The 72089-nt window shown below is 33.2% G+C and overlaps 2 protein-coding genes across 5 annotated transcripts; one reads left to right on the forward strand and one right to left on the reverse strand.

Moving 5' to 3' along the window:
- The first annotated feature begins 9559 nt into the window (after nt 1–9559).
- Nucleotides 9560–49262, forward strand: LOC147394496 (DNAse I-like superfamily protein). Of its 4 annotated transcripts, XM_086453910.1 has the most exons (14): nt 9565–9947; nt 11321–11484; nt 11679–11744; nt 11849–11901; nt 26090–26171; nt 28020–28066; nt 28381–28462; nt 46115–46207; nt 46356–46388; nt 46503–46600; nt 46978–47110; nt 47742–47827; nt 47915–47999; nt 48503–49262. In XM_086453910.1, exons 1-14 carry the CDS (start codon nt 9686–9688, stop codon nt 48569–48571), a joined length of 1353 nt encoding a protein of 450 aa, XP_086310036.1. In that variant the 5' UTR covers nt 9565–9685; the 3' UTR covers nt 48572–49262. The 4 variants fall into 4 exon arrangements, with proteins under 4 accessions (XP_086310038.1, XP_086310037.1, XP_086310036.1 ...); XM_086453913.1 differs by lacking the exon at nt 11321–11484 and having other exon boundaries at nt 9796–9947; XM_086453912.1 differs by lacking the exons at nt 47742–47827; nt 47915–47999; nt 48503–49262 and adding an exon at nt 47241–47735 and having other exon boundaries at nt 9560–9947.
- Nucleotides 49263–51261: 1999 nt separating this feature from the next.
- LOC147394497 (uncharacterized) lies at nt 51262–53599 on the reverse strand. Its single transcript, XM_086453914.1, has 3 exons — nt 53474–53599; nt 52935–53202; nt 51262–52753 (listed from the first exon to the last, which is right to left on the reverse strand). Exon 3 carries the CDS (start codon nt 52564–52566, stop codon nt 51613–51615), a length of 954 nt encoding a protein of 317 aa, XP_086310040.1. The 5' UTR covers nt 52567–52753; nt 52935–53202; nt 53474–53599; the 3' UTR covers nt 51262–51612.
- Between the last annotated feature and the right edge of the window lie 18490 nt (nt 53600–72089).

The raw sequence follows: 72089 nt of genomic DNA on the forward strand, positions 1-72089 counted from the left end.
TTATTCCTTTCTATCTTTACCAGTGAACTTGTAATGTAAATGTAATCATATACAAATGATTTGTATATTTGGGAATCACATACACACTTGATAGGCATAGACGAAGATGATTAGTCAGTGATCACTAACAATCTATAGTAGTCGAACGTTCTGACACTGAATGCGCCATTGATCCACGAGGTGCGCGGATCCACTTTTGACCTTTGAGATTTGAGAGTTGTCACCTAGTTATTACGGTCTAGGAATCGAACTTTGACTCTAAAAGGTAAATAAATTAATCTACGAAAGAAAAACTGAATCCGGAGATCACATTACGGGGTTGGAAGGTGTTAGGCACCAACCCCGCCCGGCCATTTTCAATCTCTACTTATCCCACATAAGACTACATTGCTAACAAAGAAACCTATATAAAAAAAAATAAAAGAAATTTTACCTTCGAACGCAACGATTTTATTCCCTTAGATCTGATAAATCCGCTCCTTGTACTATACTCTTTGCTTCGTTCTGTCTCTGGATCTGATTTTCGATCTCCGAAGCAAGGTATCTCTTTCTTAGATCTGGATTCTTTGAATTTTTTATAGATTTTGAGGTGTTTTTTAAGGATTTCTAAGTGTTTTTCAAGCTAAAATTGAAGTATGTGTGTTAGGTAAGGAGTTGGGACTTCAAAATTAGGGTTTATGAGAGGCTAGGAAAGCTTTTTGACCTATTTCTCTTAGAGTTTATTATTTGATAAGAAAATAGGGTGTGAGGACCCTTATTTATAGATTTTTTTAAGGGTTGGTTTAGATAGAATTAGTGTTTAATTATAATTCTTTTAGTTAGAGTTATATTTTAATTAAAATTATTTTAGGTAGAGTTGTATTTTAATTAAAATTATTTTAGGTAGAGTTATATTTTGGTTAGAATTCTATTAAATAGAGTTATTATTTAATTAAAACTCTATTTGGATTTTAAATTTTAGTCTTATTTGATTAACTTTAAAATTTGACTTTAGTCTTACTTGATTGACTTTAATATCTTGACTTCGGTCTTACTTGATTGACTTTAATTTTGACTTTAGTCTTACTTGATTGACTTTAATTTTGACTTTAGTCTCACTTGATTGACTTTAATACCTTGAATTTAGTCTTGCTTGATTGACTTTAATTTTTTGAAGAACCCCCCTCTATTATATCTTTAATTCTTTTGACCCCCAAATGGATGGGGCCTTTAATAAATATCTGGGTAACCATCAACAATTTTTCCTGAAAGTTTGATTGATCGATTTTTTTGATTCAAAATTTTAAATTAATTTTATTAATATTTCACTTTAATTATTTAATACTTTATTTATTAATTTTAAAATTTTTAATTATAAAAATTGTAAAATTACCGTTTTACCCTCGGAGAGGACTTTTTTTGTTTCAAGTCGATTTTTGATGTTTTAGGATGTTTTAGAATCATTTTTTCGTAAGGAATCTAATAGAAATGTTGATTTTTATCATTTATGAAGTTTTTTGTGCGAAATGGTCGTGAACTTTATAAGGGGTATTTTCATAATTTTATCAAATTTTGTGAAAATTGACGAAATGATTTATTTGGCTTCGATTTGTTGTTTTATGTGTTTGAAGGGATTTTCCTAAACGTAACGTAGGCTCTAGGGATATTTTAAGATTAGGGGTATTTTGATAATTTGATCATTTTTTAGTGACTTTTATCGTGAATCTTCTTTTTATCTGAAAAATAATGATTTCTAAGCTTTTGGGGTTATATTTTCCTAGCGTAGCGTGGTTTCTACAGTTTTGTCAGTTTGAGATATCTCATCCGGATTTCTGAAACATATCTAGTAACAAAATAAAGCATTGGAATAAACATCCATCATTGGGAACCGTTGTGATCGGGTTGACGAGTTGATTAATCAGGCGAGTGCAAAAATGGGGTGTCTACAAACATATCGAAAAGAGACCCATTGCTTACGGTCATGTCAAACGGCCAGCCTGAGCCAGATAAATGGTCAACCAAGCGTGATAAGTACAGCGATCGGCCACAAAATCAAGAACTAAAAGCCAGAGAAAAATTGTAACATCATGTCCTGACTGGGAGTGATCCAGTTGTGAATCCCAACTCTTTAATTCCAATACTCCACCATAGTGTATTATGTATCTGTTGTTTTACTTTGATATATAAAATGAAATGTATGTTTAATGTTTCTATTTGGTTAATTAGATTTGTATATAAAGAAAATGCTATAGTGACTACTGTTGGTTGATGTAATGTCAGTTTTAAAATATTTAGTTGCTCATCCCTGACTATATGTACCAGTTAATCATAGTTTCTTTTGTAAAATTTTGTATATTTTAAAATGATTCAGCATGTTTATTCGTTCATGTTAGGAGGGGTTATTAACAGAAATTGTTTGTTTCCTTACTGGGTAACCATTGTTACTCACCCTTTCCTTCTCCATTATTTTAGTTTCAGATCCGAAGCTTAACGAGACAAGTGTAGAACATAAGTAAGAATCATATGGTGGGTCAGATAGACAGTCAGAGTCCGTTACTTGGTGAGTATTGGGGTTATACCCCCTAGTGGTATCGATTTGTCTAAAAGTATTATAGATTTTGTTCTGAGCGTTAGGATTTTTGTTAGAGTGAGAAATTTTTGTATAATCCTGTATATAAATTTCTTCTTTCTTACTCTGATCTATCGTACATTATTAAATGTATATAGGCTTTTGCTAGTATTATATTTTGTATGTATATATGTAGGATTGTTTGTCGTTTATCATGTGCAAGTTGAACGCCTTGGAATGCTAACATAAACAAAGGGGACCATGCTAAAATTTCGAGATGCCAACTAGTACCTCGAGATCTAACATGGGGATTTGTGTTAGCGTTTGACGATGCGTCACATGAATAAAAGGTAAAATCAACATCAAAAATACCTAAACAAATATTCACTCTCAAATAAATATTTGGACAATGCTAACCTACTTTTTCAAACAGATCTTGAAATTATATTTTAGATATTGTTTATATACTTTTTTGTTTCTATCAAGAGTTGAGATCCCATATGATATCCCGTTTTTATAGATAAATTAGGTATCTACGTGACACAATTTGATTAGAAAATAAACACATTGGGCTACGTGAATGGCACCCGAGATGTCTTACACAACAACTAAAATGTGCCACGTGGACACTTAATATATTTTATAGGAACAAAACACCGTATTGGATCTTGAGCATTTTATCAATTGCTTGGTGAAGATAAAGATGATTAGATTGTAGAATAGAGGAAGTGACCTTATGACAAGTAAATGACATGACTTCATTAAAATTTTGGGCAAAAGATTGTGTAGTAGCGATAGGGATGTCATTAGATTGGATCAAATAATATCGAATCCTTGAGAACGTCGATTTAAACCCATCTAATACGAGTCTAGTCAGATTTTGGTAGGTTAAAATTAAAAACACAATATTCACATATTGTAAGTGAGTACATTTTTTCTTGTTCCCGAATTGCAAGCAAAATCAACAAGAATATATATATATACACGTAGATATAAATGTGTCAAAAAAGGAAGAGCAAAACAAATAAAACATGCCCAAAAGTGAACCAACCCCTTGGAGTGTTACGAAAAATACCATCGGATTTTAAAGTAGCACGATCTAATTCAAAATTTTCACCCAATTGAGCACGTCTAGTATTTTTTTTTCACAATAATAGGATTGGTATAACTAACGCCATTGAGTTCGCCATCATAAAACTCAACAGTTACGTTTATTTGTTCGACATTATACTTCGATTCTGCACTTTGAAAAGGAATATATATATATATTATGACAATTAAGTTTTAGAAAAATTTTATTGTTTGATAATAGGCATATTGTATTAATATACATCATTCGAGTACTTATATTTACAAATTTTCTTATTTTATATTTTAAATACAATAAATTAGCTCCAAGTTCAATACAAGACCAGAAACTTGATAAGAATTATAAATGACGTATATTAAATATAAGATTTTACTATATTGATAAGTAAAGCAGAAACAAACCATTATGCCTATTATCAAATAATGAAACAAACATCATAACTGAGCATAAACAATTAAACATGTACAAAATCCTAATTTCACAAAGGATCGATTAAATTGTTGAATTATAAATCTATAGTCCACCAATATATGAAAAATAAACAAAAATAAAATGGAATTAATTAATTAATATCTGAAGGTGATTGCAACAGATGATCAAAGTAGAAAATCCCTACAATAAAAGTAAAATTTTATTTTAGGTTTTGTGGAATAAAAAAATCCTAGATCTTTTGAATCAAGTAGGAAAAAAAATCAAATTTTCATCTTTAAGAAATCCTAGATTCGCAATCCCTTTCCACGCACATATAGAAAGAGAAAGATCTTACTCACTGTCGAATTGACTTCTTTCTAGGGACTCAAGACTTTTGAGAAATAAAACTTCGAATTCCCTAGTAAAAATCTGAGAACAATAAATGATCTAAAGAATGAAAGTAAGAATCTGTAGTAAAATTGAAGCATTGTTCTCGAATTCAAGATAAAATATAGACAAGGATGTAGGATTTCTTGCCTTCGAGACCTGTGATTGATGAACCAAAATCCTAAAAAAATAAAAATGAAACAAATGATTAGAATGAAATTAAGATTTAATTAATTTAAATTAGGATTTTGATGTGATGGTCAGAGATTATATAATTCTGAAAAAATTATTTCGATCAATGAGAAAAAATCACAAAAAATAGAGAAATAAATGAAAATTTTTAGAGTATCGTGATCTTTTTAGATGGTTCGGTCAAAAAGAGAGGAGATGAGATGAGAAATAGATATTAGGATTTGAGCCTAAATAGATGGTTTGATCGAGAGGAAATGAGAGGAGAAAATCAATAAATAAAATTTAATTTTTAAAAAATGCTATTAGCACTCCAAATTTTACTTATAACACCCCAACTTTAGACTATGGTTTAAATAACGTAGATATATTTCTAATACTTTAGACATCCATTTTGTAAAATCCGATGTCTAACGTTTCACAAAATTTCGTATTCCACTTTACATACCAATTTTTATTATAACCAATGTCTTTTTCAAAAATAGGGATGATGTCTAAAGGCTTTTTTATTATTGTTGTAGTAGTGATGTCTCGTACTTTTAATCTGTCAAAAATAAATAACTTAATTAGACCCAGATCATAATAAATACAAAAATAATGAATAAATGGGGATTATGTATGTGTTATGTCTAATTAGGGGAATCAACATATAGTTATCCTTAAAGTCTCTATAAATTAGGTCTTAGAAATAACTTTCTAGGCCTTGGTCAGTCATCATCAAAACTTGTATAAGAGGGTTAGACATGTTAACTAAAATTAAGTTTAGAGTTGGAAGTAAGACAATTTTGTTCATTTAAATCTAAGTATGAACTTTGTATGTTTATTGCTAGTTATCAATTTTTTTCTTTACTTAATTATTTAAATATTAATAAGCATTACACATATATGTGTGTGTGTGTGTGTGTGTAAAGATAAAATTATTTTAATGATGTTTTACATAGCTATACAAATTAGATATAATATTTTAAACTTATATTAGGATTTAAAAAAATTGAACTATGTTTTTTTATTGATAGACGGAGAAATGAGAATTTCTCCTATATTAGTGGAATATGTGTTAAGTGACTCAATTGAAATCTTTGTTTCTATTGGGTAACTTTGTTACTTAGCAAACCAATAACATAATTATAATAGAAGAATCATATAAGTTCAATGAGCCAATTGAATATATTGAGGCAAAATAAGATAAGATGATTATCCTGTTCATGTTGAAAGAGTGGATATATACATTTTTGTGTGTGTTAGAGTTAGTGTGTTTTATGTTTTGAGTGTTAGAGAGATCTTGTATATGTTAATGCCATGTATCACTACTTCTCTATATGTATGTACTGAGTTTGTGAGACATTTTATAGATTAAATTGTGACTTCTATTATTCTACTTTCATTTATACTATTTATATCGTTAATTATATGTGGATAATATCATTAGTCAGAGTTGTCATTATACAAATTTTATCACATTCTATATATAGGAAAATCTCATCTTTAAAAATTAATATTGGATCATGGGGATCCATATTAGAAGTTTGAGGCATGACAACATGATTCATACTAATTTTTCAAGTTTTTACAACTCAGACTAACATTTCTCATATTTTTCACATACTTAGATTTTTCATTAACCATTCCAACGATTTTTTACCTTGAACAATGAAAGGAGAATAATATACTCGTAAGTCCTAATTTTAAATATTTAAATGTATTTTTTTATTTATTTTGATTTTTTTTAACAAAAAAATGACGAACGCAGTTGGGATTCTAAATTTTTTAAGATTTCATCGTAACTTTTGGTTCGAGTTTCCATTTCACAATTATAATTTATGCATTTTTTTTTTGAAAAGATATATTTAGTATTGAAGTTGAAAAAATGAAAAATAAAAAATTGAATTGCATTTACAACATCGAGTTCACCATTATTTTTTATTTTCAAGTTTAATATTGTTATTGTCGAATTTAACATTTTATTGTCTCAACAATTATTTGTCATGTAGAATTCAATCCTATTTAGTGTTGAGATCAACAATTTTTTCGTCTCAAGTTCAATATTTTTATTTTGAGATCAATAATTTTAGTGTTGAATTCAATATTTTTATTATCAAAATCAATAGTTTTTACTATAAAGTTCAACTTTTTAATTGTGAAGATCAGCAAATTTTTTACAAGATCAATATTTATTGTTGAGTTCAACATTTAATTATTGTTGAGATTAATATTTAAAAAAATGTTGATCTTAGCAATAAAAAAAATGTTGATCTCAATGATAAAATTGTTGAATTGGACAATAAAATGTATAACTTGACGATACAAATGGTTAACTCAACACTATAAACGTGATTTTGTTTTCATTTTTTCGATTTAAATGTTGTATAATTTTTCTTGAAATACCCAAAATTAGGGGTGCAAGTTGGTCTAATTCAAATCGAAAATTGAACTAAACCAAACCAATGGCTTTGGACTTGTTTGGTTCAGTTTTGGATTAAGAAAATGGAAAATCAATCAATACGGTTTAGTTCTCGATTCAAGAGTTTTATATGATCGAACTCCTAATGACTTGCTTCTTTAGGAGTTTGGATATCGATTAATGAGTACTTTAAGGATAGGTTAATGACTTTTTTATGGATATATTAGTGTCTTATTATTTGAAATTTCATGTTTATTATTTATTTATTTCATTAAGAATATGTTACTTCTAAGTAGGTTCATAAGATATTGGCAACCCCTAGAATTGAGCCAAACCAAATTGACCTTAGTTAGGTTTAGTTTGGTTCAATTCTACAAGAAATTCGATTTGATTTTGGTATGTTGTGGAACTGACCTATGTTGGTTCAATTCTGATTTGGCTTTGCATACCCACTCAAAATGCGTATGTTATAAATGCGAAAGGGACACTTGAATCAAAATTACGATGAAATCTTTAAAAAATTTAGAATTTCAATTTTATTCATTATTTTTATTACAAATCGTCAAAATAAATAAAAAATAATTTAAATATTCAAAATTTGGAGTATATCATTTTTCATTTATCATTCATGATAAAAAAAATTGTCAAAAATGATTGTAATTACCATTGTTTTGTGAGGAAGAAAATGAGAAAAATGTACTTTGAGTGCTCCAAAATTAGGGGTGCAAATTGGTCTAGTACAGATTTTGTTGGTGTGTTTTTTATTTTTATTTTTTATAGATTTCAAAGAAAAAATTATGGGTGACGATGAATTGAATTGCATTTTAGAATAATTGGTATGACTGTTGTGTATTATGTGAGCAAATTTTTTGTTCGGGAGTGTTTTTTTAATTTGATGAATTTCAAATAGAAAGTTACAGTTTCAATTTCAATTTGGTTTATTAACCTGATTGTGTTGAACATGATTATGTATTCAACGAATAAGTATACAAATTATTTGGATCATGTTCAAGGTTAGGGATGGTAGTGTCCTAAGTTCACTTTTGTTACTTTAAGTAAATTAGAGTTTTTTTATTTTACAAAAATAGAATCTATGATTTCTTAGCTTTTGAAATAATTTGAAAGAATGACTTTAATTAAGTTAATCTTATGTACTAGCCAATAAATACATAATGAAAAAATTGTTAGTTAAGGCTATGGATTCCAAAAATTCTTTTATGATGAACGATTAAACAATCTATAGAGTTAATTTTTCTTTTAACTTTGGTGTACATCAATTATGTTTTTGTTTCACATTTTTATTTTCTTGTGATGCAATATTTATCATGAGGTGCAATTTATACGATGGGACATGACTCAATGTATATATTTATGATTTCCATTGTTATTGTTAATGTTGAATAGTTTAATCGAAATATTTTTCTTTTATTAGTCTTTGTTTTAAAATGTTGGTAATTGATTAGATATATTTTTTAAAGAAAAAAGAGCAAATTGGACTATGAAATTTAATGCTTTATTTATGGATCTGTACATTAAAGAGATCATTTGAGGTGAGAGGTCAAGAGGGCACTTTCCAAGTTTGTACATCTAAAACTTGAAGAAATCCAGACAATTTATACCTTAAATGCAAAATGTGATAACTTTAAAAAAAAGGTTATTATATTTTACAAAATGATTTGAAATCATGTGTTAACATCTAAAATGTAGTGTTCATATGTTTGTTTATTAAAGTTGAAAATACCAAATAACGTGAATTTTGGATTTGGTTGGATGAATTGAGATTGGGTAAATGTGAATATGACCCATGTAAACTATTAACAATTATATTCAATAAAGATGGAAACAAATTACAAAAATTTTATTGTTGTTCTAAATCAACAGTGATATATTAGTTAAAGATGGTATAACAAAAAAAATCATATAATTTAATATCATATTATAGATTAATATATTTATTTTTTATGTCAATCTTATTACAACCAGTGAAATTTGAATTTGACTTATTGTGATACAAGGAATTAATTATTGTTACATTAACAAATGTGAAAGAAGAGAAAGAAAAAAAAGAAACAAATTGATTACAAATTAGAGAGATTGAAGAAATTTAAACTAATATTATACATGGATGCAATAATTTGAAAGAAAAATTATATTTAAAAAAAATAAATAGAATATTATGTAATTTAAAATTTACGTATAACAAAAAAATATTTTTGTAATTTAGAATATCAAATCATATTATCTTTTACATTTATATTTTTTTTAATATGTGTGATATGAATTAGCGGTTAAAACAGTCAAAAAGAAAATATTATGATTTATGATTGGAAGGTTAATATATTTTGTTTATAATTCTGTTATTAAAATATTTATTTTGATTTAATTCAATACAATTAAAACAAGTAGATAGATAATTTTCTCTGCACTTAAATTCAAAACTTATATAACTTTAATAAACTTAATCTTTCAACACTTTCTTCTTGAATATAACCTACGGCTCTAAGGTTTCTAACTCTTTTTCTAGTATAAGTATTGCTGGAGTCGGACAATTGGACGCTTGCACTGGCCCTCTAAACATTTTGGAATCCAATAATTTACCCAAACCTTAAAAACTTGATTGATCTCTCATTCTCGCTCTCACGTTCTCATCTCTCATACAATGCGCGAAGCCCCAAACCAGTCGAAGGAGAGTTCGCAGAGCTCCTCCTCCTATTCAAGAAAACGCAAGGCCCCTCTTCATCCCCCTCAACTTCTCGTTAATGGAACTCACAAAGCAAAGAAGCAGAGAACAATATCTGTATCAGAGACCGAGAATCAAACATCGATCCGCAGAAACTCAAAAAGAAGGAAAAAAACCAGAAGCCTAGTAGATTGTCATCGACAATGGGTTTTCTCTCCCCGCGATGGCTCCCGTTTTAAAGGTAAAAATTGGAAAAAAAAAGGGGGGGGGGTTAATTTTTTTCGTAATCTAACCATAGAAACGAATCCCATTTGAATCATTTTTTGTTAAATTCTTTAACTTTTGTTGATAAGGGTGTCATTGATTCGTATAATACATTAAGAGTTGGAAATTTGTCGAAGCATCTCGATTTTTAAATTGAGACTGGCTTAAAATGCTTGTTTAAAGTAAATAATAATAAATAAAAAAACTCTCCTTTTGGGCTTAATTTTAGTGTAATCTAACCCTGAAAATGAATCAAAGATAATCAATTCCTGACAAAGATGTTAATAAAAGCCCTGATTTTGGGCTTAATTTTACTGCAATCTTCTAACCCTATAAATGAATTGCAGATAATCAATTTCTGACAAAATCCTTTAATTTTTGTATGTGTGGACTTAATGACTTATCACAATTTTTTTTTTTTTTTTTTTTTTTTTAATTTGGACTATATATAGTATTACCACACTGTAAAAATCTGAATAAAGCCGTAAGTGATTTTGTTATAAAATTACACCATAAGTTAATGTATGTGCAATATCAAAATCTCATTCACTTCTGGTGTGTTTTTATAACAAAATCACTTATGGCTTTATTCACATTTTTATGGTGGGGAAATATCATGACTCAAAATGAATAGCAGATAATCAATTTTTGACAAAACCTTCTAATTTTTTGTATATAAGGTTGTCATTGTTTCATATAATATATTGGGGAGTTGGAAATGTATCAACACATCTTGATTTTTAAATTGAGTAAAAAAATTGCTTATGAAAATAACCCTCCTTTTGGGCATTATTTTTTTGTAATCTAACCCACCCTAAAAATGAATCACAGATAATCAGCCCTTCATATGTATTATGTAGATATGTTTGTCATTGACTTAATGTTTCATAGAATCTATTGGGAATTGAAAATGCGTTGAGGCATCTCGATTATTAAGTTGGAACTGGTGTAAAATGTGTATGAGAAACCTTCTTTTGGGTTTAATTATATTGTAACCTAACCTAAAAATGAATTGCAGATAATCAATTTTTTGTGGATAAAGTTGTCATTGTTTGGCATAGTATATTGGGAGTAGAAAACTTGTTGACTTGTCTTGATTTTTAAATTTAGACTGGCGTAAAATGCTTATAAAATGCCTTCCTTTTAGGTTTAATTTTTCTGTAACCTGACTTAGAAAATGAATCACAGATTATCAATCTCTGACAAACCATTTCATTGTTTTGTATAACATATTGAGAGTTGAAAATTTGTTGACATATTTCAATTTTTAGATTTTGACTGGCATAAAATGCTTATGAGCTTAATTTTACTGTAGTCAATTTCTGATCAAGCCCTTCATTTATTTTGTAGATAAGGTTGTCATTGTTTCGTATAATATATTAGGAGTTGAAAATGCAGCAAAACATCTTGACTTATATCATCAAGTTTCCCCAAAATTCTTAAACTGGGATTGGCGGAAAATGCTTATCCGCAAGGAGCTCATTCGTTATTCACCGGGCATTTTATGTTTACAGGCAGGTTCATTTCATTCCTTGTGTTGTCATTGGTATTGAATCCATACATTTTGTTTTTAATTAAAGACCTAAACTTTTTAGTTTGTATGTCTTGGAATCTGTTTTTTCTGAATTTTTTAAAGAAGTAGATACATTTTCTCTAAAGTGGTATTACACCACGATTAAATTCACATTAGCCAATGCTATCTTTCCAGGAGGTTGATCGTTTTTCTGATTTAGCTGATCTTCTACAAGGATGTGGTTTCAGTGGAATTTACAAGGTATTCTGCAGAACTTGCTATTTCAGTATTTGTAGTTGAAACTGTAACAATATTGTAGATCAAATTTATAATATAGCTGAATTTTGAAGTACCTTATGCTCCAGGCTCGCACAGGAGAGGCACATGATGGATGTGCCATATTCTGGAAAGATGAACTGTAAGGTTTCTCAATATCTTAGTATGTGTATAAATATATATGTCTATTGATTTATTCTGTTTCATTTGTTGTTGTTGTCTTTTTGGGGGTGAAAACAATTAATAAATCTGCTCACTTCTCTAATCTCTCCAATAAATGATACTTATCTAATTACAGTTATTACCCCCAACTAAAGCATAGGGTTCAAGGAGGAACAAAATTAATAGGGAAAAAACAACTAATATTTTTGCATAGTACTATAAATGCTGGAGACAACAGTTGCCAGAAACTAGTGGGGTTATAATCTGATATGCATAATAGGGTTTATTGTCTAAAATGGGTTTATGATCTTTAAATAAGAAATGATAGTGGAAAAAATAGATTATTGTTACCTAAGACGAGAAGCAAGCTTTTGTTGTTATGTGCTGAAAAAGTCTTAAATAAGCATGAAAGTGCCAGCTCGCTTAGTTGGTTAAAGCCCGAGTGTGTCTTGATACCACTGCCTTGTTTCAAAACCCTCCACCTACTAATTGTAACCAATAATCTGCTTGCTTATAAAAAAATTAAAAAACAAATAATAAAGACTTACAAGCACTATGTTTTGAGGTAACTTTATTATTGATATAAAAAAATAGGATTAGGATGACAGGTGAAGTAGATTTACAAGCTTATGATGAGTAATTTCGGCCCAAGGTTCATGGCTATCAAAAGGAAGTTGGATAAAAAAGACGATAATAAGTGAGAAGGAAAATTTTTCTATGGAGGAAGATGATAGTTGCATGGATTTTGTTCGAAAGATAATGGACAGTGGTCATTACTAATTTTATTACTTGCAATGGGATTCCATGGCCAGTGTAGGCATGGTTTTAAATCTAGTTTTGATGTCTCATCTCGTCCATGAACGAGACCGAGTCATCTTAGACGAGTTTTTCGATACATTTGAGTTGTCTCGTTCAACAATGAGAAAAAATGAATTGTGGTTTTAAATCTTGTCTGATACATTTGACTTGTCTATCCATCTCATTAGTGGACGATACCGAGACGTATTGGACGAGTCATCTCAGTCTCGGACAAGATTTAAAACCATGGGTGTAGGTTCTCTTGAGTATCTAACCGGATTGATATGAGGTTTCAATGGTTAAATTATGATTGTTGGAAGAAAAAAAATGATATCAGTAGATTTATGAGAGTGAGTGGTGCCTTTTATAGAAGGAACTGCAACTTTTAATGAATTAAGTGATGTGGTCCAAGAAGACAATGGTTCAAATACGATTTGTGCCAATTACTTTCAAAAAAAAAAAAAACGATTTGTGCCATTCTTGGGGCACATGCGATGAGGATACCTTGACTCCACCATATAGGGTATTTCAGAGGAAGAGATCCCTGTCGCGGTCATTGTGTGGATGGATGATCTCTATTTGGACTTAGTTTGAGAATTTCTGGAGCATTAGACATAGAAGACCCCATTTGCATAGTTTTAAAAAGATCCCACTTTATGTTTTAAGTAAATACTTATTAGTTGCTCAAATTATGTTTTGATCTTGCCTATAGGTTAGTTTGATGGTTGAAATTAGTTGCATGATTGCATTTGTGCCATTAAATACAATTTTGGTCATTCTTTCAAAACTTACCTTTTACTAGTAGCAAGGTTCTACATTTGATAGACCAAATAGTGGAACGACATTGTCTCCTTTGTAAGATTGGTCGATGACAATGTGCCAGTATGTAATGTGAAACGTAATGGCTTTTGTGAATATGCTGGGGACATCAGGCTAGTGGGCCAGATCTATTGGGTGCTCCTTTAAGATATCCAAGGAAAAGCCTAAAGTTTTGGTTTTAGCTATTATGGAGAAAAGAAGGGAACGAGTGTTTATGATGAGAAAAAAAAGGAGAGGTTTCTTGAAGTTAGGGAAAAATTTGACAAGGAGGGTGGATGGGGATACTAAAAACATATGGGTTGGGTGAAGTGTGTTTGGATTACTCTTTTTATAAGTGAGGGTGTTTGTTGATTCATGATAGAAATGTAGTAGAGGTGCTAGATTCAAAGGTGGGAAAAGTATAAGTTTGTAGAGGGTATATTTCCGCCTGGGGTGTACCTATTGTAAATTCTTGTTTCTTGTGTAAATTGAGTGGGCACCTTATTCATTGTTCTTATTCAAGAGAGGTGGGTGCTCATTTTTATCATTATTCTGAATTTTTTGGTGTTTTCTATCATTCTCATACATTTGCTCCAAATCTGGCATCTCAAAGCAATTCCCCTAAAAAAGAGAATCTTGTGGCCTTTAACCCTATTTGGCGTATATTGGGATATGTAGGTGGAATGAAACGATAAGATCTTTTGAAGGGAAGGAGCACCCTTTACCTGAGCTTTTTATGTCCTTTATGGGGCTTATATTTTCCTTTCTTTTTTGTTTTGATCGGCATGGGACTTATATTTTCTTGGAGTAGGAATGAGTAGGATTTTAAAGGAACTTACAATACTTTTTAAGGACTTCTTATTTTTTTATGGGTAAAAGTAATTTATTCCAAAAATTGTGGTCGAGGTGACCATCCCAATGGAAAATAGTACTTTACACCCTTGAAAGAGGTAACTACAAGGCAACAAGGTTACAAATCAAATCCATCTAACCACAAAATTTATATTAAAAAAAAGACCCTCCTTGAACAATTTTCTCCACAAAAGTGAACCCAAAATAGAGGTTTTATATTCCCAAACTTTTGTTGTTTGTGCAAAGAGGATGGAGAGTCTACCAATCATGTGCTACTAAATTGCCATCTTGCAAAACAAGTTTGGGACCACTTCCTTGGGTTGTTTGATACGGTAGGGTTTTTTTTCCTAATACTATCTGTTCACTTTTCAAATCTTGGTTGTATTGGGGGATCTCATTTACAGGACTTGTTATGCATAGCACCCTTTGCCATTTGTTGGGATTTGTGGAAGGAGCGTAATAGACACATCTTTGAAGGAAAAGAACTTAGACTTAATCTTCTCCATCTTATCGTTCATATTCTTCTAGGGAAAGGTGTTCAAGGTCTTTAGGGGAGTATTCTTTGAAGATTTTCTTGGAAGATGGGATCGTGTTTGTAGTCTGGCAGTGGATTAGTATTCTTCGTTGGTGTTTTTCTTTGTTTTTTCTTCTCGGTGGTTCATCTCGAACACCTTGTTCTTTCTTTAATAAAACTTTTTTGCTTATAAAAAAAATGTGAGATCTTGAAATGAATGTTCCCCATCTTGAAAAAAATGGGCTATTCTTTTCCTTCCAAAGACAACAAACAAGAAAAAACTTCAAAGAATGTGCTTAGACCTCTTATATGGGGACCCCCAAGAAAGCCAAGATTGGAAAAGCAAATGAACTAATAACAGTAAGCACCTCTCACCCTTCCTTACCAAACAGGGAAAGGAAATGAGACCAAAGAGGCTAAGTCATAGGGTAGTGAAGAAGAATGTGATCTGTTGATTCCCCATCCTCTTTGCACATGCAATAGAAATTTGGAGAAGTAAAGCCTCTTCTAATAATTTGATACAACATAGGCAGTCTCCCCAATGAAGTCACCCAAGTAAAAAGATCACAAATTTGAAAGGAATTTCTCCGCTCTATATGAAGAGATATGGAAATAAGCACAATTAGGGTACAAGAAACTAGCCCGATACATGGATCAAATTGAGAACTGACCATGTTTTTTTCCTTCTTATATGCGACAATCCTCCAACCCATCATGCAGAGTTGTGGCCTCAATCCCCTCAATCAATTTGCTCAAGTCTTCTAATTCCTAGTCATTGAAATCAAATCTTGTGCTTTCTGTTTTTATTTAGATTTCTGTTTTAGGACTTTAATTTTATGCCTTTTTGGGCTTATTTTGATATTTTGTTAGTCTATAGTCTTAATATAATATTTAAGGGTAGTTTAGTAATTTTAGTGTCTTTTATTTAAGTTTATTATGATTGAAAAATTAGGAGAGAAAATTACAAAAATTAGGTTATTTTTTTGGTGTTCTAGTTTGATTATGACTCGTAAATTTTTTTTATTTTTATTTTTAATGTAGATTGTATTAGGGGTTTTTTTAATAATGAAGATTTTGATGAATAAAGAATGAGTTACTTTCATGGAGTGAAGTGAGTTCTTCACAATTCTTGGTGTGATTTCAAGAAACCCTTGGTGTGATTCCAAGGTTCTATCTTTGTATAGTTTTCTCTTTTGTTCTTCTAATCGTTATTTTTCTTTTTTATTCTTTTGTTTTTCTTGATTTTCTTTTAGTTCCTTGTTCTTGGTTTTCTAGAATTCTTGATTGTTGAAACCTACAAACTTCAACACTTAATCCTTTCCCATTTTCTTTAATCCTTATATCACTAATCTCTTTTCCAAATCTTTAACCCTTAATCATTTCCTTACCCTACAAACCTTTAATCATTTTCATTGGGATTGTGGTCATATTTGCAAAAAGTCATTATTAAATACCCAAAACCTTACTAATCGTAATTTCAAAATGTTATAATTGAAAAACTTTGTGTTCTACATTTCAATAAATACCCAATTGGGATTTTGGAAACCCTTTTCATATTGTCGCCCAAATCCTTAACCCAATTCCAAAATCACCCTAAATCAGATTCCTTAAAACCCCTAGTTTCCTCTTCTTCCTTCATTTTCCTGCATCACATATATAACATGATCTTTCTTAGGAGACATCTCATAGAGATTGGGAAACCATTCCTTAAAGGCAATATCCCCACACCATTAATCCTCCCAAAACCTGACTTTGCTCTCACACCCCGCCTTGAATTTAACTTTCTTGTTATAAATCAAAAGCTTATCTTGAATCCCTTTCCAAACTCACAACTATACGACCTTTTAGCAACTCCACTTTCCCACCTCAACTCATGCACACCAAACTTCGCTGCAATAACTCTTCTCTAAAGACTATCTTTCTCCATACCAAATCTTCATAACCATTTCCTTGAGAGGGCCAAGTTCATATGTGACGCCCCAAAATCCGGAGGTCCATGGTCCGACCCATACTCCACAAGTCGATGCGTATCTTATATCGGTGAAAGCGTAACTTCAAGTTTGCATGTTTATCGCGGTGGGTTAGCTAAATGTCAAAGCTAACTTGAATTAGATTTAATAGTTGGCTCAAATTGACTCAACTACACAAAATGTGCATTTTGTCAATCACTAAATTGAATACATGTGGGGAAAGAATTGGTTTTTCATTGAAAAGAAAATAGATTCCTTTTCCTTCGCATAAACGATGGTGATGAAGCCTGGCCATAGTAAAGCATTTCGACCCTAGTCCATTAAAACTAATGAGATAAATTATTCATATGATGTTTTTGCTTAGAAAAACATTACCAAAATATATGAATACTTCCTCGAGGAAGTTTGGTTGAAGGTTTGTATGCGATAGAGTAAGCAATATAAAATGCTAACACTAATCTTTGGTTGACTTCTCAGCTTGTTCTTTACAATTTCCAACTCTAGCTTCAAGAGTTGTCTTTTGGGAGAAGCGAAAGCCCAAAGCCTGGGAAACCACTTTTAGTAGAAGCTTGTGCGTTAAAGAAGCTGAAGAAGTACTAGGCTTTGCACAGAAGCCTGAAATTGATATTTGTTTGACAACTTTTAATTGTTCGATTCTGCCCTTACATATACAAAAACTGTCAAATGGCATTTTTTTGACATGTGACTATCACAATATTCAAATAATATTAATTAATTATAAAAAATTTAATTAAAAAAATTATATAAAATCTACCAGTACTTAAGATAAATATCTAAATATCATATTACCACCTACATTAGCATTCAAATAAACACATTGTTCGTACATCAACATGTTTAAAACCATTATAGTTTTCTATCATTGTTGAAGGAGAAATGCTATTGCTAACATTGTAATCAAAATTAAAATAAATACTATAATTAAGATATTACATCTTATCAATACATATCTAATATTCTTCTCATTCTCCAGGTCCTGCATAAGTTTTTTAACCACTACGTTATCCAAATCATGGTCATTTACCTCATCTACTTATAAAAATATACCTTCGTGTTTCTGAAAACAAATAATCAACATATTAATGAATTTTTTTGTAATAAGTAAGGAAACTTAAATTGTATTATACTAGATCCATTTAGATCCAACTAAACCGCAAAAAACTATATGAAAGTATTTGTAAATGGTATCCAATGAGTGCTTAAAATTGGCTCTAAATACCTTATGTCTTTCATTGTGACCCACATTATAAACAAACATTGCAACCTGTTTTTGAATTGAGATCTTTTTTTCGTCTTTTATTAAACCCCTCCCTTCCAATATGTCACACAAATTTAGGAAAACATGTCATTCCATCCTAAATAAATCATTGCATGTGTTACTCTGTCCATTAATGATGTCACACACATAATCTGTTCTAGAATAAACAAAATTCCTATGTGGTTCCCTATAGATAAAGGTGTCGTAGTATTGTTGTATTGCAACAACGTCATATGTTACCAAAATCTCTAATGATAGATCATTATTGTAACACCCCGGATTTTCAACTCATATCTCGAGGAAAGTAAATGGTGAGATTTGGAGGGAAATATCGAATGAGAGACTTAGAGTAAAATACTCGAATATTGCTATGATTAATTTTGAGAAAAATCGACTTCGCCATTAGATTCAAAAGGATCAAAATATATATATTAGCCTGTAAGCAAGTTTGAATTCGAGTTCGGAGGAAAAAGTTATAAAATCCTCGAATTTCGCATTAAGTGGGACCCAAAACAGTGGAATTTCGTTAGAGCGAGAATCGAAAAGATTTGATGATACCATTAGATCCGTAGTGAAAAATTATTCGAAATGATATATTCGTTTGTCGTTTTCCGAGTCCGAATAGTTAAGTTACGATCGAAACTAGAAATAAGGGGGAAATTACAAGTATGCCCCTCAACTTTATTATAAAAAGGAATCTGATTTCTTTTATTTCATTCTTTCCTCTTCTTCTCTAAAGAACTCAACTCAGCCATTTTTTTAGACCTAGGGTTTGAACCCATTCCTATCAAGATCTATCCCAATCAAGCCCGAGTTGAACCTCGACGAAGAAGGCAAAGTCGTCGGCGTTGTCGAGCTCTACGTCCTCACCCTATCCAACCTCCATTTCCTCTTCTTTTCTCTTGGTCTCCCACAAGGATCAGCAAGTGGATTTTGTATAATCACTTGGAACTTCATCCAAATCATAGGAGAGTCGTTGTTGGTCATTAGGAAGCGGGGAGAACACCTTCAAAGAGGGTTTCACAACCAACCACTCCGTTGGCACCCGAGTTCAACCACGTTCGGAACTTTGAGCCACCTAACATTGATCCTTGGTGTTGATTCATCACCATTGGCGTCCACAACCAAGTAAGGGACTTCCAATTCTTATTGGTAGCTTTAGATTTCCGAAATGTGCATTTAGGATTTTTGAAACAAAACTTATTGTTTGCATTTAAATCGTAGAAATTGGTGTTTGATTTCAAATTCATGGTAGAAGTAGGTGTTTTGTTTATGCTTTATCGAATTTTGATAACAAAATCGTGGGTGGGTCGAATGGTTCGAAGAATGGAAGAAGAAATCGAATAAGGGATTGAAAAACCCAAAAATCGCGAGTGAGGTTCAGGCTGTAGGTGGGAAGGGTCGGTGCCACCGGCACCTACCGAAGGCATTCTGTCGGTCCCACCGACAGAATGTTGCTTCTGCCACCGATGAAATCAAGAAGCCGCCGAAAACTTTGTTCTGTCAGCAGGACCGTCGGTCCCACCGACACCTGCCGATGTGTATTCTGTCGGTTCCACCGACAGCATCCTGGTTCTGCCACCGACAGCCACCGACAGACACAGTTTTGATCAGAACAGTGTTCTGACTCTTGGCTTGACCTCCTCACACCTTATACACTATTTTTCACCCTTTATTTCAGTAAAACCATTTACTTTAAGTTCTTTAATGAAATTAAGGTTTTACCCCCCATTTCGGAACAATGGGAATGGTTTTAAGATCCAAATCTCAAAGGATCAAAATCCGAATTTTGGTTTAAAGAACAAAACGTAATTTTCGACGTTTTCGGCAAGTTTTCAAAATGAAGTAACTTTCGCGTTTCTTTGAATTATATTACAAAAACTATATGGTGTTGAATCTCATGATCAAGACTTTCATTTCGAAAAACCCGTTTTTAATTTCGAGAACTTTGAAAATTTGAGTTTCTGACACTTAGCCAAATTTTCACCAGCTTTCCCTATTTTTAATAGCTTTGGTCCCGAGCATCGCTGGGACCTTGTTTTTGAATAAACTTCGGTGGTTTTCAATGGAAAGACCAAAAGAATGACTTTGAAAGATTGAAAATGAATGGTTGATTTGAAAGGATGAAAAATGAGAATGTTGAGAGAATGGGAAAAGGGAATGAACGGTAAAATGTCAGAATCACACCCAAGGGGTGATGTCTGCATTTTACATTGTATGTTGTGTGTAGGTTGGTGAAAGGATATCCAGGTTATTAATGAAAGGGTTGCATGTTTATTTCCGATTATGTTAGCGCTTGCGCTGAGTACTGTTATTTATTTTAGGCCGATTGGCCACGGTTGCATGGTAGGAACTGGATATCCGTTCTCAACCCTGTTCTGTTAATTTCTCTTTTGTTTTAAATGAAAAATCATATATGTACGTAGCTATTTTGTGAGCTGTTAAAGGGTTTGTGAATGCCTGAAGGGATAGTGTGTCACATCATCCGGAGGGGTGCACTATCCTGGGATGTACGGTAGGGACCACCAAACTCATACGTGGTATGGGACGCGTATGAGAGTGGAGTCACAACTGGAATCCGGGTCCATTCCTTTCTTATCTTTACCAGTGAACGTGTATTGTAAAGGTGGTCGTATACGAGTGGAGTGTCATTTGGGAATCACATGCACGCCTGATAGGCATAGACGAAGATGATTAGTCAGTGATCACTAACAATCTAGTAGTAGTCGAACGTTCTGACACATCGAAAAGAGACCCATTGCTTACGGTCACGTCAAACGGCCAGCCTGAGCCGGATAAATGGTTCCGCAAGCGTGGTAGACACGACCAGCCACAAAATCAGGAACTACGATGTTATTGGGGAATATCATGTCCTGACTGGGAGCGATCCAGTCGTGAATCCCAACTCTTTAATTCCAATACTCCACCATTTGTATTATGTATCTGTTGTTATATTTCGAATTATAAATGAGAAGCATGTCTATTATTTCAATGTTGGCAATCTTATTTGCATAAAATGAAAAATGTATGATGAGTATGGATGATTGATGCTATGTGTAATTTTTAAAACTGTTTAGTTGCTCATCCCTGGCTATACGTACCAGTTGATCGTATTTTATCTTGTAAAATCTTGCATGTATTAAAATGTTCAGTATGCTTTATTCGATCATGCTTAGGAAGGGTTATTGGTAGGAATTGGCTGTGGACTTGCTGGGTAACTTTCGTTACTCTCCCTTTCCTTCCTATTTTTTTTAGTTTCAGCACTTGCAGCTGTCGAGGCAGGCGTAGAGGCAGTAATTGAGGAGTATCTGGTCGATCAGATTGACGATCAGATTTTATTGCCTGGTGAGCACTAGGGCCACATCCCTTAGTGTTGTCAATTTCATCCAGGATGTGTGTAGTTTTTGGATTGAGAGTTTAGGCCTATGTTAGAGTGAGAATGTTTTGGTAAGCCTGTATATTGATAAATCTTCCGCACTCTGATCTGCTTACATGTTAGATGTAATTAGTCTTCCGCTGTTATTTTCCTGTATCTACATTTTTATATACAGGTTTTGTTATAAATTGGTTTATCAGGTTTGAGTTCCGTGAAACGCTAACATAAACAGAGGAGACCATGCCGAAATTTCGAGGTGCCACCTAGTGCCTTGGGATTTGGCCTTGGGATTTGTGTTAGCGTTTGGCGGGGCGTCACAATTATCTACGGTATTCGTGTCATAAACTTCATCCTAAGTAAACATACCATCGTTACTGGACGTATCATCGTGGGTGGACTTACCATCGTGAGTGGGAATATTATCATCGAAATTCATAAGTTTGTATAAGTACATAAACTATAAATTATATAAATCCAAACCATAGTATTCACCACAACATAAATAATAAAATCAAAATTATACCATTCATCACATAACCTAATATGTCCCAATCCACACAAAGCAAAAAAAATAAAACGTGCATTGTCAATACCACCATAGTGGTGACATATAGTCATAACCATCTATGAATGATGGTAATAAAACACATAGAATATACACACTTAAATACTACATCGAACGACGAACTCGAGCATCGTCCATCTCGCCATCCAACATGAAGTTCATCTATTTGCAACATGCACCAAATTTGCCTATACTCCTTTATATTGAATAATTTCAGTGCAAACTGATAATGATCAGCATTAGGGATGCTTTTTGTTGTTCCATTCAACAAATCAATACACTCCTTAATGTTATCAGGTGGTGGTGGAAGAGGAGGTGGTGCACTACTAGCAGTCGTCTTTGACGAAACTGCTTCCACTAATCGATCAATCTGCCGTCCCAATCTAACTGCATTCGTCATTTTTGGTTGTCTGGAATGGGGTTGGAAATCTAGGGTACTTCCAGATCTCTTGCGCAATAGTGTAGTAAATGCAAAGATATTGTCACCATCAACATCAAGATTAACATGATGAGAAATATCGACAGGTGGTTAGGAACCTAATGGTTGTGACTCTGGTGATTGCGTCTCTTGAACAAACTCAAGATTATAATCCTCGTCATCCTGAAGTTCATCCTCAACTGCTCTATATGGCCCGGTAGATGGACGCATACCGAGCGTACTTGAGCTAGCAAATAGCATAGGTCAAACCAAATAGTATGTCCAACTATTCAACATGGTTCAGTCCCTCATAACACCATTGTGCGTCAGTTTTATTTTTCTACAAAATAAATAAACTTGTTTTATAAGTTTAAATAGGTAAACATGACATTCCTATTTGGTAATCTAATTGGAAGATTACCTCCAACCAAGAGTGCCACCAGTCATCGCTTGCCAACATCTTATTGTTAACAACAGTGTAACCCACACCATTATTTGCTTTATCCATCGAGTCCAAATACCTTTATTTTTATCCCAATGATTTTTATGTTGCTTCTTAAGGTAACGATTTCCCAGTGATTCTTATGTTGCTTCTTAGTGTAACGAAGTCCAGTTTTTCTTTGGAATTGTTTGATTAGAGATGAACACCATGATAAATTAAATGAAGTACCTGGTCTTTTTCCCTTCTTAACCAATTCCACTTATATATCAACCCAATCTTATGAAGATGGGGTGTCCATTATGTGGAATCAATTTTTGGCTCTGTTACTTTTTGTCTCGCCATCTGACAAAAGAAATTCATAAACAAAATCTAGCCATCAAAATCTCCTATTTCTTTGACATTCATAACCATCATGTTGAATTCCAATCCACTTACCCCAATTATCCATCCAACTAATCTAACAACACCCTACTAACCTAAACACGAATCAAACATATTAAAAAATAATGAATGGGATGAATCAAAAGAGATTGAGTATGATTCAAGTAAGACACTTGACATTACTATTCAAGAATGTAATGTACATATCATAATTTTGAAATGAAGAGAACTGAGAGTTAAAAATATAGATGGATTCAGAATAGATAATGTTACTTGCATGTATTAAATTATAATGAGATGTAAGTTTGTTGGATAAACTGGGTACAAGTACATCTAACTAGGACTTGTTTATTTTGTTGTCTGCTAAGGTTCAATTTTCTGTTTCTTTGTGGGCTGAGTAATGGTTTTTTGAGCATTCTTAGTTTGTCATTTTCTATTTCAGTTAGAATTGTTTTGTATATGGTTGCAGTCCATTTGGTTAGTTACAAGATTGCAATGTGAGATGGAATTGACTTTGTTTGAATTTAACAAACTCGCTTGCACATGTTCTTGTGAGATGAAATCGATAACTATACACAATTAAAGCAAATCATCATGAAAGCCTTCTCCCAATAGTCCGGGTTGGCTGGATGAATCCATTAAATGTTTGGCTATTAGTATCTCTGAAATAGCATTTTTGTAGAGAATTCTTCAAATTCAATGGTTAATCATCTACAGAATGATTGAATGATGTCAATCGTGTTAAGGCATGAATGAGAGATGTTATTATGCCTGAGTAGATTAGAATTTTTTCTTTTGAATCTGGAGTTTTTCCATGTGTAACCAAGATTAACAAAAGAATTATCTTTTCTTGTCCAATCACAAGCTACAAGTACACAATAAAAAAGTTCAGCAATAACGAAAACAAATTGCTGAAATCGGTGCAGACTTCATTAATTTGAACTACTTTTCCAGTGCCATCAATATATACTTATCAAAAACAAAAAAAAACCCCAAAATATTATTCATCTCCTTCAAGGGTTAGGGTTTTACAGTGCCATCAATGGTTCGACTGCAAATAAATTATAAGGATGAGAAGTAAAGAGTCGTGATGATTCGTACCTGCAACACGAAGAAGAACCTCAAAGACGAGTTCAAATCTTCACTCCAAACATTGTGGTGATCTGTACTGGAGACTCAGAGGAGTTTTTTTTCTTTGAACAAATAGAATAAGAAAAGGGGTGAATGATAGATTAGGTTAGAAGAAAGTTAGTGTGGTTCAGTAATTTCACTCAAAGCCGTTTTCGGTCTTTGGCTTTGTGCAAAAGCTCCTTTGCGGAGCACTTCAAAGTCGACTTCATATAAGAGCTCTTTCGGGCTTTATTTTTAAACTCCATAAGCCGTTAAAGCCCAAACGAACATCAACAGACGGGCTTTCTTTGCTTAAAAGCTTTAAAAGCCCAAATAGCTCACTGAACAAGCCCTTAGTTTCTGGTTTCTTGGAGAAGGTTGGAGATTTAGTTGTTTGAAATCTATGCATTAGAAGGAATTTCGATGATTGGGAAATCAAATACTTGCTTGGGCAGAGCCAGGATTTTGCATAAGTGGGGGCAGACAACTAAAAGTGGAATTTTTTTTTTGGGGGGGGGGGGGGGGGGGAGGGAGGGGGAGGCAATAGGGGTGGATTTTTTTAATCCGCCACTGCTATTTGTCCCAGTAAGTCAGGAATCCTTATAGACTTCAAAAATTATTGTGGGGGTAAGTGCCCCCACTGTAAATCCGCCCCTGAAAATGTGCATTGCCTTGGCTCTTTACTTGCTTAGAAGTGGAACAAGAAACTATGATGGCCAACTAGGATAAGAACCCCCCTCTTTTTCTCGATCCCCCCAGATTGTAACCAAAAAGATCCTCATCGTTTTGTCATTTTGCTTCCTTCCTTTCATCATCTAGTTCATCCATCTTTTCAACAAGGTTTTTTTTTTGAAGAACTCCATTCCCATCAAAAGTGTCATTGTTCCAACTGATTCACTTCATTGGAAAGCCATATGGTAGATCACTTATTAGCCAGTGCTAGTTCATGCTAATGCGTGCTTTATCTGTAAAGATAGCTTTGAGACGGTTAGTCATCTTCTTTATATTGTGATTTCTCTAACCTGGTTTGGCTACATTTTGTTAGATATTTTGGCGTCCAATTTTTTGGTCAAGGTTTATTTAGAGTTCATCCAAGTATGGTCCACTAATCCTTTTGCAGTCTTTGGTTGTATTTTGTTGAGGTTGTTGCCTCTTGCAAATGGTTTTGAGGTTCTGGAACATTTGGAAAGAAACGGACAACAAAACTTTTGAAGACAAAGTATGGAACTATGGTTCAAGTGATGCAGAAGATAAATACCACTCTATTTCTTTGGAGCACTAACTTAAAAATCAAAGGAAGCTGGTAGCAATTGAGCTTATATAGTTATCCTCTTTCTGCAAATCAACTTCTTTCCAATTATTATAGCTTTCTATGTATAGCTTTAACTCCAGTACCTCGACATTTTCCCCCTCATATATCATAAATACAGAATAATTTTCCATTCTTTTTTATATAATATAAGATTCTTTCTTGCCTGCATTAGTTTGCGGGGGTAACCTAAAGTACTTTTATGTGGGTCTCGCTGTAAATAAATGCTGATGCATTTGTCTATGATGTGTTGCATTCAAGAACTGTATGACTTTTCTTTGCAGTCAATTCTTCATTTATTCTCGTTTACCTCTTATTTGGTATGTGATGGTTGGTGTGTTATGTTTTGGTCACAGATTTACCCTTATGCATCAAGAGAGCATAGAATTTCGGCACTTTGACCTTCGTGATAATGTTGCTCAATTTTGTGTTTTAAAGGTTAGTTGGGTGATCAATGTATTATGATGATTAGCTTGGTTTTTGAAGTCTATATGAAACAAATCCTTGTTTGACCATAATGGAAGTTATCATACATTACTGCTTTAACAAAATTGTCAAAGGGATATGCCTTAAGTGGTAAGACTATTATAGTGACTGTTAATTGTTACTTTGATACCCTCATTTTGTTGTTGTTGTATGTGGCTTGTAGTGCCATAGGTATGATCACATGATTGTAATCTTTGTAATTGGTTGCTGCCATATTCTTAGGTTGCTTGTTGATTTATGATAGTTTTTCAGTAACCTAATAGATTGAATTTTTAAAATATTTTTATGTTGCTTAACTATCTTAACTAAGTTATGAGCCTATCTGGTGCATTACCCTTATGTCTCTCGCTATACATCGATGTTATTGTGCAAGTGTCGAAGATACATCGATCTAGAATAGAGTGTATTTTTTTTTCAAAAGTTTAGTTACAAAAACTAGTATATACTAATAATTGAAATTACATGCAAGGATAATGTCTTTTTATTAATCCATGCATCCTTCGTGGTTATTAATTGGTTTACACATTATTGGCACAAAAATTTGAAATTGGGGAAATGGAGATATTACAATAGTGTTTTGTTTGCTTGGAATGAAATTGTTTTGGTATATTTCATGAAAATGTGTTGAAATTTAGTACTATGCAAATTACATTTATTTGCCTAATATGATACCCATAATTTGTTTGAGATTTGTTAGTGGGAAATTTTTACTATGAATCCTATTTATAGGTATTTAAACTTTGGTGAGGTACAAACAATCTGCTATTTTAACTAACAATCTAACGAAAGTCACTGCATTATCTAACCCTCCCGCCCTTTTCCCACTGTGCTTTTACTTTATTCAAACATTTTTTCAGCTATTATCTATGTTATTCACATGAATTTGAATGTGTATTAGTATATATAAATTTTTTGTCTCTGTATTGCATATTTACATATGCCAGAATGTGATTTTTGTTAGATAAACCAAAAAATTATTTTAAAAAAAGATACTAGTGGTTGAGAGACCAAACAAACAGCATACTACAACAGAAACCACCCTACTCACTACAATCCGATTCCCATCTGAAGAGCAACTCGTTGAAAAATATCCCTTTGAACTCCTTAAATGCTTTACACCAAGAAAAACAGTAACCCAAAATACTAATAAACACCTCATGGAGAGAATGGTCTTTGCCCTCAAATAAATTGCTATTTCTTTCCTGCCAAACAACCCAAGAATTGGCAAATGGGATCATTTTCCATGGAATCCTTATCCTAGAAACAAGTGGTTTAATACACCACCTTGGATGGAACTCTAAGTCCCCGAACTACAGAGGAATAAGAGATAAATATAAGGATTGTACAGAGAATTTACCATTTTAAAAACATTTCATTCGACTTATTGAATGAACTTTTGACTGTGTCAACATATCAAGTTTACAGGGGGTCAGTGTATCTGACATTTTGTATCAGCTTCTGGCACCAACTTGGGTATACATGTTACATTGTATTTCAGACGTTAGTTTGATTTACATTTTTCTTGATTGGATGGGGCATGGTACACATCAAAGTTTTTGCTGCATATGTAGACTACGTGGCCCTGGTAATTTTGGTTACTCTGGTAGTATTTTTCTTTTTCTTTTTCCAGTTTATTTCTTCATATCATGTTGCAGATTTATTTTTTTGTTGGGAAAGCAACATGAAAAAATACCTTTGCTTCACACTGTTAATGGGTTTTTCATATGGTGACCGAATTTTTTTTATTTAGTTTTTGAAATAAGGAAAATCATATTTGTTCCCCTTAATTTTTTCACACAGATGAATCCTAATCATTCAAATAGCGATGCAAATGGCCAAATTTCAAGGTGAGTCTGAATGCCTGATAAATAATTTCTTTCAAGTATAGATTTTTGGAGAAACTACTCATACTTTCAACACTAATAATTATTGCAAGATGTACATTTTAAGCATGTATACGTTCATACTTCATCTCATTGATTCATGATATGTAGTCCTTGAATTTCTTTTCTGTGTACCTACATATATAGCAGCCTTTCAAGGGGCTATTGAATAGTTTTATTATCTGAATCTTAGTTGGACATTCTATTCCGAGTCTCGTAAAGATTCATATGTTTCAATCTTCTTAAATTCATAACTGATCTCAAATGCTCAAATTTAGGACTACACCATCTCAAAGTTTACTTGTTGGAAATATACATATGCTTTTCAACCCAAATCGTGGAGATATCAAGCTGGGCCAGGTACAAAATTCCCCATTTCTTGGAAACTGGAACTTGTTCAATTGTTAAGGGATGGGGCAAACTGTCCTAGCAATTTTAAGTTGGCGGGCTAGACAAGATGTTGACACCCTGTAGTCGGCTTCTACTAAAGGAAACCATTGTTGGTTATTCTCCAGATAAAAGTCAGAACACGGCTCTTATGGGTGGTTTAACAAAATATGTGCCAATTTACAAAAACCTCTTTTTTATTAGGGACACTATTAATCAATATTCAATTGATTGGTCCGAGGTTATTGACAAACAAGATTTGTCTATTCACACCACCTGCTTGTGCTTCATCTAATCGTTTATTTTTCATATACATGGATTCATTCGTAATATTAGTGACTCTTTTGCACATAGCAGGGGTGAAATCCTTCCTCACCTCTAGTTCTTGTGTAATACTTCTGGTTCAGCTTCCCTCTTTTCAATCATACCCTTTTTCCCGTGTATCAAAAATTGCTTCTGTGCATGATTAGAGTTTGCTCTCTTTGCACATGTGAGAAGCATTCGAAAAGAATCAAGATACCAGTCATGCTTTTGTGGCCTGTTCTCAAAATTTGGGACCCGGCTTGGTTGTGTGTAACTTCAGCCTTGGTTTAAGGTTTTGCTTCCTCACAGATCAAACTTCGATAGTTTTAGCCATGAGGCTAATATTAACCTTGGCTAATGGTCATAGCTCCATAGCTAAATTGTATTTTTGCAATTATATGGATGAAATTATTGAAAAAATAATATTTAATTGTATTTTTGCAGTAAATATAAAATAGTTATTTATTGTAGATACTTTCAACCATTGAAGAATATTTCTATTTTGCTAAAATATAAAATAATAATATTTTAGATTTATATTCATTATAATAGATTAAAACTTGCATTTCGATTGTGTGGATTTGAAATTTATAAATATGCAATGGCTATCCTGATTTTTATTTTTTAATATTATATCATTTATTTAAAAAATCATGCATGGGAGGGTTACGATTTATACCTCAAGGCACTGGCTAGCCAAGTGCCTTGCCTCATCTAAAAACTTTGTTTTACGCTAACTGTCAACTTGATGCAACCATCCTCCATCATCCAGGCATGGGACTGGTAATGTAAGCGTAAAATTCACATGACGAAGTTATAGGATTCTGCAAAATTATGCGAAACATTTCAAAAACTACAAAGCCATTATGAAATTATTGAAAAATATAGAAAGCATGCATTGATATTTCATGAAATGATAAAATAAGTGTTAAAACATACTCATACGAACAATAATCATTTGGTGTTGCAAGTGCAAAATCAATAAGTTCCATACATAGTATTGAAAAGAATGAGATTCTGAGAGCCATATTACACCCTTAATTGCTCAAAATCATATCGTTAAATTAGATGCAAACAACAAATATATGATCAAATTAGATTAGTTCTTTTTATTTACGTTATAAAAATATGTCAATGAAATTTCTTTTATTAGTAACTTACATCATAAAAGATACTAAATTTGCTGGAGTTGTGATTATATCATTGAATCGTGTTCCTCCATTCACTTTGTCCAAAGCCACATCATCTATTATTGGAATTATGTTTATATCCACTTTTAACATCTCAATATATGGCATTTTGGGTCTTCCTCTCACTTTTTTAGAATTTTTAACTTGAATATTTCTTGTAAATGGGGCTGTAATTGGCCTTCAATTAACATGCACAACCCATCTCAATTGACATTCTTTTAGTCTATTGCTTATTGGGACTACTTTTATATTTTCTCGAATGTGTTCATTTCTAATTTTATTTTGTGTAGTATTTCTGCTCATCTATTATTTAAAATATGGTTTTTAGTTAAATTATTTAGGAATATAATATTATAAATAAGTAATTAACCAATCATATAGTTTTCACCTATTCTTAACAAAATTATATATATATATATATATATATATATATATATATTATAAATAAGTAATTAACCAATCATATGGTTTTCACCTATTCTTAACAAAATTATATACATATATACATGTATATATTAAGAAGCAGTTTTCAAAGTCAAGCCAAGAAGAAGACTCAAGCCAAGAAAAATCCAGAAGATTGTAATAAATTAATGTATAATATTGTATAATTATATTGTAGAGAATCTTTAATGGAAAACCACCCAAAGGCAGCCGCCCGTGTGCTGTTAAAGATTTCTCTCTAAAAGAATTCCAAATAGTCTTTTCTTTTAACCAGGCCAACTCATTTCATATAACACTTATCCATTTCCCTGTTATCCAAAGCCACCTGTCAATACAAAGTTAAAAGAAAATCATACCTTCTTATCCTATCTAGGTGTCCTTAATTATTATCTCGATGGACCAACTAGTCAAACATTTCTCGAATGATCCATCTTTTTAAAAATTAACCACCTGTCCTACACTATTCAGATTCCAAATTTCTCATTTCAAATCCGTTATCTTTAAATAGGAAGAAAACTTCAAAAGGAAGACATCTAAAAAAATTCCACAGAACCTTCTCATCCTTTTCAAACTTCTTAGATCAATCTTTCCTTAAATCTTTTATAAATCAACTTGACCATCAACCAAATCAATCATCAACCTATCATTATCCACAACCTTATAAAACCCAGCCACCAAAGAAAAGACTATTTAGGTAACTTCTCTCAAATCTCTTTATAATTTTCAAGTTTTGTAAACATATTCTGTATATTTTCAGTTTATAATTTCAGTATAATTTCAGTGTGTAATTTCAGTATTAGTGTTTATAAGTTTTAAATAGTTGAATTTTATCTTTATGCCTCGTTACAATTTTAATATTGAAAAAAGATATCAACTACTTAGAATACATCTAGCTGATTTAATTTTTAAAGAACTTTCTTATTCAAGACAAAACAGACTTAGGGACGAAGAATACTGGGAAAATTATCAATTACTAGTTGAAACCAGAGAGGAATTTAATAGAGTTTCTAAGTTAAGATTTGAGGAAAGGAATCCCTGGATCAGGTTTTTGACAGAAGAAGAACGTGTAGGCTTTAGATTCTAAAACAAAGAATTTTGAATTTTCTAAAGTTTTAAGATCCTGAGTAGATTGGTATAAGAGTCATGTTGAACCAAAAGCCATTTGATCAAAGAACCCTTTTTAAACTCTTTTCTAGAACCTTCGTCTGACTCAAAGTCGCGTATCCCTTCGTGGCCAGAAGTGCCTAAACCCGGGTATAAATCGTTGATAGTCCGGAAGGATTTCTAGAAAATAGTCTATAATGAATTCTTTAATCAAGCCAAGAAGCAGTTTTCAAAGTCATTGAAAACATTTTTTCAGAAACTGAATTATAAAGAGATTTGAGAGAAGTTACCTAAATAGTCTTTTCCTTGGTGGATGGGTTTTGTAAGGTTGTGGATAATGGTAGGCTGATGGTTGATTTGGTTGATAATCATTCGAGAAATGTTTGACTAGCTGGTCCATCGAGATAATAATTGAGGACACCTGGATAGGATAAGAAGGTAGGATTTTTTTTTAACTTGGTATTGATAGGTGGCTTTGGATAATAGGGAAATGGATAAGTGTTATATGAAATGAGCTGGCCTGGTCAAAAGAAAAGACTATTTGGAATTCTTTTAGAGATAAATCTTTAATAGTACATGGGCGGCTGCCTTTGGGTGGTTTTCCACTAAAGATTCTCTACAATATAATTATACAATATTATACATTAATTTATTACGATCTTCCGAATTTTTCTTGGCCTGAGTCTTCTTCTTGGTTTGACTTTGAAAACTGCTTCTTGGCTTGATTAAGTATTCTGGTAATGGCAAGGGGGAAGTATTCCCTCACAATCATCTTCATTGAGTGGGGTGTATTCTTCAAGATTGTCTGGTTCTTCTTCTTCATCAATTTGTGATAAAGCTTCTAACAGATGTTTGCGCATTTCAGTCTTGGTTGTTGCTCCTGTTAATCTTGACTGGATTTGAGACTTAGATAATGGGAATTCTGAAGAACTTGGTGCGGAGATTTTTGACTGTTGCGGATGGTTGTGTAGCCATGTTGTAATACCTGCTTTGGTGGCCTTTTCAAAACGTAAGTTTGTCCACCACTTTACCTTGAATTTTCTTACTAAAGAAGGAATGGGATGAAATTGTGAAATGGTTCCTATACAATATTCCCAGCAGGAAATCCATGCTAGGGAGAATTGGGCAAAAAAGATCAATAGGTTTGGGATTTGAGAAAGATAATCTGGGGCTATAAAGTTCTGGATGAAATACTGGAAGCTTTTTTTGAACAGGTGTTGGTAAAATAAAATGGAATTGGACCATACTGATTCCACCATTCTGCAAACCAATTTGGAAACTGTACTTTTGTTTGGTCATTAAACAAAAAGAACCATGAGTGGTTATACTAGTCATTTTGAAACGTGAAGGTATTGAACCAAGCTTTTTGGTAGTCCCAATAATAATAGTACTGAGGATTGAATGGCTGGGAGAACCTTTTCATAGTATTGGGATTTTGTCCTCAAGTAGTGAGGGTAAGTGTTTTTAAAATTTGACACTTGGAGTAGGAAATTATGTTAGTCATTTTTGTCTGGAACATGAGTTATAAGAGAAGAATCTGAATCTACTAAGATAAATTCATAAAATCTTTGTGTTTTGGTTGGGATTGAGGAGATAAATTGGTTTGATTTTATGAAGATTGACTGGGTAAAAGTCTTTGGACAGGATTTTTCTAATTCAGGTTCTACTGTCATAATTGGGATCAAATTAGGTTGGTAGATATACTGGGGTTTTAGAGAAAAAGTAGAAGTATGTTCAGTTTCTGACTGGTTTTGGGAGAAGGAAGCTGTTACTGTTTGGGCATAAGATTTTACTGGACTGGTGGTACCTAAAACTTGGAATTTATTTGAGAGATTACTGGGAGAGCCAAACTGTAACGGATTGACTGGGATTACCTTAGGAACTGGGGGTGTCATAGCATAAGAACTTTTGGACTTGGGTTTTGAAGGATTATCAGTCATCTTTTTTACCTTGCAGGAATTCTCTGGTAAGAATCTGGTATAGAGTTAGTTTCTCCTTTTATATATTCTATTTTGAAATAAAAAATTTATAATATAGCTTGCCACCTGGCAAAAATATGTTTTGGAGCAATATTTTTGACATCTTTTTCTAAAACAAATTTTGCTGATTTGCAATCTATTCTTAAAAGAAATTCTTGGTTTAACAAATCTTCTTGAAATTTTGAAATGCATAAAACTATTGATAAAATCTCTTTTTTCACTATTGAGTATTTTTTGTTGTGTTGGGTTCCAAGCACCAGAAGTAAACCTAATTAATTGTTCTTGTTTTTCTTTTTCTTGTTTTAGTATTCCTCCATATCCTAATTCACTTGCATCAGTTTCTACTATTTTTGTTAATTTGGGGTTTGGAATGCTTAAGCAAGGAATTTCTTGTAGTCTTAATTTTAATTGTTTAATTGCTTCTGTATGAATTGTTGTCCATTCTGGAGTCTTTTTTCTTAATCTTTGAAACAACGGTTTGGCTACTATGTGAAGATTTTGGTAGAAATCTTTTATATAATTTAGACTGTCTAAGAATTTTGCAGCTACTTTTTGTCTTTTATTTCATTAGGAAATTTGTTTGCAAATTGTAATGACCTGTCTATAGGGATTATTATTCCATTTACTATATTGTGTCCTAAAAATCTTATTTGGGTCTGGAATAATACAATTTTTGGAGCTGAGACTACTAATCCATGAAACTTAATTGTATTAATAAAAATTTCTAGGTGTTTCCAGTGTTGTTCTATAGTCTTGGAGTATATTAGGACATCATCTATGTATACTATTATAAATTTTGAATATTGATTGAAAATATCATTCATTATTCTTTGAAATTCACTTGGAGCATTTTTGAGTCCAAATGGCATTACATTCCACTCATAATACTCAAATGGTACTGTGGAAGCTGTTTTATATCTTTCTTCCTCTGCTACTTGTATTTGTCAGAATCCTGATTTCATATCAAATTTTGAAAATATTGTTGCTTCATATAATCTATTTAATAACTCTTTTTTATTTGGAAATGGATATCTTATCCATCTGAGTGCATCATTTAAGGGTTTATAATTAATAACTAATCTAGAAGCTCCTCTTTCTATTTCCGAATGTTTTTGGACATGGAATGCTGAACAACTCTAGGGAGAATTACTTGGACTTATTAGCTTTTTCTGTAATAAGTCTTGTATTTCCTTCTTGCAGTATTCTAGAGTTTCCTTGTTCATCTGAATTGGCCTAGCTTTGGTTTTAATTCACTTTTCATTAAAATTTGGCTCGTAAGGGAGACTGATCTCATGTTTTTTCCTATGCCAAAAGGCATTGGGTAAATTAGAATAAATTTCCTTTTCTATGTTTTCTTTAAATTTTTGGATTTTAATTTTAAGGTTTGGGTCTTTTAATTGCTCTTCAATTTTTAAGAAGTTTACTTTTTGTTTTAAAATTTTTAATTGTTTTTCTTTTCTAGTTACTAGATTAACATTATTTTTTATGGTTTTATTTTTTATCATATCCAGTTCTTTTTCTTGGGGTTCCTGTATAAATTTAAATTGTACTTCTTGTTCTAACAGTCTACATTTAATACTTGTAGAGTCTACTGTGAAAGGTTGTATTAGTGCTAAGAATGGTGTGCCTAGAATGACAAACTTTGTTAGGTTTTTTACTAGTATAAAATGAGTATTTATACATATTCCTTGGTTACAGACATGTACATCTGAAAGTTTGTACTTTATTTTTAAACTTGACCCATCCGCTGTGGATATTCCTTCTGTAGTTTTTTCAAAATATTTAGTTGGGATAATGCCTTCTTGTATACAGTTTAGATATGCTCCTGAATCAACTAGGGCTATAATTGTGATCATGAATTCTTTATTAACTATTAATTGAACATTAATAAACCATTTTTGATATTGGACCTTGTTTATTATTTGTATATAATTTTCTTCTTCCTCTTCTTCTCAGATTTCTTTTTGTTTGAGTTTGTTGAAATTTAGTATATCTATTTATTCTTGTTGTCCTTTGCTTATTATATGTAGCCTTTTGATTTCTTCTTTTATCTGATTCATTTCTCTTTGTAAATCTTGAATTGTTGTTTATTTCTATTGTGTTCTGTCAAACTTTTTGAATATTTCTTGCATAGTATATCCTGGGACATTTTTTGTCATTGATTCTTCCTTCTTTATTTTCTCTCTTAATTGTAAAAGGTACCCTTTTTTGCAAATCTGGATTCTCTATTTTGTCAATATAGTCAAATAATATTTTTTGTTCTTTTGGTAAAACATTTATTGATTTGCATCTACATGTAGTATTACAAAATTGTAGTTGTCCATTGGTTTCTTCCTTTGCTTGTGTTTCATCACTTGAGCTTTGTGCTATATCTGATTTTAGTTCTATCTCATCACTTGAATAGTCTGAATTGATCATTAAGTTGGTTAATTGTGCTTTTAAATTTTCATCTATTTCTAATTCGTTTATTTTTTGTTTTACTCTACATTGGTTCTTGTAATGTCCTACTTTTCCACATATATATATAGGGGGTGGTTCATGGGACATATGTAAAAACAATGGTTTTTCAAAATATAGGTTAGAGGTTTTGGATTGAGCTGATTTTTTGCGAGGATGGTCACTATGATGAGAAGATCATCCTCACAAAAAATCAGCTTAATCTGAAACTTCTAAATCCATCAAAAGTGATTTACAAATTATTGGCAAAATATCGACGGTCCACATTCTAAATCACTTTTAATGGGGTTAGAAGTTTCAGATTGGACTGATTTTTTTTTTTTTCGGATGATCTTCCTATCATAGAAATCATCCTCACAAAAAATCAGCTCAATCCGAAACTTCTAACCCATATTTTGAAAATTTATTAATGTTACATTGTTTTTACATATGTTTTTTCCTGTCCCTTGATCCGTTACCATATATATATAATGTTCAGCAACAAACATTTTTCAAAACATGGGTTAGAGGTTTTGGAATGGGCTGATTTTTGGTGAGGATGATCTCTACGGTGAGGAGATCATCATCACCAAAAATAGCCTATTCCAAAACTTCTAACCCCATCAAAAATGGTTTACAAAAAATGGATGGTCCACGATTTTTCAACTTGTAAACTGGGGCTAGAAGTTTTGGAATGGGCTGATTTTTGGTGAGGATGATCTCCTCACCGTAGAGATCATCCTCACCAAAAATCAGCCCATTCCAAAACTTCTAACCCATGTTTTGAAAAATGTTTTGCCAAAATGTTTGTTGCTGAACGGGACCCTATATATATATATATATAGAGAGAGAGAGAGAAAGAGAGAGAGAGAGAATTTGCATTAATAGAAAAGTTGATTGAGATAACCAGCCGAAAATACAAGCTAAAAAGAAAAGAAAAGCCACCTCCAACTACAAAAAGAAGCTAGTAATCCCCCGTTAAGTTACAAACCTTGTCCCACCTAAAAAAAGATCCTCAAAGAAGATCCCCTTAATTCTCTCAACACTTTACACCAAAAGAAAAGCAAATACAAATCGAATTGATTAAATCCAAGCTCTCGTTCCCCTCAAAAACCCTACTATTTTACTTTCTCCAAATTCCCCAAGTGATGGCAAATTGTTAAGGCTCTAGAGTACCCAATTGAACTTAGAAAAAATGTTTCCCAACTGACCCCACGAGTCGAAACATGTTCTTAAATCCTGAGTCATATGATACCGAGTCCAAAAGATAGTACCCCCTACCCAACCTTTAGTTGTGAGACTATTTGGTCTTGAGATTGCTCAAATAAACTAAGAAGCCGAGACGACTAAGATTACAATGCCATTTTCGCTAAAGATTTGGTATGACATGACTAGTGAAGTGACTACCCACCAACTAAAGTACCTTCAATGTGAGAAAAAAGTGTTGTGTGATTTGATTTTTAGTTGTTCTCACCTACCCTATTGTATTACAAATAGACCTTAAATCTCATGTAAATTTTTTTATCTAGTCTTAAGCAAATACAGTGAATCAACTCAATGAGCTTAGGGACATTGTCGATTTTTTGGTGAACCCCATAAACTTTTTATTTTAATTTATTATGTCCATAATATTCAAATTGGTGTCGTTCGTGGGATTTTAGACCTTCAGAAAATGGGAATCAATTTCACATTCTTAAAGTTTTTTATGTTCATTTGGAGATGATCAAGTTCAATAGCTAGAAGCTTTTTTTTTTTTTAAGTTATGAAGATTTAAATTTTGTTGTAGAAGAGACTTTGAGAAGTGTTCCTAAGTTTTATCAATTTGAAAACGATGAGCATTGGAAAAAGGCTAAGATTCCAAATGAGTGATGGCATAATTGATCTGGATTTCATTTTCTCACTTTTTGTTAGAGATGTTGCAGTTGTTCCAATCTCAAATGTTTCCCTTCGAGATCTATTCCTTTCAGCACCCTCTCCTCAATGCCTTCTATGAAAAATGAATAGTCGAATTGTAGAGGTCAAATCCTCTACACAAAAGAAATTTCAAAAAAAATACCTATGGATAAAAAACAGTGTGACGTCTTGGGGTTTCACTTCTAATAACAAAGGATGAGAACAAAAGTGTCAGTTTGTCGGGGTTGTCTCGACTTTTAGTACATTTGACTTTGCTTGAGTAAATTTGGGAGCAAGTATGCTCCCAGCAAGAGGTTAAGCGCTTGTGGTCTCAAGATGGGTATCGTCTTTTGGATTTGATATCTTAGGACTTGGATCTTGATACTAGTTGTCTTGAGATTTCTTTTTTCGAGATTGGGTATTGAGTCGTTTGATCTTACTAATCTCGATGATTATAATGTTGATTGTGGTCTTCTGTTATTACGATTAGATCGAATTGTGCATATCAAGGGTCCACTTGTCTGGCTTTTGGATTTGATATCTTAGGACTTGGATCTTGATACTAGTTGTCTTGAGATTTTCTTTTTTCGAGATTGGGTATTGAGTCGTTTGATCTTACTAATCTTGATGATTATAATGTTGGTTGTGGTCTTCTGTTATTACGATTAGATTGAGTTGTGCATATCAAGGTTCCACTTGTCTGGCTTAGATCATGTGGATTTTTATTGCTCTCATATATAGAATTCACTTTCCGCTGATGCTAGGGAGGATTATGTGTTTTAGTGAAAACTAAAGGCTCTTAAAGAAAAGACAAATTCACCTTGGCTTTGGTTAAGGCTTATTTGGATGCAATCAGATCCTACTTTATGAAAGTAGTTGAAGAATTTCAGGATGGTTATCTAGTTTTTCTAAGAGCATCCTCTTCTCAGCTTAGTTTTTTGAGTGGTCCTTTTTGTTGGTTTGGAGCAGGGTTTATCCTCAGAATCAATTTTTTAGTTCATGGGGTTGGGGTAGTTGTAAGTTTCTTGGCATCCATTTGGAAAGAAACTACCGTCTCTTTTCTTTCCCTTAAAGAGCTAGCTATAGATTCTAAGTATTTGGGAATCTCTCTATAAAGATTTGGAGGGAGACTAGATATATGGAAATCTAGTTACCTTTCTAAAGGATTAAAGATTGTGTTGATCAAGAGTACCTTGTCCAGTATCCCAGCTTACCTTATCATTCCTTTCCATCCCACTATCCTTTGCAAAGAAGTTTGATAGATGGATTGAAGTTTTAATGAAACACTTAGGGAAAAGCTGAGAAGTCCCATTTGGTTGAGTGAAAGAGGGAGTGCACTCCCAAAAACAAAGGCAATTTGGGTTTAGGGAAACTCAAGGTTATGAATTCGTTCTTTTGAGTAAGTGGTTGTGGAGGTCGAAAGAAGAATTATCCTTGGAGGAGGATCATTCGTGCTAAGTATGGTAATATAAATATGTGATAGATTGCCACATAGACCAATCAAGTTAAACCATATCCCACTACTAGTATAAAGTGTACATCTCTCTGCTCAAGAAGTAGGTAAAGAAGAATTGTAGAATTGTCAAGTCTCTGATTAAGAGCTTGGCAGATATATATAATAATAAAAAAGGTGAATGGATAAAAATACCCTTACATAGGTGAATGGACATAAATGTCCTTACACAGAAAAAGAAACATAGAAATAACAAAATTAGACTACTACTATCTACTATTTTCCAATACTCCCCCTCAAGTTGGAACAAATATATTAACTAAACCCAGCTTCATAAGATGAGAGTTAGAGATAGAAGAACAAACAAACTTTGTAAACATGTCGGCGGGTTGATATGAAGAAGATACAAAGATTGTCTGAAAAGCACCAGATCGAACTTTCTCCCTAAGAAAGTGAACATCAACCTCTATATGCTTAGTTCGTTCATGAAGAATTGAGTCAGAAGCAAGCATGATAGCAGACTTGTTGTCGCAGAACAACGAGGAAGAACCAGAAAGAGGAAATCCCAATTCTGTTAGTAAAGATCGAAGCCAGAGAAGTTCACATGTCCCAAGAGCCATAGCACGATACTCAGCTTCAGTAGAAGAATAAGAGACCACACTCTGTTTCTTACTTTTCCATGAGATAAGGTTACCTCCATGGAATGTATAGAAACCAGAGGTAGATCTCCTATCTGTAAGAGAGCCCGCATAATCAGCATCAGTGAAACATGACAAATGTGGTTGAGCAGTGGATGAGTAGAAAAGTCCAAGGCCAGTACGTGACTTTAAGTAGCAAATAATATGATGAACGGCCTCAAGGTGAGATGTACGCGGAGCATGCATAAACTGACTGACTACACTAACTACAAAGGTCAAATCCGGTCTAGTATTAGTCAAATAAATTAGACGACCTACAAGTCTCTGATAAGAAGCCGGATCAGATAATAGATCAACAGATTCGATATGAAGTCGACGATTTTGATCCATAGGAGAAGAGACAGGACGACAACCAAGCATACCAGTATCCTGAAAAAGGTCCAATGTGTTTTTGCGCTGAGATAGTGAAATACCTCGTTGAGAGCGAGCTACTTCTATCCCCAAGAAGTACTTGAGAGGACCCAAGTACTTGAGAGGACCCAAGTCCTTAACCTCAAAAACACGACCCAATATCTTCACCCTGTCAATCTACTAGGCATCATCTCCTGCCAAGATAATATCATCTACATATACTAGAACAATGGCACATCGACCATCCAATCCTCGATGATCAAAACAAGTATGATCTGAGTGGCATCTTGTAAACTCCATAGACAAAATAACTTCTGAAAAACACTGAAACCAAGCTCGCGGGGATTGTTTTAGACCATACAAAGATTTGAGAAGGCGGCATACCTTCCCACAATATTCCCCCTGAAGACGAAACCTAGGAGGGGGGTCCATATATATAACTTCAGTCAAATCACCATTCAAGAAAGCGTTTTTCACATCGAGTTGATGAAGAGGCCATAAGTGACAAACAGCTAAAGAGATAAGAAGACGAACAATGGAAAATTTGACAACAGGAGCAAATGTAGCATCAAAATCCTTCCCTAGTGTCTGCGTAAACCCCTTAGCAACTAGTCGCGCCTTATACCGATCAATAGTGCCATCTGCGAGGTATTTCACCGTAAAGACCCATTTACAACCAACGGTTCGCTCCCTGGATGGAAGGGTAACAAGTTCACAGGTATTATTTTTCTGCAAAGCATCCATCTCAACAGTCATAGCTCTCGTCCACTGAGAATCTTGCAAAGTCTCTGATATAGACCGAAGAACTCGAATAGAATCAATAATAGCAAGGTAGGCTTGATAAGAAGGAGAAAGACCCTGATAGGAGACAAACTGGGCAATGGGACGATCAGTAACACACCCTCGTTTACTTTTGCGAAGAGCAATAGGTAAGTGAGAGTCAGAAACAAAAGGAATAGGAGCAAGTATAGGTGTAAGAGTAGGAGATGATATACCTAAGTCCAAGGAGGAGGTTGGTAAAGGTGGAGATGGACGAGGGCGACGAGTGTAGACCTAAAACTCTGACGGAGGTGAAGAAAAGATTGGAGAGGGTAGCACTATAGGTGATGGGTCCTGCAAAGAAAAAGGTTCCTGCAAAGTAGAAATAGTACGAAAATATGGAATATTTTCAAAGAATGTAACATCAAGAGAATGTATGACACGGTGAGAAACCGAATCATAACACTGATACCCCTTGGACATAGTGGAATAACCTAAGAAGACGCATCAAATGACTTCATCATCTAATTTAGTACGAGTGGGAGTCCTATTTTGAACAAAGCATGTGCACCCAAAGACTCTAGGAGTAATGGGGAAGAGAATGCGGTCGGGTTAAAGAACATGAAGAGGTACCTGTCCTCCTAAGGTGCGACTCGGAACGCGGTTAATAAGAAAAGCCGCCGTTAGAACTGCCATATTCCAATATGCCTTAGGAACATGCATGCCTCTAAGAAGACACCTGACTGTATTCATGAGATGACGATTCTTATGTTCTGCCACCCCATTCTGCTCAGGAGTGTATGGACATGTCAACTGATGGAGCATACCATTCTCATGAAGATGGGAACGAATCCCATCCGAAATATATTCCCCCCATTATCTAACCTGAGAGATTTAACAGTGATGTTGTACTGAGTTTGAATCATCTTAAGAAAATTAACAAAAATAGGAAGCACCTCAGAACGAGAACGCGTCAAATAAACCCAAGTGTAACGAGAATAATCATCTATAAATGTAACATAGTATCTATGATTATTAAATGCAGTAATAGGGGAAGGCCCCCAAACATCAGAATGAACTAAATCAAATATTGCATTAAACTGATGCATACGAGGAATATACGAGGTACGAGTGTGTTTAGAGAGTTCACACAGAACACTGAAATTTGTGCCCACTACAAGAAGTTTTTAAAGCAGGAAATAAAGAACACAAGTGCAAAAATTAGCATGTCCTAAGCTGAAATGAAAAAGTGTGGCTCCCAGACGATGGAAGCACAAAAGCTAGAGTCGCAATCGATTGAGATCCAAATATGTATAACCCATCCTTCTCATACCACCTTGCCAAAAATCCTCCTCAAAGTCAAGTCCTGAAAAATACAGTGAATAAGAAAAAATGTTACAGAACAATTTAAAGATTTAGTAATGCTACTCATAGATAAAATGTTAAGAGATAGGTGAGGGACATGAAGCACGGAGTCAAGAGAAAAATTAGGCGATAATGAGATAGTACTCATGCTATGGAAAGGTGTGAGGGACCCATCAGCAAGACGAACCTCCCTATGAGTAGTAGGGAAAATAGAGGATGTAAAATGACTAAACTCACTAGTCATGTGATCAGAGGCGCCAGAATCAATTACCTATGTCAGTGGAGCAGAACCAGACTGAGTAGCAAGAAGTGCAGAGGATGTACCTTGAGGTGTAATAACCGACGTAACAGTCGAGGATGAGGGAGTGTGAGCCTGGATCTGATCCCGTACAATGGCTGCAATCTAAGTCTGGAGATGTTGTAAATCGATGGTGCCAAGAGTCGTTTGAGAAACTGATGCAGACTCTACAGTAGCAGCACCAGGAGAAGGATGTCCCACAGAAGATCTCAAAAGGTGGGGATAAAGCTGAAAGCAACGGATCTTCTCATGTCCAACCTTCCCATAATGGCTGCAAGTAAAGTCACTCCCTTTACCATGTCCACGACCTCCACGGGCTCGACTGCCATGTCCTTGAGTACGAGAATCAAAGAACCCTGAATTGGCTGCTAGAGCCATCTGATATGTAGCTGGGGCAGAGATAATCCCAGGGACTTGAGTCTGAGAAGAAGCTACACAGCGATGACGCTCATCACTATCAATAGTCGCAAATGTCTCAAATAAAGATGGTAAAGGAGTGGTGTTAAGAATCTGTGTCCGAAGTACTTCAAACTCAGGACGTAGACCCATGAGGAATTGGTATGTCTGATGTCGACCAATCCGCTTAACCACATACCCAGCTGCTTCTGCAGACAACTCAGCCATAGACTCATAGTGCGAGAGCTCCTCCCAACGGGACTGAAGAAACCAAAGTAATCTGCCATACTCTGAGTGCCTTGGGTAGCTTGAGCAATATCCCGATACAGTTCATAAATCCTCATGTCATTCATAGCATGCGCATATGTCTGAGTGAGGGCCGACCACAAAGAAGAGAGTTTCATGGTACATGAACATGGTATAGATGCACTGTTCCATAGAATTAAATAACCATCCAAGAATGGTATAGTTATCAATTTCCCATTGTTCAAATTTGGGATCAGTGGGGGGTGGCTTAGGTATGGTGCCCAATAACTAACCGGATTTACCTCTACTACCCAAATAAAGTCGCACAGACCGAGACCAGGACTGAAAGTTACGACTATCTAACAGAGCAGTAGTAATTCATTGTGCAGAAGAATTTCCCCCAAGAGCAGTGTGGGAGTCCTTTATCTCGTGAGTAGATGTCATGGTTTATACTAAACAAGAAGTGATGTAACTTGTGGATTGAAGGGAGATCTCGTACAATCGAAAATAAGGAGGGTCACCTAGGGCTGTTAACGGATTACTATCCGATCGGATAGTGCTATATCCGAATTCGAATCCGAAAAAAATATCGGAGATCCGATAATATTCGAACCGATAAAAAATCCTGAACGATCGCCGACTGGAGAAGATGGTGGTTATGGTTGGTTCGTCTGCGTTCTAACTGTCGAGAATCAAAGCCAGGAAGTCGTAGTTGCTATCGTTGATCACACACAGCACTATAGCTGCTGTCACAAGTCCTGTAGACCTCCCAAAGAGGTTGCCTCACTGTCGTAGGTCTCTAAAGGCACCCTAGATGCTGTCGCACAGCTACAGTGCTGCTATCGCAGATAAAAAAGGGACCCAACACTCCAACCAATAGGCTAACGATGAACAAAACAGGGCATGAAACATAGCGCAAAGAGTTATCGCAGCAAGTGATCAAAAAAGATGAAGGAGATCGAAGGAGAACCAAGAGAGGAATTCTAATGGCTCTGATACCAAGAAGAATTGTAGAATTGTCAAGTCTCTAATTAAGAGCTTGGCAGATATATATAATAATTAAAAAAGGTCAATGGACAAAAATGCCCTTACATAGGTGAATGGACATAAATGTCCTTACACAGAAAAAAAGAAACATAAAAATAACAAAATTAGACTACTACTATCTACTATTTTCCAATAGGTAAAAGCTTTATTTACGTCAAGCTTGAATCCTTGAGGACCCCCCTAAGGACATCAATAAAGTCAAGCAATTATCCCATCCCAGCAAGGCTATTGGAGACATAACTGAACCCAGGGATGTCTCTTGCAAAGAAGAATTCATAGAGAATTTCTTAGAACCCTTGGGGTTCAGCCTACCCGATTAATATAAAATACAATGGAAGATACCACATATGATGATCTAATGTCATACGCATGCCCAGTCATGTATTGCACTCTACACCAATATGGTCTTGTGGCATACCACAGAGGATGCCATGCACTCTGTCCACATACCATGGGCCTTGTCGACTCAATAGCACACCAAGTGGCCCAATTGATGTATGGGACAAGCAAAGGGCAATGTTTGTTGTAGACTTGCTAAGGGTGCCCCAACATTGCTGTGGAACATAATTCACTTCAAGGGTAGGTACCCATGCTAGATTCCTCATGGAGGAGTTGACCATTGTCAAGCTTGGGGGACTAATCAACCACATACTCCGTGTCTCATTAAACTCCAATATGTGTTGGCTCTAACAGAGGCTAGCTATGAAAAGTTAAGGGCAATCATTGTCCTTTCATTTACCACACTTCTTTAGCTGGGGTCCGATGATCCCTTAAGAAGGGACTCTTTGAGAACTACACCCCCTCTATTTAAGGCCTCCCTTGAGCTAACCTCATCTCTTCTCCCTCTCTTTTGCGCTGATCTTTTTCTTTTTTCCTCTCCTTTTCCCCCATCAAGGCAACGGTGAGTGAACTGCCATTGACCTGGTGGTTTAGGTGGAAAATGGAGCCACTTCACCCAACCTATCAATTGACATGTACACACACACGTGCATAGCCTTGTCCATCCTTTTCAGAAACTTTGAATGGAATGACGACTAGGTCAGTTACCTATGATTGTGGCTTATGGTGAGGTATTCAGAATGCTTACCTAAAGTTTGCTCGGTGGCTTCATTTTGGAAGGATGATTGGTGTGCGTAAGCTCCCTATAGGAGCTTAATTCCCAGGTCTCTTTGCACTTTCTAATAGTAAAACTATACCAAAGCCTATTTCATTGGTCTCGTGTCCAGCTTTCATGGAATCAGTTCAAGAGAAATCTTGATGCCTAGGAGATAGATTCTATTGTTTCTCTTATTGTACAATATTTCCATTGATCTTATGCCCATGGAGTTGCCATCTGAACGAATAATTTTTGCTAAGAATCGACCACTTGCTGTAAGATCACATTTTGTAAATATTTGTAAGGATATTGCTGTCTGGAAGTTGAAACAATATTCAAGCTACTTATTTGATCCATACTTGAGTGTGTTTATAGCATGTAATATACCTTACAGGCCTCTTTCATACCAATATATACATAGATTTACTGTCTTGTAAACCTAAGCAGTACAAAATGGTTTTTTTTAATAGCTTGTAGAGTTTGTCTCCATAAAAAAAAAAAAGTTCTTTTTTTTCCCTTGACTATCCCTTGTAGTAATGTTAACATGACTTGTACCTCACACTGTTGTAGATCCGATTGTTTGTCGAGAAGGCCCACACAATATCACAAGAATGGGGAAGCATCCCTGTTGTAATTGCCGGTGACCTAAATAGCTTGCCACAGGTTGTGTTTTGCAATTTTGTCTTTTGTTTTTAAAATTTTTATTGGTACAATTTTGTTATTCCTTGAAAAGTTCCAGATTAACTATGCAAGGTGGGATTATTTTTGTGGTCTTCACTTTTTAATGTGAGCTATTGTTTTCTTTTCTCAGAGTGCAGTGTATCAGTTTCTAGCTTCATCCGAGGTGAGTTTCTGTTGTAGTTTATTAAGTCAAACCTCTAGGTATCATCATAGCAGCATTTTCTTGTGATGTACTGAGAAATCACTTTTTACCATATTCTTTTGGAATCAATTTCAGTTGGACATTCTACTACATGACCGTAAAAAAGTATCTGGGCAAGTTGAAAGTTCAGAAAGATGGAGACCCTTCAGAGCTCACAGAGAGGATGTGAACAGGTCTTGTTCTATGCAAAATATCTTATCACATGTTTCTTAATTAAGTGCACAATTAGAACCAATATATGTTAGCCCCAAGGGGTTGGCCTAGTGGCAAGCTGAGCCTTGATAAGCTCCTCAGGAAGGTAGGTCAAGTGTTTGAAACCCCACGAAGCAATTAATTCCTTGGGGCCAACTCCAACATCTGGTTGACCCTCAACTCAATCAGTTGCACATCGGAATTTCCAAGGGGGCGGTGCGTCCAACCTTGGGATTAGGCTCACCCGAAAGGTGGGGATACCCACGATAAGCAAAAAATAAATAAATAAAATTGTTAAGATATGTTATTACTTCTCTTCAACTGATTGTGGCATATGGATGCCGTGGTTGGGTCTCAGCTTTCAAATGACCGTCTCAAGGCCATTGAAATATACATGGAGCAAAGAAGAATTACAGCTTGCAACTGGCAGCGAAGGAGTCACCAATCTTCGGCACCATTTGCAACTTCAGAGTGCATATGTTGGAGTTCCTGTAAGATTCCTAATCAAATCTGCTATTTTGTTTCATTTCTTGTTTGCTCGTCTGCTTCCATCTATCAACTTTTATATGTTACAAGAAATGTGATTTGGTGTTATGACACTGATCTTATCTTTGGTTATAGGGTTTGCATCAGATCCATCGTTAGTCTCAACATCACTATCACTGCATTAATTGGGGCATAAAATGGGTCGGATTTAATCCGAAACCTGAGTGATCTGAATTTATCTGGTTTGAATGGATCCTACATACCTAGATCCAAATGATATTTTTCTTTGAAAATTATGTTTATATGTTCTTTCAAAATATCTTTTTTCTACTACTTTAATATTACATGAATTCTTATTAAATAGAAGAATTATAATGGTAAAATTGAATAGTAGCAATTAGAAAAGAAATATAGCAACAAAAAAAACAGTCCGGAATTATCAGACTGGACCAACCCAGATCAAGCAATTCGGTCGGGTCGGATCCGGATTTAATGAAAGCATAATCGTTCGGATATGGTTTTAGCTAATAGGATCCGAGTCGGATTCAGATACGGATCTAGAGATAAAATTGGGATATTAAGTCCTATTATTAATATACATACTTCTTCTAATCTACTAAGTTAATGTCTTGACAGGGTAGCTCTAGCACTAGAGATAGATACGGAGAACCTTTGGCAACCTCGTATCACTCCAAGTTTATGGGAACTGTTGATTATATATGGTGAATAAGTTATACCATCAAAACTACTCTTTGAGTTGGTGGTGTTTGCAATGTTTAGTCTTGATGACTCTTTTATGGTTGATACAGGCATTCTAAGGAACTCATTCCAGTTGGAGTTGTTGAAACCTTACCAAGCAATATTTTAAGAAAAACAGGAGGGCTCCCAAGTGAGGTACTTTTAGTTCTCAACTACAATAAATACCACCATCTATTGAGAAGTTGATGCAAACTAAGTGCACCAGAAGTCCCTTTGATCCGGTTCAGATCCGGATTAAGTGAAAGAAAAATTATTCTGATATGGTTTATCTAGTAGGTTCCGAGTCAGATTCAGACACGGATTTGAGTCTAGATAAAAAAAAAATCGGATCTGAATACGGATATACTCATATCTGGCCTAAGCCCTAGAAATATGGGATATAAGATCCTTGACGGAAATGTGTTGGGCTTAGATCTATAATCTCAAGTACTGATTCTTTTTTGTTTCTTGGTCCAAGCTTTTAAGGAGTGTGAAGGGTATTTGCTTTGAGGACTTTTTTATGAGTTAATGTAATTTATAAATGGAAAATATATTTGGTGACATATCTAGGTAGGTTTCTAATTGATATTTTGCTTGGATTAGACAAGTTTGTTTTTTTTCTTTCCTTCATTTAAAATGTTAACCTCATTCCTTTACAGAAGTGGGGCAGTGATCATCTCGCACTGGTATGCAAACTAGCTTTTGCAGATGACGTCGACGGGATTTGACATAAACTACAAATGATTTTTGTTGAAGCGTGGCTGAGTGTATCAGCACACAAATCTAAAGATGAAGCTGTAGAAGCTACCATCGATTAGAAAAGGAAGCGAACCCATAGATCAAGATGGCGAAGTTCGTGAGTAGAAAAGAATTAGATTCATAGATGAGCCAAAATACTGTTTTGCTGAGTTGCAGCCATTGTTGAGGTTCCAATACCATCAATTAAGTTAACATGAAACATATCCTACATTCAGTCGCCCGAATGACACAGATGGCAAATAAAAACTAGATATCTACTGTCATCGTGGCCTCAATCCGAGCTAGAAATCCAAATCAGCGTGCCAGCCACATTAAGTCCACCTTTGTAGGTGTTTTGAGTTATTTTCAACGGGAAGGCGAATTTTCTACCCAATGTGTTTATTACTTCTTCCACCACGCCAAGTGGTACTAGGACCCATCTGACATGAAAAAACAAGTCTAATATTGTTCTCCAGTGCCTAAAATGTCAAAAAGTATAATTTATGGGTTTCGGTAGCCTGAGCTTTCGCTGAAGCCTTTGTTTCCTGTTAAGAGGGGTGGATTCCAGACCACCCCATCTGATGGCGACTTTCTGGGTTGGCCACGTAGACGGTGCCTTCATACCATTTATTACACTTATATCTTGTGACTAGTATTGAAAATATTTTTTTGTGTTTTTTATTTTAGTTAGTTTCCTTGGTAAGCAATTTTTTGGAGAAAAAAAAATTCCCTTTTAAAATAGACCTCTGCTATTGGCAACCCAACTTTTACATATTACACCCCAATTAAAATTAAAGAAATAAATAAGTCAATGGTAGAGAATAAGTAACATTTGGGGTCCCAATAGAAACTCTACTTTTTATTTTAATTTCTTTAGATATCTATTTATTAGATTCAGAATTTTATATGGGTCTAATGTTTGTATGTGTTACAATGCTTTGTAATGTTGTAGTAATGAGTCGAATCAAACTTTTGTAATGTTTGAATGGTGTGTTTTAATCCTTAATTAGGGAGTGAGAAATAATTTAAGGAATTGGGATGTAACAAGTAAAAAAAGGGGGGACCAATAGCAGCCCTCTAAAAATATCAAGATATTAGTTTGAAAATTCCTTTGTATGATGGATGGTAACATAGGATGGATGTTGATGGTCCTTGAAGCATTTTGAAAGTATTTAAATTAAAATTAATCTGTTATTATGCAGCTAATGATCCGAAGTAGTCGTGAAAATTTATTTGAGTGAAAATGGGATACAAACATATTGGAAGAAAGAACTACTGTGAAGGGGAAAATGACACAAAGAACTTGACTAGATTCTTTTCTAACAGCAAAGAAAGTGGCAGAGGCGGCTGAGTGGATATCATTAAAAGACAATCGTCTCAACAATAATGATGACCTCATGATTGTTGATGCTGCCCTTCTCTCTCTCTCTCTCTCGGATTATCTGTATAATATAATATAAGAACAAGAGGAAAAGAAAATTAAGGGAGAAATCATGGCCCTTCAAAGAGACTTGAATGAGAGGCTCAAGGGAGTGTTAACGAGTCTGGTCCCTAACCATGAAGTGGGCTCTCACTTGTGGTAAGGGTAACATGTATCATCTATTACTATTAAGAATTAAGAAGATAAGAAAAAAAGAAAGGGAGATAAATAGGAAGTAGTCATTTCGAAGTGTATGGCCTTTCGGTGGTACAAAGGGTGTTGAGTGGGACCATAAATGGGTCCAAAGGCTTCGAATGGGTCCCTAAAGGATATCGGACTCAAAAGGCTGCCTAGAGGCATCGAGTTACCAAATGGGTTTACGTCTAAATGACACCTTTAAATATTCTTTCCAACAAGGTTATATAAACCCAAAAGACACTTCCAAATTGGTTAGAATGAATCTCTTATAAGACATTTTTATATTGATTTATTCAATATATAGTAAAATTAGAAAAACAAAATAAAATCCTCCATATTCAACTTTAATCATATTTTTCAGACAAACAAAGGCTTTCTATGACATTTCAATATTGGCACAATTTCATTAAAAAACTCCAATCCTTCATCTTTCAAGTGGGTATATATCCATCTCTCTTTCAAATCTCTTCTATTACATTGAACCACAAATCAAATATGAAACAAACCAATCATCACAAATCTCTTTACAGATTCAACTCACTTTGAATATGGGATTGCTTTGTGGGGGAGGGGGGGGGATACTTCATTGTTTGATTTCATTTCTATTTGTTGATGTTATATGTATTAATAAAGAGAGTGAGCTCAAGACTATACCTTACATTGCACATCAAGGTCAACTTCAGCAGAGCATTGTTCATTAATAAAAACCTCGCCAACGAAGAAAAAGACCATCTAACAGGTAAAAGTGGACCCATTCCCTCACGTGGTAGTAAAACCAAAGACCCAAAGAACAAAGAAAAGTAAAATTTGGGTCCTAACAAGTTAAAGCTGCAAAAATTCCATTTAATTTCTCACCAAAAATATCATCCAAAAGGACTGAAACCAAGAGAATTAGAAGGAAAAAAAAAAAATCTCCCTCTACATTCAATAAAGGCTCAGTTGCAGTCTTTGCAGATAATAGCAATAAGAAGAATCTATCTTCCAAAATTCTCCACATATGATTCAACAATATCCTCAAACCAACAAAAAGAAAGAAGATATAGATTTCTTCTGAGTCACAACTGAGAAGATAAAGATAATATAAGAAACTCAAAAGGTAGCAAAGTCTACAAGAGCAAAACCAACTTTAAAAAAGAAGACAAGAGCTCTAAAGAGAGAACAAGCTTTTTCATAGATTGAAGAACAGTAATCTTTTCTCTGTGTATCCTTGGGAAGGCTCTATTAGCGCTAAAAAACCCAAGAAGACTCTTCTCTCCATCTCTCATATAACAAAGACACAAATAAACAAAATTATAATCTCTCAACCACAAAACCAGAATCTCCCAAAGTTGTTCTAGAGAATACTTGTTCACAAAAACCCGGAGATTAAAACTTACAAAAAATAAATAAACTACTATTTTCTAACTGCAAAACTTATGGGCAAACCAGGTTCAAAGGCTCATCCATCCAAGCAAGGTCTTCAACTCCAAGATCAAAGTCCAAGTTCATAAAATCATTTGGTAGTTGAAGATCACCAAAGTCACCAATATTGTCGAAAAGTTGCCCAAAATCATTCATAAAGAATGGATCATCAAGTTCAGACCCAATATTAAGTTCTCCACCAATTGAAGATGAAATCAATGGTTCCTTAAAAGACTCCGAAATGGGTTCTTTTTGTTTCTCCTCTTTAAGCTGAAACTGTGGAGGCTCTTTCATTTTTGTAGAATCACTTTCTTCTTTAGTTGAGATCAGAGAAGCTGAAGTAGTGGAGACATCAAGGACTGATGAAGGAGATGTTTGAGAGAAGTGGCTCTCAGAATCCTCAGTAATGGAGCAATGAGAATCAGAATTCTTGTTGGAATCCTTCTCTATGAACCTCAGATTCTCGAGCTTAGATTCGAAATTTTTAGCAGCTATTTCATAAGCTTTTGCTGCGGCTTCAGCTGTATCAAAAGTACCCAACCAAACACGGACACCTCGTAGAGGGTCTCGAATCTCTGCAGCCCATTTCCCCCATCTTCGCTGTCGAACACCTTTCAATTTAGAAGACGACGTTGAAGATCTTGTGGTAGTCGTTGTCTTTCGAAAAACCCTTTTTTTAGGGTTTTTGATACTGGGGGTTTTAACAACTCCATTGTTGTTGCTATCTTGAGATGAACCCTCTGTTTCCAAAACTGAAGATTTAGCCGAAACAACTGGTAAATTAATCTCTCGGATCAAACGACGCTTAAACCCTAAAGATTCTTTCTTGTTTCTTCCCTCATCTTCGCTTGAAGAATAATCTGTTGCGTCGGGATCGGTACAGATAACACGGATTTTTCTCATAATTTTGGTCTCTGATTCTTCTGAATCTGGTTTTTTCTTCCCCTTTTTGAAGAAACCAGGCATCCCGAATAGAAATAAAAACAAAAAAAACCCCAAAAATAGATCAAAACTCGAAAAAAAAAAATCGCTCGAATCTCTAAAACCCTTGAAACACTGGTTTTATCAAGTAAGGGCTCCTCTCAAAAATAAAAAGAGATAAAAAAATCGCTTTATATGAAACGCCCCAAAGCTTTCGACTCCAGAACCAGTCCTGCAAATGGATCAAAACCCAAATCAGAAAAACCAGAACAAGCTAAAACCCGTATCATTAAAACTAAAATCCAGACCATAAAAATCAAAAATACAAAATGGGTTTGAAAGATTTTCAACAAAAACCCAAAAATACAAGCTGGCTTTGAAAGATTACAAGCAAATAGAAAGAATAAACATACCGTTTTGATCTCAAACGCATCGAAACCTTTTGCAACCCCTGTTTTACCAACCAAAGTTGCATGCAGAGACAGAGGAAAAAGAAGAAGATTGACAACACCAGAGACAAAGAAGAAGAAATCCAGAGCTGCTTCTGAGCTCTACCACCAAAAGTCAGATCAAAACCAGCCGACATAAATCCTTCTCTTTCACTCTGTTTCTTTCTCACAAGAGCCTAAAACCCTTTCTTTCTCTCTTCTTTTCGCAGAGAGAGGGAAACCGTTGAAGAAACTGAAACATATATAACAAACCCATCAACATAAAATCAAAAAAAAAGTTGAGAGATAGAGAGGATTAGAAATCTATGGCTACGATTCTTATCTTACCTCTAAAAAAAATGACAAAAAAAAACAGATTTGGGAAATCTACGATTTTTCACACAGACATATATACTTGAAATAGACTTGTGAGAGAGAACAACCCAGACTCAAATCTTTATAGAAAGATCAATAAATAAATAAAAATTTGTAAAAAAAAAAAAAAAGAAAAGAAAGAAAAATACCTTGTTTTGATTCTGTCTCTACTGCTATCTCGACTCTCTGTGCTCTGTTTCTCTTCTCGTCTCTCTCTTTTTCTCTGTCTCTCTCTTCACATTTCCCTAAGCAGTCAAAAACACATTAATGAGGTCTAATAAATAAGGAGTTCTACGCCCTCCATGTTTTAGCAAACATTTGAGCTACCCTTGTATTTTTAAATTGATGACATGCACCCTTGAAATTAGTTATCTTGAATGAAAGATAGAAAATGACATGAATACCCTTGTCTTTTAATCTCTAATAAGAATCTATCCTCTTTTATCATGGTTTTCAATCTCAAATAATTATCTTATCTCATTCATGAACATTTGATACAAAGATAACTCATCTCAGATCAAATGTCGTCATTTTTATATATCCATGAATTGAAAAGAAGTAAAAAAAGAGAAGGAAGATATAATCAAAATGAACTAAAGAAGAGAAGGAAAAAGTGTAATTAATTATTCTTATAAATGAGATGATCTCTCTCATACAATTTCTAAATCATGTCTTCGACCCAAATTTTTTTTAGTCGTGTTAGAGTGACCTCAGGTTGAAAACTCACATCATACTTCTTGACGTCAAAGTGGATGGGAACCATAGATGCTTTTCACTTGTATCTCAATGAAAAGTATTTTTGGTTCCCACACACTTTCACGCCAAGAAGTGTGATGTGAGGTTCCAGTTTAAGGTCACTTCAGCATTATTTATTTATTTTTAATTGGTTATAAAATTTATTTACGTCAACCTTTAAATCAAGGCATTATAAGATTTTTTTTTTAAGTATAAAATTTTGAGAAAAAAAAATTAGGCTTTCCTACACATGATTAGGAAGAGATTAAAAATGATGAATTGAATATAAGTTTTAAGAAATCACCATAGAGGATTTAAGAGTTTGAATAATATGAATTGCGGTGAAAAATAAACGTATTTTGGTTAGAGGTTGAGTTGAGGAGGGCCTTTAGGTCATTTAGTATTAATCTATATGAAAAGATCGAGGTCAAGGTGGTAAGTCATAAGTTTGAAAACATCAGAGGTATCTCAAACATTTACAAAAATATGGAGGGGTAGGCACAAATTAACATAAATAAGTATAGGAAAATATAGTGCCGATTAGCTGGCATGGGTCATCCATGTATCTCATATGACTCATTCACATCATCCATCCGACATGGCATGCAATACGGTACAGTTTGTTACAGTTTCCAAAAACAAATGGGTTGGGTTTTGTTTTTCAGCTTTACAACTCTTACTCTTGTCACTATTAGAACCTGACTTTCTAGTTAATTACTATAATGCCACAAATGTGTGTTCTCATGGTTCCGTTATCAGGATAATTAGCTTTAATCACCTTACGTGGCAGTCTCACATTGGTTAAAAAATCATAACAAAATATATTATAACTTACGAGGAGTTCAAGGCAAACTTGTTCGAAGATGCGTATTTACTACTTTCTAGTTTTATTAGAGAAGATCCCGGGATTTAATAAATACTAAAATAAAATTGCCATAATTAGGAGAGTTTGAAAAATGAAAATAAAGATTCTTCAAAAATAATTTTGTAAACTAAATTTTTTTTTTTCGATAATATAATTAGAAAATTTTCAAATGCAAGATTTGATTTTTGTAGTTGTAGGGGTGTCAATGGATACTCATTTAACTGAAATTGAACCGAATTCAAATTCTAATTCCCTTTTCATTGAAATTGATTAAAGTCGGGTTTAAAATAAAATCGAACTGATATGACTAAGAATCATTATATTCTATCCAATTGATATTCGGATTGATTTATATTGTGATTTTTTTTCATAATATAGATGTTTTAAGGTGTTTTTTTTTTTTTTTTTTATAAAGAAATGTATGTCATATAAAATACTTGAATTTTTCATATAAATTATAGATGGGATGTTAAAATAGGTTTTTTTTCTAAAAATTTATTTTTGAAAATAAATTATAATTTTTATTTTTAGTATAATAAATTATAATTAAATTAATAATTTTATTGATAATATGTTGAAAGGAAAAAAGATTTATAATGACTTAAAATACTTTTGTTCTCATTCGGGAATTGGGATTGATGGGTATCCTTGATTTTTTGACCGATTGACAATCGTATTTGTCCCTATATGAAAATTTAATATTATTTATTATATTATAGGTAACTTAAAATTAAAAGCAGAGGATGTGAAACCTCTAAAATGCCATATTTAATTTAAAATGAGTAAAATATCCATGTTTAAAAAATTCTCAATTTTAAATATTTTAATGTTTTATTTTCTTTGATTTTCAGCCATAGAAGTTAAAAAGATTGTTCTACTTCAACCAAACATGTTGGGGAAGGGGTACTTCTAATTATGCATTTTATTAAAGGGGGTTGTTTCCATTTTCTACTATTTTTCACAGATAAACATATAAAAATTAAATATTATTAGAAAAAAAAAAAAAAAGCCTTTGGTCTGATAGCTTCTTATTATATTAAAGAAATTCTATTGGCACCCCAAATTTTTTAGTTCTAAAACCCCAATTCCTTTAACTATTTATCACTTCCAAATTAAAAAGGGACCCACTAATTGCACACCACTTAGAACTGATTGCACTCCAATCTAAAAAATTACATATTTTTGCTTTAAAAATAAGAAAACTGATCCCATCTCCACTTGTTATGTCCTACAAAAAAAAATTAACACCAATATTGAAGATAAATAATCCATCATTAATAGGAGTTCCTACATTTTTTTATTCTACTTGGAGGTCATAAAGCTTTGAAAATTGAATTTATAGTTTATGAAGTTTTGATGTTGTGGGCACTCTATGAATTTTCAAGATGAAGAAAAACATTGCAACTTATAGTTTTTAGAGTGAAATGTTAACAATGTAATTCAAGTATACTTTTTTAAAGTGATGGAGTGCAATTGGTAATGGGTGATGTGCAACTAGTCGGTCCCATAAAAAATTAACACACAGCATTTCAAATAGGAATAACATTTCCACATTCGAAAAAAAATTCATGGTAGTTGCACAAGATATAAAAAATCCACAAATGATCATTATGGACAATAATCCATCAAATAGAACAACTTGATATCAACAACGATTGTTGATCTCATGCTCTTCTCTCTTCGATATCTCTCCATATATCAAATAGAAGAAAATATCTAAAACTAACATTCTTTCCTAAAGGGAGAATGATATTCTCATTAAATTAATTTTTTATTTTTTAAATTTAATTGGGATGCAATAAATAAAAGTTGGGGTGCCAATAGACATTCTATTAAATTATGAATATTTTTTAGTTCTTTAAATCTAATAATAACACATTTTTCATTTCCTATATTTCTAAGTGATTAGTGCTATAAAAATAAACCAAACCACTCCATTTGATTCATAGTTTCTTCTTCAACTATTAATAATTTTTTGTTTCCCCTTCCAAGGACATTATTGTTGGTGGTCAACATAGTCATTCACTTCCAAGGACATTAGGCATGATGTTATGAGGGTAAAGTATAAAAATGTTAATTGTGTTGCAAAAAGGTGAACATGTTTTAAGCTAATTATGGACCATATATGTTTCATGGATATTTTGCTATAGATTCAAGTACAAGATCCTAGAAGGAATATAGCTATTGATGAATAAAATATAGATGAGAATGGCCATATAAACGATTTGGAAGGCAACGTAAGTTCGATATATTATTAATTTTTGAGTATTGCAATTTCATATTTTGAATGACAAATTTATGATTTGGCCAATATAGGCTAAAATACAGTTTAATCAACAATAATGATGATATAACATGTATTATTTAATTGAATATTAGAAAGTGTAAATCTCATAATTGCGACATTTTGTAATGTGACTTCTTTTTTTTCTTTTTTTAATACTTTAAGATTTCCCAGACCCTTTTGTGATGGGACCATAGTGCCTATAAGTGTGCTCCTTGACCCACAAAAGTTTCTCAAGATGCAACAAAGTAAATTAAGAGACCACCAAGTTTTGAATACAAAGGGAATAAAGTTTCCTAAAGTACAACAGAGTAAATAGTAAACCTCTGTCACTGCTTTTACTACTAATAAGGCTTAAAATGGTCGTGTTCAAGTAAAATATGAGTATATTGATATCCAAATTTTTTGTTCGGATCCAGATCCTAATCCGATTATGATCCTACAAGCAAAAAAAATCATATCTAAACCCTTTTGTTTTTACCAAACTCATATTAGGATCTGATTCAACCGAATTAATTGATTTGGATCGGTTGGTCGAATATTTTTGAACTATCCAAGGTTATTTCAAGAAAAATCACTAAAGGTGTGACTTGAACTCAAGACCTCATCCTTCTTGGAAAGAGGCCTTAACCACTATGCTAACACTTGTTGGCTAAAAAAATACTTTAAAAATATAAAAATATAACTCGTAAAGTAATAAATTATTCAAATTAAGATCGACATAGGGATGGACTCGGATCTGACTTGAGTTAAGGGACATCAACCTATATCCGACCCATTTTTTAATTCGGATATGTTTTAAGGAACCAAACCTACTAATTCATATTTAGAACACTCGGATTTCAGATAAAATCTGACCCATTTTAAGTCCTAATCACTAAGCCAACCCCTTGGGGGTGCAAGTCACAAAATTTGTCATTCAAACAATGGATGTAGTAAAATGAAGTTGAAAACATACCCACTCATCCAAGATTATTGTCATGTAAAATGTATTTTATGATGTGAATCTCCACTCCAGGGTTTGTTTGGGAACAATCTTGATAAAGTGAGGTTTGGTGAGTAACAAACATCATAAAGTAAGGTTCCCTTGGAGTTGTCAGAATTCCGATGGAGTTTTTGTAATAAAAATGCAATAGTTGAATTTGTCGGGTAAATTTCTATTTTTTTAATTTCCTTTTTCTTTTTCTTGCTAAACTTAATTTATTTAGAAACTTTAAATAAATCTTATCAAAATCAACTTTAACGGTGACTCTAATTTTTCACACCTATTAGGGGTGCAACTTGGTCTAGTTCAAATTGAGAACCGAATCAAACAGATGGTTTGGTTCTATTTAGAACAAGTGTGGAGAATCGATCCATTTGATTCGATTCTCAATTCGAGATTTGCGTAGAACCAAGCCAAATCAAGAATCAAACAATCTTAATGACTTATTACTTTTTAGGAGCTAGGAAATAGATTAATAATTTTTTTTATAAATTGATGAATAACTTATTATATAAAATTTCAAGTGCATTATTCATTTATTTTTTCATTAAAAATATGTTTCTTCTAAGCAAATTAATAGTTTAGTTCAGTTGTATGGGCAATTCGATTTGATTCTGATTTTTATTTATCCAAACCTACCTATGTTGATTCGATTCTGATTTGACCTCAAATCGAACCAAGTTACACCCCTACTAAAGCCTTGAGAACTACTTGAACTAGTTTTGGAATAGGTAAGCCCCACTTCTTTTTTGGCACATTCATGACACGATCCAACCATTAAAAGTCCCCATAAATTTCCGCACGCTTGGGCATGAAAGAATTCCTATAATGTTAAGTGGGTCATTTTCTAACCTAATGAATAGGATACTCACATGCAAGGCATTGAAGTAGTAAAGAAAAAGTAAACAAGGAATTAGGTTACCCCTCATGAAAATATAATAATTAATGTTAGCTCCATTGCAAAATGTAAAAATCCAAAGTCCTTTTATGTCATTTTTTTTTATAAGAAAATGGAATTTTTATAAACAAAAATTACTATTTGAAAATCACCTTACAGCTTTTACCTCCCCTAAAACAAGTTTAAGTTTGATTTGACACAATATTTAAGTATAGAATTCTAGAGGAGATGATGAGGGAAGGAAGGGATGAGATGGATTTTGAAGATACAAAGAAGATCGAAAGATATATATAAAAATTTGATTCAATCGAATGGAGGGCAAAATTGTGAGAATTTTAGTGTCAAATGAAGAATACGAAATATTTACCATCCATTCTTTGATCGGATGGTGTAGTTGTAAAAAATAAATAACAACCTCCTATAATAAAAATTAAGTTGACTTTCTTGAGCTTTGCTTGTGTTGCTTGAATCTTGAGAGCAATCTTCACTAATTTTTGTGCTAAGTTTTTAGATGCCAAACTTTGTTTTTATGCTAGTGTCTGGGATACGGATTTTCTAAATTACTATTTTATCATTTGTTATTATTTAATTAATAAACTTTTGTCTTCTCTTAAGTCTTGATTTGAAAAAAAAATATGGATTCTATATAAAATTAAGTATTATATATTTGTTTGAGATACCCTTATACATTTTCGAATTATTGAAGTGAGCCCTTTGTGAAAAAATAGAAATAGCAAAAAAAATAAATCACACAAAATACGCAAGGATTTACGAAGTTCGGACGTGTTTAGGTCCATGGAACAGAACAAGAATAATTATTATTTTCTCATAAGTTTTACAGTCCTAGAGATCTCTCTATATATAATTAAGAGTTATCAAAACATGTAAAACTCCCTCTAACAAAACTCTCCTAAAATAGAAAATTCTTAAGAAATATTACGGGCCTGTGTGGATACACTTCTCTGCGCAAGAGCAAAAGCTCAATCACTCCCCGCAAGAGCAAAAAACCTCTCCGCGGAAGAGCAGGTCCTTGGAGCTTCTCAACAAAGAGCAAAAAACGTCTCCCCGCAAGAGCAAAAACCTCTCCGCGCAAAAGCAAAAATCTATCCAAACGTTTGCTAGCTCCCGCAGGAGCAAAAGTCGTCAAGAAGCTCTATCCAAACGCAGGCTACATGATTACCCTTTTTATACCCCTTAAACCCATGGTGGGAGAGTTACCCCTTGCACCCTCTGCCACTCTGGCGCAACAAAATACAAAACATTTACACAACACCCTTAACCATGGTCTCGTATGAGAGACTAATGGAAATTGATTGAAATAAGCTTGTTTTCACTTTACTTCTAAAAATGACACTCCTTTCAAAATCCATCATCTTCACCCTCTTGAACCATAGATTTACTTGACGAATTCATCTAGGATAAAAAAATTACCTATTTTCTTCTCATCATTACCGTAAAATTCGATCAAGAAAATCGTCTTATTGTACAAAGAATATGTGGTTATCTTGTTATCAAAGCCCAAGATTGAACTCAATGGGATTTTGGAGTGGAAAAAAAATCAACGAATCTATTTATTTTTTTTACATTTCAAGACCTAAGGGACAGGATTGGTGTTGACCAATGACACTGTGACACGAATACAATTCAACTCTTCTACTACATGTAAGAAGTATTCCTACTAATCTAATAAATACAAAAAGAAAATCATCAACAAAAAATAAATGAGAGATTATGAGATAATAACAATTATAAAATATCAAAGACCTTCCATAAAATTGGTATAAAAGATAAGAGATTAGAGGATCTCCTTGTTTGAAACTCATAATGATGATTGAAAGGAAAAAAAAAAAATCAAATTGGTTGGACCCTGGTTCAATTTGTTGATCAAATTTGTGATTTTCTAAATTAGCAAGGTAACTCATAAAACTCAAGTCTTTTTTAATCAAATTAATTTTTTATAAATTATGTGGAGGAAATTTTTTGGATCGTCCACCAATCAATTACAAAAATACTTACATTAATTGCACAAAGAGCATAAAATGTCAAAAAGAAATATCACAATTGAACAAAAAATTGATTGGTGGAGAGCCATTGAACTAAAAATCCTAAGAAAAATTGTTACATGCATTTTTTTTCCTCATCTCTTTTAATTTTACTCCAACTTACATGCATTATCCCTTTAAGTACATAAAGAATTCAAATCTGAAAAAGAAACCTAACAAATCTTCTAGATTAATTTTAATCAATCATTATTTAAATAAGGTAATTCTTTCTTCTCAAGTGTATTTCCAATTTAAGATTAATTTTTCAAATAAGATCATGCCACATGTCACTCTTATTGAGTCCATTATAAATCTCGAGATGCATAAAAATCTACTCCTTGAGATTTGCATCATATCAAGTCTACCTAGGACTAGCGGTGTTAATGGGTCGGTTTTGGTTTGGTTCTAAGGAATTTAGAGCCATAACCATTATACGTATTTCGGTTCTAGTTACAAAGAATCAAATGAGAAAAAAAAAATTTCAAACCATTATAAAACTTTTATTTTTTCAAAAATTTTACATATTATCTACAAAATTATTAATTTAATTATAGTTTATTATACTAAAGATACAAATTAATGATTTTAAAAAAATATATATATTCATCTTAGTTAAAAGTAATAATATTTTAAAAGAGATAGCTCATTTTACACTCCAATCGATAATATATATGAAAAATTGAAGAATTTTATATAACATGCATTAATTTTGAAATAAAAGAGTACCTTAAATCATCTATAGTATATAAAAAGAAATTACAAAATAAATTGGTTCCAATTACCTGCGGGTACCCATTGGATAGAAACTAACAGTTCCAGTTCCAATCGATTCGATTCCATTTTAAACCAATCTATAATCGATTCCAATAAAAATGAAATTGGGATTGGGGTTTTCAATTCCGATTCCTATTCGATTTCGGTTAAATTGGTACCCATTGAGACCCCTACCTAAGACTTCAACATGGGCGGGTTAAAGGGTAACCTAGGCTCAATTCATGTGGCAAAACCATAAACTCGAGTTCAACTCAAATTGAGCCTAAGCTCATTGACCCAAGCTTGAACTCCTAAACTCAACCTGAGCTTAGGTTAGCATGAGTTAGATAATTTTGGATGGGTTGGGCAAGTTGGATGTGTGTGACTCGTTGAACAAGTCTATTTTTTTATTAGTTAGGAAATTTTAAGTAAGAAATACAATTAATATAAATAAAATTTTATATCCTAAACAAGAAATACAAATAAAAATAATATTTATAGATTATAATATAACTTTGGGTTTGAGTTGAGCATGGTTATTCGAACCCTCATAGATATTGAAGACATTGGGTTTTTGGAAAACCTTGATTTAGAAAGAGACCAAAGATGAAGGCATTTAGGTTATTTTCTACTAGTTTCCAAGAAAATTTTATGATTAAAGGGCTTGTCTCCTTATTGTGATTTTGTAATTTTAATATCAAATTTTGTTGTCCAATCGGAATGGATTAGATTTCAAGCCTCTTTGGCTCCATTGAAAACCTACATATTAAAAGACAAACTATGATACAAGTCAATTATATCAAAATCACATAAAGGTCTTAAAACTCATGGACATTTTTACATATTGTTTGGGAAACCTCCCAAAGATTATTTCCTACAAGAATTGGAAGTGATTTTGAGTCGTTTGAATAGAGAAGCAACTTCCGCTTCTCACTTCCCACTAGAGCTAGTTTTTATACTCCAGGGGTATGCCCCTATGTATACTTATATATATATATATATTTTAATGTAAAATCTTGCTTAATTAGTAAAAAAAACAAATAAGATTTTGTTTGTTGTCATATTTTTCTTAAGTTGCATGTATACTATTACTTCATTTTGCATATGAGGGCCTTCTTTTCATTCTATCAAAATCCAATAACTAAGTTTTGTTTTCATCAAAAAATAATCCCCGATTTTTCAGCACTAGCATGGTTGCCAAACAACGATTTAATAATACTTCAATTTCAACGCCCCCTATCATAAAGTTTTAAACCTATCCCAAAAGTGACCTTAGTGTCCAAAGAAGTTCAACTACTTTCTACTTAGGAAATGGACGAGATGGGAAGAGGAATACAAGTTACTCAGGGAATCCATTTTCTTTTCAAACAAAGAGGAAAAGTAAGAATGGAAACAAATTGCCCATCTCATATGTTCATAAGATGCTAGGATTTTTTAATACTTTAAATTGTATTTTTTTTTTAAGAAGCAACTACTAGCGCACCACTTAGAACCAATTGCAACCCAATCACTTGAAAAACCTCTTTTACACTTCATTGGAATGATTGCATTTTCCAAGAAAAAAAAATTATATATATAAGGAAGCCTTTGAAGGCCTTAAAGAGAGCTAGACATTTTTCAAAATAGGGGTAAGAAGTTTCAGAAAGAGTTGATTTTTGGTGAGGATGATCTCTTCACCAAGAATCGTTGATCGTTCAATTTTGTAAACCACTTTTGATGGGATTAGAAACTTTCAAATTGGCTGATTTTTGGTGAGGATGATCTCCTCATCATAGATATCATTCTTACAAAAAATCAGCTCATTCTAAAACTTCTAACCCGTACATTGAAAAAATGTTTGATTTTCTTTAAGGCCTCCAAACACCACCCATATATATATATATGTCCTTGCAAAAAATCAGTCCATTCTGAAACTTCTAACCCATACATTGTAAAAATGTTTGGTTTTAAACATTGTGCCAAACAATTTTCAAAACATAGGTTAGAAGCTTTGGAATGAGCTGATTTTTTGGCAAGGATGATCTCTATGGTGAAAAGATCATCTTCACCAAAAATCAGCTCATTCTGAAACTTCTAACCCTAGTTTACAAGTTGAAGAATCGTAGACCATCCGATTTTTGTAAATCACTTTTGATGTGGTTAGAAGTTTCAGAATGAGAGATCATCCTCACATAAAATCAGCCCATTCAGAAACTTCTAACCCATACATAAAAAAAATGTTTGGCTATCTTTAGGGCCTCCAAACGCCACCCGTATATATAGGGTAGTGTTCAAGTAACAAAGTTTAAGACAAAAATCCAAACAATGACTATGTCTATCGAATCTATGAAAATCCAACGGTAGATATTTGTTTTAAGTGCACATGCGTAAATGATTCACTTAATTTTTTTCAAAATTGCAAACTCCTCCCTGCAACCCTACAACTCCAAATCAAAGATGCAATTAATCATTTTCTTTACTTTTCTCTTAACCCTAACCCTATAGCTCGTCTTCTACTCTCTCCTAACCTTTACCATCGCAGCCATTTGCAAGAAAAACTCAGGCAACGACTGTGGTGACCTTCGTCTTCCTTTCTCTTCACTCTCCTAACTTTTACTCTAACCTTCTCCTTCAATTTGTACCCAACCTAAAAAAAATTAGAATCTTAATATGTGTCAAATATTGTTGGAGATTACAATTTCTAAAATACAAATAAAAATAAGACCTTGCTTCGTATAATTCAAGTCATCTTGATTCATAAAATAAATTTTGCAAATTTTTCTTGAATTTTTAAACAACAAAGTTTTGTTAGATTTCTTAAGGGAATTGGTGGGAGGGTACAAAAGATTTCCATGGCTTATGATCAAAAGAAACTAAGCACCCAACAGAAGTTTGTGGTCATTATTGAGGGATAACCAAATACAATGCCCTACGACTTTTTGTTTTATAATGATTCACATCGATTTGTAGTCGTTCCTACATGAAGGTCGCCACAACCATCATCGTTGTTGTCTGAGATGGAAACGACGATTAGCGGAGAAAAAATGACTTGAGTGTTAGGGGTAGGAGAAGAGTGAAGAAGATAAGTTGTATTTTCTTTGTTGGAGGGGTTTTAAGACACAGGGAAATAGTTGTAAATATCAAAAACTTGTAAGTGAATCAATATAGCATGTGATATTTAACATACATTTGTTGTGGATTTTCATAGATCGAGCAGACATGATCATTCTTCAACATTTTTTTTTTCAATAATACATTTACCAATTTTGTTATTTAGTGAAAAAGATAAGAGTATATTAATTTTTTTACATAAAAAAATACTTATTTATATAATTAATACTTGTCTATTTTATAATAAATGGTAACAGTATTTAATTTTTAGAATTAAATCTCTTATTACAATAAATGATTTGACAATTAATACAAATAAATATTTATTATGTAGAAGATTAACATACCCCTATTTATTTTCAGACATAATGAATAAGCGTATTATTTGAAAAAAGAAAAATGGTGAAGATTGCTAACGTCCCTATGAGGTCTTGAATTTTTGTATTTTCCTATATATATAATAAATTTTTTAAGAATGGAGTGCAACAGGGACGTGTGATTTGTAAGTAGTTATTCACTATTTTTTAATCCAAAAAATCTCTTAATTATGTGGTTGTGAATGTGGTTAACTATCACCAAAAGAAAAATGAAACGCCGTTATCCATCGTTATAAAACGTTAAACTAAAATCATCTTATCTTACATTATAAATAAAATAAAATAATTTAGACAAACGAGTTAAACATCACCGTCCAACCGCATCATAAGCTGTAGTGATCTCTCTACCCAATGCTACGTATTGCACCCACTCAGTCCCCTCAACAATATATAATATAATAATTAATTTTAATATATATATATAAAATCAATTATATTATAATATTAAATATTAATTTCCTCCCTCGTGCAGATCCTCACGTGATACTGTCTTACCCACTGTGCACGACCAAGTTGTGAAAATAGACGGCTAGTATTGTTCCACATCATCCTACTTGTCGTTGAAAGTCCTCCCACATCCCAACAGTCCGTACACATGTATCATACATACATGGCATGATCATTTGTATGTATGCATGCAAGGATGACATGTTGACTAGTGGAAAGCTAATCCGTTACGCAACCACAGATGAGTGGACCGAAAAGATTGCTATTTTCCCGCCAAAGTCGCTGACGTGGGAACCACACTCATTCTTCCCGCCAAAATCCACATATCCTGGTTGACGACACACAGATGAGTGACACGTGTATAAATATTGAATACGTGTCAGTAAAGTATTTGAGGTCATGATGATGTGGGACCACACTATTGGTTATGCAGTTGTTTGACAGGAGCATTTGCTGTAAATCGGTAACTTCTTTTACATTATTATTATTATTATAAGCTTATGTAACCTTTCCAAAGGTGTAACGTTTTGGTGCATTTATTGCTAGGCTGACAACTCGGGCCAAATAATAAAGAAAAGGAATAAATGCAAGTGACAACGATGTTGGACATTTTGTGTCCAACGCATTCCATCGGAGCCGTTAAATAAAATATGAATTTGGGCTATCAATTAGGCCCATAAACCAACCCAGCCCACTCAAAGTAGACTGAGCATTGTTAGATTGGTTCAGGGTTTGGAATTTGCTATATTCCTATTTATGATGATCACGATGAGATACTATAATCTAACGGACATAACCAGTCCACTGATAGATCTTAGTAGTGTTTGATCATCTTAATTACATTGACATCCACATTTGTTAACCACTGATTTCATGCTGTGGGACCCACAAGATCTGATATTGTCAAAAAATTAGCTGAAGTTACACACATGGTAGGGAGACCAACAATTGTGTTGACTTTTCTACCGACAAGGATGGTTTTAGTCATATTTAATTTGACAATTCTAAATAATTTGATGGGCCCACCTTTATTTAGAAGATTGATTTTTTGACCCAGTAAATCTACCTAGTGGGGTCCGACGGATACTCAACCAACACTCTTTTTTGCTGTACTGGGTGTATAGTAAAGTAATTTTGACGAAAGGAGAAGCTTCTTTAGTTTTGATTATTAAGAATCATTGATGCACCAACTTTCCTGTAAATTGCCGAATCTCAGCCCTTCATCTTCTCTTTCAAACTAATCAATGAATGAAGTGGATCGTAGAAAAGATCCAACGGTTATAATTGCTTAATCTTCACTTAATAGTTAATCAGATTGAATATTGGAAAGCATACGATCAGGTAAGCTTTTTTTTTTAATTTTATTTTATGAATTTTGGTGGGCCAATCTTTAGGCAAGTGTACACCAACTATGGTATAATTATGAAGAATCTACTTGATACAGGCCAGTATTCTGGCCAATTTGATTGTTGGCCTACAATCTCAATTTGAAATAAATTTCCAAACACAAGCAAATTTATCCTAATAAGAGATCAATTGATTAAAGTGACAAATTAATTAATGATTTTCATTGATTAGTTGTAGAATAGGATAATATTTTGTACCCTTTAACTTCAAAATTTTATGTTCTACATGTGTTACATGATTCGTGGGTTTGTTCAGTTCGAATTCAAGTTTGCAGTTCGTGGTTCTCCAGTCAAGAATGAACCTGATTCATAGGGGTAGATGGAGATGAAGGTATTTGAAGGTGGTAATGATGAGTAGGGGGCATGTTATCAATTTGAAAATTTAGGGGATGTCTCAAACATTTTATGAACAAGTGTAAACCATACTACAAACCGGTTTGTGATTTGAAACGTTAATTGCGAATTAGGTTACCTTAGGGGTGTACATTTTACCTGAAACCCGATCCAAAATAAAAAAATAGGATCAAACCGGATCAAAATCAATAATTTTTTGTTCGAGTTCAGTTTTCACCTCCGAAAATCGAACTAAAAATACTTGGAATTGAACCAGAAACCAAACCTGAATCGATAAAACCCACTGGGGCGAATAGTTATTTTATTTTTATAATTTTAATTTTTTAAAAATTGTTTTTTTTTTCTTTTCACAAATGCCTATGAATACCACCCAAATTCACACAAATCTCACCCACATTCTAAGCTTTCACACAATCTCTCAAATCCTCTCAATTACAATGAAGTTCTCAAATTAACTCAAATTTTTCTTAAATTAGTTCAATTTCTCTCAAATTTATAAAATTAAGGTTATCATGAAGATCAAGCACTGTCAAATCTGAAGTGAAAATATATTCTGAAATTTGAATCCATTGATCAAATTGGCATGTGAAAACCGATCAATTCTAAATTTCAGATGTAGTCTTTTTAGTTTCAAGATATAGTGACACCATAATTGGTGAGGCCATAAATAATATTTTAAGAGATTATAAAATTTCTCATAATTTTTTTACAATTACATTAGATAATGTGACAAATAATTTAAAATATATATATTGCATGTTCATTGTGCCGCAAACATTTTCAATTTAATTGTATAATCCTGTATTTTGTATGTAGGTAAAATAGTTAGGTCTATTAGGCCGCGTTTGTTAGAAGGTATATATTGTCCTAACCCTAGGGTTGAGTGCATTATCCCAATGTTTAAGTGTTTATTTCTCCAACTATTGATGGGTTATCAAAATAGCGTGTCCAAGGGGAGTTTTTACGTAGACTTATAAACGTGGAAAGTGAAATCCTACCACATACATGGAATTCCTCTTTCCGTGTTTCCATTCTCACTCCACTTATCATTTTTGTCTAACACATCAATCGCTCTTAAATTTTTTTTTTTTAAGTTCATCTCCCTTTGAGTTTGATTAGCCTTACAACTTAGTAAAATTTGAAACCTTACCTAAGGTCTTTGGGTCTACATGGATTATCACATTGGCAATTCAATACAACATCCTTTCAGAGCTGATGGAAAAATTCATATTAAAAATAAAATGATTTTTTTTTTAGTTTGATCCAAGGTGTTGAAAATGGACGATTACCGATCTCCTAAGACTTGAAATTGAAATTTAACGATGAAAAGTAACTTTTTTTAATTTTTTTTTTCAAAGGTCTTGGAATTTCCTACTCTACAACCCCTGTCAGATCATGTTTTTTTAATTTAACATATATTTTTAACCTTTTATTTTGCACATTTATTTTCCCTATTTTTCTATTGTCCATATTCTATTTTAGTTTTTCTATAATTATTATTTACCCACATACCTCTATTTTGTAACTTGTAAGTTAAAATATCTAAAAAGAAATATTTTTACTGGTTCCATTTTATTTTATAGAGCTTGAAGAGTGTGAAAGACAAAAATAAATCAAGGTAAAAACTAAGTATGGGTAAGTTCTAAACAAAGGATAAAAAAATTATTAAATTTTTTTTTTTTTTTAGAGTTAATACCATGTGTAATTTGGATTGGAAATATTTATGATTTAATTACAGACTTGTATTAGTGTTAGACAAACAACATAACAATTAAATTCATTTTAAGATCAATGTTAAACAGACAACATATAACCTAATCTACCTCATGTTTACCACCACAAGTTCAAGGAAAACTTAGTTCAGGATACATTAACTGATTTATATAATGGTCAAACAGACCCTTACGGAAGCTATTTGTCTTATAAGACTATCACATATTAAACAACGAAGATATAATGAACTTTGTAAATTATATAATTTAAGACCTATTAGATTACCATTAGATTTGCCATATAATTGGAATTCAACTTACATAATGTTAAAAAAAAAAAATACTTCCTTATAAAAATTCAATTAATAGTTTATTACAGGAATTGCATAGTGAAATAGTAATAGATGAAGAAGATTGGAAATTGCATAAAATATTTGTGATTTTTTTCATTAGTATTTTGGAATTACAGTTGCTTTTTCGGGATTAAAATAGGTTACATTTGTAGAATTTTGTTTACAACTAACTTCAATTAAAGATATTTTAAATTGTAATTCTCAAAATCCAAAAATTTATAAAATAAATGAAAAATATAATAAATATTGGAAAGAAATTCCTCTAAACTTAATATTTGCTTCAATTATGGACCCAACATATAAAGTTAGAGTTTTACAAATTATTTAGAGTTTAAATCTTGAAATTGATGCTAAAAAAGAATTAGATAAAATTATACGAGACTTATTTGATCTTTATAAGCTTTATGAAATTAAATTAGATATAACTAATCTAGCACCACCGCCACCACCACCACCATCATTTTCTAGGGGTTTTAAATTTACTTTTCAACAATTATTAACAAGCACACTTATGATTTTTAAGGATGTTAAAATAGATGGGTTTCAGGGAAATACCCCCAAAAGAATTTATATATATATTCCGAATTGTTTACAAAACTTACCCGAATTGAACTCCATTAATGCCAATTTTGAACCTCATTACTTCAATAATTTAACAAGTTATTTAGGGCACTGGCTTTGCTTTGAGTATTGTGGAAGAAAAAAATTCACACAAATGAACTTTAAGAGGAAGATTAACTAAGAAGTCTAGACCCAACAAAGCTCTGAAATCTTGTAGTAGAGTAAAATGTTGCCTCTACAGTATCAATATTAGACGTATTGTGCAATAGTTATGGTTCATTTATATTTTAATAAATTCCGCTTCTAGTGGATTTCGAACACCCTATTGTTCTATTTTAAAAGTTAATTTCTATTGCCAAATAAATGTTTTCTTGTAACATCCCATTTTTTTACACCCTAATAGAAACTACACCCAATATTTGTCAAGCCTCTTTTAAGGTTTTTGAAAACTTACAGAAAGAAACAAGAGAAAAGGGAGGAATGGCGATGGTGATCTTTCTATTTCTCTCTACCCGTATGTTTATTCTTTGTTTACTTTATTCTTTTTTAATTTTTAATAAGCCTATTTTTAATGAGATTAGTAACCTAATGATGGTGGGAATTGAATCCAGATATATCATCACCCATAGACATTACTAACCATGCTGGCTAGCAAGTTTGTAATTTATTTTTATTGGATGAATTGGTGCGACATGGGACCGAATCTCTTTACGTTTATTCTTCTCTCATATATTTTCTTAGTAGTTTTGACTCTGATACAAGAATGGGTAATTGGACATAAGAACGAATTGGTGCGACATGGGAATGAACCTCTTTATGTGTGTTATTCTCTCTTTCTCTCTCTCTCATATTTTCTTAGTAGTTTCGACTCTAATACCAAAATGGGTAACCGAGCCATAATGCAATTAAGACCAGAGCCGTTCACATGAGGTTGGTATAACAATGGGCCGGGTTTGATCCTGGCTGAACCATAGACAACCCTAGGCCTATCCATTGCCTTAAATCCCTACTGGGCCTCAAACTGTAATTGTTAAAAACAAAGACCAATTCTGAACTATTCTAGCTATTGTAAAAATGAAGCCCTAGCCCAAATACTTAGGCCCATAAATACAACCCAGGCCCATATCATTTGCTCCAAAAGGTGATGAGACTCCCTAGGACCATCAATGGTATGGACCTTGGTAAGATCCCACCAGTGTCCAGTATCATTATGGCGCTCATCATACCTAGATTTTCTTTTGTCCTTTTATGTATTTTCTAGATAGCATGGATTGCAACCATTTCCTAACCCAAAAATATGGGCCCAGCTCAATTTTTAAATATATGTGCACATTTTTTTTTTTTTCTAGTGAACAAATATTTGCTGTTACGATTTTGGAAAAAATTAATTAAGTACCCTGATGGAGGGATTTCTTTCTAATTAGTCCTTGAGTATTTGGCGGTTGTTTGATAATACATTTAGTAAAACTTTCTTCTCTTAATGATCCCTCAACCTTATCTCAGGTTATAATATTTTTGAAATACCTAAACTACCATTTTTTTCATCTTCTTCACATACTAAAGTTTCTCAACCGTGATTGCAATAATTTCTAACGATTTTTTTATCATGAATGACAAATGAATATATATATATATATATATATATATATGGGTCAGGTTCAAGGGCCATATGAGAAAACATATGAGAAAACTTTCGTTTTTAATAAAATTTTAAAATATGAGTTAGAAATTTTGGATTGAGCTGATTTTTTGTGAGGATGATCTCTATGATGGGAAGATCATCCAAAAAAAAAAAAATCAGCCCAATCTGAAACTTCTAACCCCATTAAAAGTGATTTAGAATGTGGACCGTCGATTTTTTACCACTTTTTATCACTAATTTGTAAATCACTTTTGATGGATT

The sequence above is a fragment of the Akebia trifoliata genome, chromosome 9, assembly GCF_017979445.1.
Source record: "Akebia trifoliata isolate Shusen 1 chromosome 9, ASM1797944v1, whole genome shotgun sequence".
Taxonomy (NCBI): Eukaryota; Viridiplantae; Streptophyta; class Magnoliopsida; order Ranunculales; family Lardizabalaceae; genus Akebia; species Akebia trifoliata.

Excerpts from the sequence above, each read along its gene's own strand:
- LOC147394496 (XM_086453910.1), top strand. The coding sequence starts at position 9,686 with ATGCGCGAAGCCCCAAACCAGTCGAAGGAGAGTTCGCAGAGCTCCTCC. Across the intron at positions 11,485-11,678 it reads CGGGCATTTTATGTTTACAG|GAGGTTGATCGTTTTTCTGA; the intron begins GCAGGTTCATTT and ends CTATCTTTCCAG. Across the intron at positions 26,172-28,019 it reads CTCAATTTTGTGTTTTAAAG|ATGAATCCTAATCATTCAAA; the intron begins GTTAGTTGGGTG and ends TTTTTCACACAG.
- LOC147394497 (XM_086453914.1), bottom strand. The coding sequence starts at position 52,566 with ATGCCTGGTTTCTTCAAAAAGGGGAAGAAAAAACCAGATTCAGAAGAA.